The sequence below is a fragment of the Melanaphis sacchari genome, unplaced genomic scaffold (genome assembly GCF_002803265.2).
Source record: "Melanaphis sacchari strain LSU unplaced genomic scaffold, SCAv2.0 Contig23_pilon_pilon, whole genome shotgun sequence".
In the NCBI taxonomy this organism is placed as follows: domain Eukaryota; kingdom Metazoa; phylum Arthropoda; class Insecta; order Hemiptera; family Aphididae; genus Melanaphis; species Melanaphis sacchari.
The window spans coordinates 5,047,292-5,119,380 of record NW_020271114.1 but is presented as its reverse complement, the minus strand read 5'-3'; the positions used below and the strand labels follow the sequence as shown (position 1 = coordinate 5,119,380).

The 72,089-nt window shown below is 25.3% G+C and overlaps 4 protein-coding genes across 6 annotated transcripts in view; all 4 read right to left on the bottom strand.

Moving 5' to 3' along the window:
* The window catches only part of LOC112594542 (neuropeptides capa receptor-like), a 113,062-nt gene extending 106,879 nt beyond the window's left edge, over nt 1-6,183 (bottom strand). For both annotated transcript variants that reach the window (XM_025339355.1, XM_025339356.1), the window contains exon 1: nt 5,971-6,183. The gene's annotated coding sequence lies outside the window, so the exon portion shown is untranslated. The remainder of the gene's footprint in view (nt 1-5,970) is intronic.
* A 25,951-nt stretch (nt 6,184-32,134) lies between these two features.
* On the bottom strand, nt 32,135-48,561 carry LOC112594538 (lysosomal alpha-mannosidase-like). Its single transcript, XM_025339351.1, has 17 exons — nt 48,330-48,561; nt 45,994-46,096; nt 43,064-43,145; nt 42,753-42,938; nt 42,166-42,371; nt 40,108-40,244; nt 39,883-40,016; nt 39,462-39,682; nt 39,163-39,352; nt 37,120-37,304; nt 36,810-37,024; nt 36,396-36,612; nt 36,184-36,301; nt 35,619-35,889; nt 35,041-35,274; nt 34,816-34,965; nt 32,135-32,793 (listed from the first exon to the last, which is right to left on the bottom strand). Exons 1-17 carry the CDS (start codon nt 48,549-48,551, stop codon nt 32,596-32,598), a joined length of 3,069 nt encoding a protein of 1,022 aa, XP_025195136.1. The 5' UTR covers nt 48,552-48,561; the 3' UTR covers nt 32,135-32,595.
* Nucleotides 48,562-48,935: 374 nt separating this feature from the next.
* Nucleotides 48,936-57,672, bottom strand: LOC112594688. 2 transcript variants are annotated; one of them, XM_025339632.1, is made up of 6 exons: nt 57,482-57,670; nt 54,625-54,674; nt 52,957-53,027; nt 52,305-52,389; nt 52,121-52,229; nt 48,936-49,640 (listed from the first exon to the last, which is right to left on the bottom strand). In XM_025339632.1, the coding sequence occupies exons 1-6, from the start codon at nt 57,485-57,487 to the stop codon at nt 49,545-49,547; spliced, it is 417 nt and encodes a 138-aa protein (XP_025195417.1). In that variant the 5' UTR covers nt 57,488-57,670; the 3' UTR covers nt 48,936-49,544. The 2 variants fall into 2 exon arrangements, with proteins under 2 accessions (XP_025195417.1, XP_025195416.1); XM_025339631.1 differs by lacking the exon at nt 48,936-49,640 and adding an exon at nt 50,791-50,937 and having other exon boundaries at nt 57,482-57,672.
* An 8,522-nt stretch (nt 57,673-66,194) lies between these two features.
* On the bottom strand, nt 66,195-71,452 carry LOC112594767. The gene is made up of 4 exons (XM_025339739.1): nt 71,375-71,452; nt 68,628-68,780; nt 67,382-67,528; nt 66,195-66,440 (listed from the first exon to the last, which is right to left on the bottom strand). The coding sequence occupies exons 1-4, from the start codon at nt 71,450-71,452 to the stop codon at nt 66,267-66,269; spliced, it is 552 nt and encodes a 183-aa protein (XP_025195524.1). The 3' UTR covers nt 66,195-66,266.
* Nucleotides 71,453-72,089: the final 637 nt, after the last annotated feature.

Below are 72,089 nucleotides of genomic sequence, written 5' to 3'. Positions count from 1 at the left end.
TGTGCCATGAACTTGGTAATGATTTGCGGATGTGTGGAATTATTTGAAATAGAAATAGAACCCCGAAATATTTTTCATAACTAATTTAGTATCACACAATAATCTATGTATAATATTAAAATTATTATTATTTTTAATAAAATATAACATAACGAGTACGTTTTATTATACCTACGCTCTAGCTATATAATGTGATCTATTAATTTTCTTACGTGGAGAAAGATATACGCAATAAGTTGTTAAATCGTTCGTCTCTAATGTAATTTTTTATAATCTCAAAATAATTGGTACTTTTTAACTGTTGATATTTGAAAAACGTTTATGCAATTCCTGTTAGTAAAAAATATAATGGTTTTATGCATTTTGTGATAATTATTAAGTAATTGTTGATTCGTATTATAATTTTCTATATTTTTTATTGAACACAAATCACGTGTAATAACTTAATAAATTTTACCTTGATTAAGCTGACATTCTACTTACTATTCCTTAACAAAAAATATGGAAGTCAAAACTAAAATCGACTCATACATTTTTTAGAACAACCATAGATATTCAATTTTTATAAGGTAATAAATTTATGTTTACTATATCAGAAACATAATAGCGTCAGTTTTTAGAATAGTTTATCAATGTCAACCATTCATGCATACGTGGTTATTGATCTTGAAGTAGTTTTTGATACAATTTCTCAAAAATCAAGGCAAGCTTATAAATATATTCTTATAATTAAATTATAAAATTTTTTAAATATATTGGGCATAATAAAAATAATATTTATTGAAATTTAATGTATATTGCATCAACTGTAATTTTTGGAAGAGCGGTAGCGAAGGGATTTTAAAATTCACGGTAAACTTTACAGTTAAGTTCTCTATTCCCTTCCATTAAAATAAACCCTTAGAACTCTAGTCAAAAAAAGTTTAAAACTTTTGAAGGGAATATCAGTAGTACACATTTTATATAGTCCTAACCGTTTCACACCGTTTTACATCGGGTAAAATTAAATGAAAACAACTCTGCCTATACAACTTCACAACAAAATAATAAAACAGTGCGTTTGTGTTACTACTACCATTTTAATATTATTCAAAATCTGTATTAATCACGCAAAAGAATATAATAAAACGTGTAGCGTATATGAATATAGAGTATATAATATTATAATTCGTGTATAATTAACAATAATAGTTATGCAAATAGAAGACAGAAATTACATGCGTGACTCATTTGAGTGTTACATAACATTTAAAACGCGATACGATATCATGACTTGGCTATAAGATCCAACGTTTCGTAAAATGATCCAGTGCTCAGAATAATTAATAAACTTAACCGCGCACACACGTATAAGTACAGATGCGCGTCTTAATTTAACACGAATAAGGTGTGCCGAAACATTTTGTTGAAAATTATCTAAACATATTATATATTATGTTTGCGTCACCATAATAATAATAATAATAATATTAACGTATAGTTTATCGTTTTGCTCATAAAAATTGAAATTTGACAGTTGGAAACTCATTCGGATTAAATAAAACTATAATCTCTGATGTACCACATACGTTGTACTGCACTAATTATAGGTGTAATTTTATTTGACAATTGATACAATATTTTATAGTATTTAAAATTTAAGCTATATGGAAGAGCTAAGAAATATTTAATATATTTAATATTGTACAGAGATTTCTTAAAATTGATGAGGATTCATTTATTTATTTATTTTTTTTGTCAACTTATCTCTATAACTTATCTAACTAACACCGTGGTTCTCATAAACGACACCAAATATTATCGTGGTTATCTGCAATTTTTATATTTTCCATAGTAAAATGAATGTTAATTAGGTATAAGATCAAATACTATATAATAATAACTACTATCTGAACTTGTCGGATGATACATTGTCAATTATTTTATCTTTGGCTAGCACATATACCTTATCGTTTTTTTAATCGGCGTTCTAATTTAATATGTCGTGAATGGCTAGAGTGGGGTGTACTTATATTTACTGTATACTTGAGAGAGGAGAATGTGGTGAGGACCCCTGCACTCCTTCTCCCTGGGTAATAAAGACAGTGTATCAATGTGGTCAAAAAATCATCTTATAAGATGCTCTACAAGTCTGGTAGGCAAGCATTCATTAAGTCCCCGTCTTCTTAATTAAAACAATTTTAATTGCACATTTTGCTGATCTCATGTTATAAAAAAACGGTGACTACTATTATTACCTATATGTACGCAGTAATTCTCATATGAGATTATAATCTGGCAATTTTTGAGCGTGGTATTTACATTTCCAGCAAGAACAACAATAAGTGACGAACTAATAATTAATACTAACCACAACATTGTAAACGCATTTACTGTTCAGGAATGAATTTACAATCACGTATGGATATAATAAGTTAATGGATTGAAAAAAATAAATCGAGTTTTTTCCACGTTATTTTGGCAAACACATTATCTCAGGCAGGTGCCAAATCAGCTTTTGCGGCAAACCGTGCAAAAATTATTCGATGTACCTATTTATAACACTTGTACAATTTATACCCGGTATCTCGATTTCATTGGTACTGACAGTTAATAAATTTTAGCAAATGTACCTATTGGGATTTGGGATTTTTTTTTCTTACCTCCTAAAACCGATTTATGAAGAACGCCGCTGTCAGTTACATTGTCTAGCTGACTATCGATCGCGTACAGTTCTATAAAATCAGATAAGCATTTTGGCACGATCGACTTATATTTAGAAATTTACAACCACGAAAAAAATACCCGAATGCACGGATTTCCAAGGATTTACTTTTAAATCTCAAGAACAAACAAAATTCCCTTCGCCTTAATGGATGCGATTAAGTGGATCCCAAATAGGTTTAAATTAAATTATAATAGTACTTCACATTTAAAAAAAAAAAAAACTGTGAACATATACTCGTATTATTATATTTTATTTTTAATTTAAACAAGTATACTAATAAAATATAAGATTTATTATGTATTCGCAGAGGTACATGGACCCAATTTTATGAAATATTTTTAAGGATATTAATTATTTACCTATAGAAACAGATATAAATATATGTAGGTACAGATATAAATATTGAAAAATAAAACATGAATGACAACTATTTCCATTTTAAATTTAAATGCGTTTACCCATTTGTAAAATCAAAGCGAAACATTTTTGGTAAACTATTTCATATTTCCAAAAACTTGGATTTATGCACATTTTACGTAACGAGGTCAATGATATTTTAAAAAGAATATGTCAAAATATCTTATCGTACTCACAATTGAAGTCATGTTAATAAAAGAGAGTAATATGGTTTCAAATGTTTTAGTTTATCTACAATAAAAAAAAACAGTCACAGATAAGCTGTAGTAGGTCAACTATAATTTTATAGTTTATAAAAAATAAAATAAAATTTATATAACTTTATAATTTTCTACAAATTCTATATCTCAAGAAAATTTTTGAATTAAAAAATGTCTATATCTATTAATTTTGATTTTTTTTCGACAATAATTATACAAATTAATAATACATTACACTTATTTTTGTTATTCTATGATCTAGGAATACAATTTATTAGAATAATTTATTTTAACTATTTTGTTTTTTCAGAGTATAATTAATTTAGTTCTACTTAAATGTATACGTATAAAAACTTATTTAAAATGGAATAAAATATAGTTAGTTCCCAAAAATGTATGATTGCATTCTAAAATTATATTAATTCTTGCAATTTCTGTATCGTGTTATATATATATATATATAGACGTATAACATTTGTAAAATAATTCCACGACGTTGTTTTAACTATAAAAAATGTGAGTTTTAATTAATAAGTACGCGTTTTTGGAAGTTTTTAATTTAGAACTATATCGGTATTTACGATTTTTAGGGTTATTTTAACAAAGGTATATTAATTTTTAGTACACAATTTAAATTTTTTACATAACCAAACAATACATGCTCGTTGTTAAACTAATTAAAATTGTTTGATAGCTAATTTCAAGGTAATATACTAATATACATTTATTGTAAGTTCATAGTAATTTTAGTATAATTAAAATGAGTAAAATTCTTTGGAAATATAAAATCGCTAAATAACATAAGATAGTTTGTAACTTCCAAATACTTAAGACGCGAATATTCAATAAAAATAATGTATCAGGCTCATATACAAAATTGTTTTTATGAACATAATAAAAATGAAATACCATAAAACAAAATAAATGTAAGCTAAAATCTATAGAAAAAAAATTGAATTGCCATTTCATGTTTATACATACACATTTGTCATTGTACAAAACAGCGAACTTCATCCTATGATAGTATCTAAATACTAAATGAATGCAATCACGTTATTATACTCGTACGACTTGATTAACAATAATTGATGGAATGCTTAAAGCAACATAAATTAATAACTATTTTCTTATAATATTACACTTTAGTTCTCCAATATTGTTGAGTTCAAAACTTAAGACACATAATATAACATAACAGTTTAGATGAAACTTTGATTTCAAACTTTAAGAAGAATATGATAATCTGCCAGAAGCAGCATAAATATTATAAGTATTTGAATTTATTAAAATAAAATAAGTCATCGTATTGATAGATTGTATTGAAGCGAAAAATTTTTGCGCGGTGCTTAAGTTGATAATTTGCATTAACTATATTTTTTTTATTCTCCATTATATAATGGAAATTACTTTTTTTCGAAATTATTCTATTATGTACCACGTACAAAAAGATAAATTAATTTATGACACTCGTAATCTTTATATTAAATAATTGAGTAACTTAAATGTTTTTAAATTTGTGTATATTATTTAAGTATTTTTAAACTCACAACAACAATACAATACTGATTCAATCTATGACAATTTTAAAATACTTATTTAATTATTATAAGCAAAATTATATTGTATGTCATATGTGTATTAGTTCATACTTGAAAAATAAGCTTTTCTGTTATTTAAATATTATTAATTTGTAAATTGCATTAGTTTTAAATAAACTAATTATATTATTTATTCAAACAAAAAATGTTTAATTATTAAATATAAATTAAATAAATCAATGAATAAAATGTTCAAATATCTTATGCTTTTAATCGTTTAACTTACCCATATATGTGAAAATTAAATTTATATATTAATTAATAATACAACTAATTGCGCGTTTTAAATCAAAGTTGCATAACATGAGCTAATGTTAAATTGTACTTATTAAACATTAAATTATCTTTTGAAATATGGAAATAATATAATAATTATTTTTAATAAGCCATAATTATAATATGTTAATATTTCAGTGTTTGTAAAATATTGTGAAATTTTTCGTAAATAATAATCAATTATTTATTAAAATAATTTTTTTTGATTGAAGTACTTAAATAGTTTATTGGCAATGGAAAAAAAAATAAAAATCTATACTTACTTCAAAAAGTTGACAGATTTTATTGTAAGTGAAATTTTATTTTTTAAATATACAATTATTAAATTTTTTTGAAAGTCAAATTAATCTTCTAAACCAATATGGAGTCAAAGTTATCATTTTATTATATTTATTATTTTACTTTTTTTTTTTTTATAATAAAATATAGAATTTTATATATTTTATTTTTATTAAGTTTAAATAAAGATATAATAATATAAAATATGTAACTATTTTTAGACTTAACGGAGAAAATTATGTTCTTAGTTAACGAGCAGATTGTAAATACATTTTATATATCAGCAAAAAGTATATTATACAAGTCTAAGCAAGTGTATATTATGTATAAATATTAAAAAATAATAATAATAATAATAACAAATAAATAAATACTATTTTCTATTATTTATTATTTTTTTAACCATATCAAAAAAGAATATTGTGTAAAATTTCTACATCATAGTTTACTTTTTAATAATTATTTTTTTTAGAAATGTTTGAACGTTACTGACCGTATTTTCTTTTCAATCGCTAAACAATAGCATATTCCGTCCAAAAAAAAAATGTCTCACATGTCACGCGAAATACAGTAACGAACGAAAAAATCGAATCGATAAACCATCTATAAATAAGTCGTGTTCGTAAAACAAATATCAAAGAAATTACACAGTGGCATATTGGCACGGAGAGGACACGCGGACGATCGGTAGACGAGTTTACGGGAGTAATCGCGGCACAGACTAAACGCGTGCTGCCGGCGAAAAAACGAATCCGTCGACAGTCGGGCGCCAAAAAAGTTACAGCTCTCCTCCAAATAGCTCTTCCCGCGGAGCACATGCGCGCGTGTCCATGTCGTATTATTATTATATATTATACGCTTCCAAAGTCTAATTATCAATTTGCACGCTGTATAACGACGAATGTGAACAGCTCTTATTATTAGTGGAATGCCGAGTGCTCGTGTACAATACGTACTCGCAACGATATATTATTATCGTGTGATGTCTTCGATAGTGTGTGACGATTTTCGTATATTATCACTGCGAGCAGGATGGAAGGGGACTGTTCTAGGTCGGGTGAACGGAAACACTATTGATATTTTTCCACGTACACTTTACGCTCAAGTTCTAAATCGTAATTATTTCATTTTGATACGGCGCACAAAAACGAGTCACGACCACGACGATACGACCACCGCCGTTTCGTGTCAACGAGATATCGAGTTTGAGTTACCGCCAAGTTCATTAATATCGTCTTAAACTTGATAAAAAAAAAAAAAATGTCCGAAAAATGCAGTAATAATGGTCTGGAAACGCTGTCACGAATTCGGTGGCGCACATGCCGCCGTCAAATTTGGTAGCTGGGTCAGATTATAACATTCGACGAACAAATAATAAAACGTTGGATTTGATTTTTTTGTCATTACTCGCGTAATTCGTATACAACAGTTATAAGCACGAGATGCGAACGGATTTCAATACGCTTTCGTTATTTTTTATTCGTGTTCATCTAAACCTACTCATACCTATATTATTATTATTACAATATTATATTAACGCTATAATTACTGAAACAATTGATTTCCTAATAATTTCGCAAATAAATATATTTTAAAAATATGTTGCCAATTAACAGTTAATAATATTTCAATGATTTTTATTAATAATTGAATGTATAAATCTGATCACTCAAAGTTAGTTGAAGTTTATTCGACTATTCAACCATTTATAAGAAAATATTGTTCGTTCACTGTTATAAAATATATTAAAAATCACCATTTCACCAAATGGACGCACTTGGACTGATTTTTTTTGGCTCGAGGACAATAAATTTATTTTCTTAACTATTATTTTTGATGGTGAATTAAATAAATATTTTTAAATTTTACCTTTACTTTTTTATAAATAAATATTTATTCATATACGCACATTTAATTTATATGTTTCCATCTCCAAACTTCACGAATTCCCAAAATGGCTTTAAAAAAAAAAATACTAATTTGTAATCACTTTATTATAATATAAGTATCTCCTATATATCTCATAACTAGGTATATTATATTTATTTAATAGGTCGCTATTGGACCATAATATATTCATTTTTTTGACTTTAATTAGCTATAAATCTTTTAACAGGAGAGAATGCAAGATAAATAATAAATATACATCATATTTGAGGGTATCAATACTTAAGTTAAGAAAATGATGTTATCATGTATAAAATATGACAACCTTTGATTTTTTTTCGCTAAAAAAAAGTGTTATAATTTCTTATTTCATTATTCTGAAGTAATGATTTTTATGAGATATTTTTACTTGTTTACGTAGTAATAAATTATCATACGAAATATCGTTTTTTGTGCTTCAACTAGTTTTATATATTGTGCTATAATGTTTAAAAATTTTCAAAATCATGGAGTAGTAGCAGTTATTTTTTATTAAAAATTAATATGTTTTAATTCCTACGACTTGAAACTTAATTATACTATAGCTAATATGTTGATACTTCAATTTTTAATTGAAAAATAATATTCTCTTCCTTTGTTATTAACAACAACTATTAATGTTTTCAGACATGGTTGATTTCTCTATAAGGTGACCGGTTTTCAAGGAGTGACCTCCCCACCGGTTTGTATTGAACAATTATAATTGTTTATAGACAAGTTTAATTTTTAAAGTAATAATTATATTAAGTATACATATCGTATATATTATGCAGGCTGAGCTATTGTGTAACTCATCTTGCAAATAGATGAAATAGTCGAAAGAATGCATTTAACGTTTTGAGTAACACGCAGAAAACCAAATGAATGTATATTTTATGAGGTTAAAACTCAGACATATTGGCCAATGGTCAAACGGAAAGCTTTTTATCTTTATTATTAATATAAATTGGTTACTTTACATTATACATATAATAAGTATATAGATATTTGCAAATATTAAAAACTTTATATACTACGTATACATGTAGACATGAATATACATATATTATAACCTACTATTATATGGTTGTCTCTTGATCAATTGTGCAGCATAAGATCAGCCCACGAAACGTAACCACGGGTGTGCGTTATTTTTAAGCCATCGGTAGCACATAACTCACAAACGATAATATTATATTCTATGGTGTGATACGGACAGCGTATAATAACTTATGGTTGTATATTTGTATATATTATATTTATATATCGTACTCGAAAACCTATATTTTATTTTGAGTCATTCGCAAACATTTTATTAGTGTAATCATTATTTTCGAGTTCCAAATGCTTTTTATAATTATTTTTATTTTATTTATAGGTATTTGTACATCGTAGTGTTGTTTTAAACGTATTCGGCAGTTTGGTAGTTTATTTATTTTTTATTATTGTTATTATTTTTTGATAACTACTAAGTATAAATCAACTATTTTACGTTCGACACATTTTTTCGATCGAAGCGATGAATAGATTATTTTTCTCCGTATAATAGATACACGCGAAGGTTTTTGAGAGAACAAGGTACAAAAAACGTTTATACTTTATACCACTATATCATATTATAAAATGGGAACTGGATGGTAATTCATGTTTATTATTTCCTTCGATTATGTTCTAATTTAAAAATAAGGTAATTACCGTAAAAATTACAAAAACTTTTACATTCAATGAGCATAAAATTACTTTTAAAATTAAATGTAAAAAAATATATTAATCAATTCAAATTTTATTGTTAATACTTGCAATGAACATAAGTATTAATAATGAATATAATTAATGTAAAACAATAATTTTATTCACATATTCAATATATAATTTAATATAAGTATGACTTTTCATTATTAACACGTATTAGAAACTTTAGTATATTCGTGAAAATACCAAGAGAAGTTACTGATTTATGTTTTTAATTAGCTCAGATAATAAATTGATTTTAAGTGCTTATTGTAAAGTTATTATTTTTTTTATTTTTTTTTTTATTTTTAAATTTAATTTTAAAAGAAATTCAAATCATATCTAAAAAACATATAAATTGATTATTTCGATTTTAAAATAAACGCTAGTTTTGTTTTTATTTAATTTATTTTTTTACATGTTCATTTTTTTCAGTTATAACTGGAAAAAAACTGAAAATAATGTAACTTATAGTGATGAAAAATAGTAAAATAAAAATAAAATTTACGGTACATCTATTATTGACAAAATTATTTCTATGTAAGCCAATTTTCACTAGTAAATGTTTTTCAAACTGATGATTTATCGTTGTTTCCAAGTTATAATATAGATATTATACTGTAGCTGTCTTCTACACTATGATTAACTTACTAAAATAACTTAGATAATAATATCTACTATTTACTATCATTTGCAATAATAGTTTAAAATAATTTGCTTCAAATTACATTATTAAAATTATGTATCTCGTTGAAAAATTGTATTCCATTCTTTAAAAAAAAAATGCGAAATTTAAATTCAACATTCTTTTCAAAAAAGAAGTTGAAGTCACACCCCTTGTTGAAATTTAGATACATGCAAGTTTTTTTTAAATATATTTTTGTTAATAATATCATTAAATATATTTCTAGATATTGGCTACATAAATACGTGGAAATAATATATACGTATATATTATTGTTTTTTTAAAATTAAAAAACTCGTAATTTATACTCAATGTTGGCTCTTATCCTAATATTGTTATTTCTATAAAAACATATTATTTATGAACTAGAATGAAAATGAATTCACAATTGAAAACTCTAAGCAATTTAACTTAAGACATAAACATAAAATAATACATTACGTATATAAACTTTTATTTTCAACTCTAATGACTTAATATATACTTATTACCTACGTAACACGCAATTAACTTTACCATTACAGAAATTATTTAATAAACTATAAACACAGTACACCTATATAATATGCGAATCTTGAAAATGCTGTTGACTATTAAAAACAATAAGAATTTTTTTATGTAATATCAATTATACTATATATATAATATATATATATATGGTTTAACAAAAATAAATGACAAGTATAATTAATTAACTAAAGATATGTTATAATTTATATCCAAATGAATATATTTAATTTTTTTTTAATGTACAAGAATACTTATAAAAATAAAACATTTAAAACACAAAATATCGTATATAATAAATTCAATTCTTCAATTCTTTATAGTGCAATCTGCATGCATACGTATGTTAAAAGCACCTATGTACTTTTTGAACTTTTCACATCAATACTATTTTAAATATTTAATAATTATATTTATTATTTTTTTATTTTTTATTTTTATTTTTTTTCGTATCACATAAATAATATTATATTACATTATAACATAAGAATAGATTTTGTTTTATTATTTATTTTGCATTCAAACTATTTAACTATTTAGTATATCAGTAACTTTCAAGTTTAAATAATAATAATAAATATTATTTTTATTATTAATAAAATATTAATTTGTTCTTATGGGTTAAAACTTAAAAATATTGTAATTTTCTTAAGACAGCCATAATACTGTGACAAAATGAATATCTAATTGTGTATGTATTTTTTTTTTTTTAAATTTATTCACTTTATTACACATATTATATTGTATATGTTTGTTTAGGTAAAAATGTTTACTTACTTGTTTTTATCTTTTGGTAATTGTACTTTGTAGGTATTAAAAGTAAATCCTGTATTTTAGTTTATAATATTATAATATGATATAACATGAAGCACGGTTGTACGCACTTCACGTCTGTCATCTGTTTAATTTAACACTATATACAAACATTATTAAATATATATTTATTTATAACTTGCTGTTTATTAGGATCGAATGAAAATTTTTATCGTACTTCCTGTTTTCAATGTATAATGTATAGTGATATAAAATCGGTTTAGGGGAACGTAGAAAAAATAAAACAATGTGTTAAATATAATACGTATTTAGCTTCGCCCCAACAGAACTATCCTACATATCTTTCTCAAGTCTTCGATTAAGAAAAAATTAAAAATAAATCAAATTTTAAAATTTGGTTTTTCCACTTTATAAAGCAAATAGAAATATACAATATGTTTTTATATAATGGTAATAGTGTAAAATAGTCAATATGGTGTTATACAGTATATTGTATATAATCATTAATCATTAACCACAATAAATATGAAATTTTTGAGGTATCGTAATGGAATGCACCTCTACAACTACAATTTTGAAAATCACCTGTTATTTTGTGTGTATGATATCTGTATTCTTAGTGTTGTCTTTAAATCAAATCTTTCTATTTATAAACATTTCCTGTGTATTAATAATAAATCATCTTTAAAATTAAGCTTCATTGCTAGAAATAGCAAAGAGTTCACAAAACATAATGTATTGAAACTTTATTTGTGTCATTTATCAGATCTAAGATTGAATATAATTTATTTGTTTGGTTCCATACATAAATTTACATATTCAATGCAAAGAAAATTTTCAAAATCATTTCATTGATTTTGTGGCTTACATCTTTACAAATGTAACATTTTCGTAGACCTAATTATATTATCAACCGAAAACCATTGTTAAATACATTTATAAATCATAATTAATCTAATATAAAGAAAATAAATGATTTAATATTTTTGTTTTGACTTCTAAATGATTTGTAATCTGTCCAAAACTATTAGGTATTATCAATATAAACAGACATAAATCTAATCATGCATTAGCTGTTCTCATCAATAAAATCAATTAAATTGAAAATTATTTATAAATTGATTTTTATGATATTATTTTAGTTCCATTGAATCTTTTAATATTTATTTAAAGACAATTTTTAAAACTGAACTATTTGTTTTTTATTGTAATTCATTATTATATAATATAGTTGTATATTAAATTTAAAATTATTCTATACTCATATTTTCTATGTTTACAATAAATAATTTTACTATCACTAATCAGATTTTAAACCACGAATAAATAAATGAAGTTAAACTACACAATTTAATAATTAATAAAAAATAAATGTGATGAAATATTTTTGATTCATTTTATCAATACTAGTTAAATTAGTATATTTCTATACATGATAGGTATTTTTGTAAGCCTCTCCATCAAAAATTACTTCTAACTTTAATTTATTTTTTAACGAGCTTCTTAAATTATTTTCAATATTTATTATAATATGCAAATTATTATAAAATTAAATCGGCTATGAACTTTAAAAAATCAAAATTGATCAATTTATACCTAAAAATTCTGTGAAAGTTTTAAGTAAATTGAGTTAGATATTGATATTGTACTCACTAGTTACTGCTTACACAAGAAATTTTTATATATTTTGTATATAATTATAAAAATAATGATAAAATCTGAATTATAATAGTTGGTGACTCTAGTATGGACTTAAAACGATTGACCATTTTCTATGGTTACGATAACCTTATAGAAAACACAACAATTAGTATTGATCATGGAAATTTGATTGGTGGCTCCATTATTATATCATGAGCATAAGTGCTTTGAATTTAAATCTAAACAAATGACTAATGGTTTTGCAATGACTTTTCTTATGTTGATATTCTTGATTAAATAGTGAAAAAAGTTTAAAACTATGCATATTGTAAAATGGTCACACAAAAATAAAAGGTAGTATTTACTTTAAAAAAAGTATTTTTTTCTTTAGAAACTCAATAAAACAGCTCTAAAGTTGGTACTCTCATAAATCTCCAGGAATGATCTCAAGAAGAAATTTCCCTAGAAATACCAAAAAACTGTCAAAATTAAGTTATATTTGAGTAATTGTTTTGTCTATAGACACTTAAGTTTTATTGGATTATGGTTTTTTTATTATTATTATTAACAGTTATAAATTATATTTAGTACTTACAATATTAAATGTTAGTTTAGTTTATTTAATTATTTATTTTTTTAATTAGTGTTACTTATATATGGCTTCTTATTCTAAATAAGCACGTAAATCTTTCTTTTCTTTCTATCACCACACATAATAATTTTACTAGTAAGTATAAATTGTGTATAGTTTGATATAAAATTTAAATTAAATTATTATTTTGTATAAATGCAATAAAAATAAAATAAAATAAAATACAGGATTATTTAGTCTTAAAATGCATAAACTATAATTGATTCCCACAGTTACTGTATAGTACCTATATATGAATTCCCAAACGTCCGCGAGAATTTCCCATTCCTAAACAGCACCATGACGCAATGTACACAAAATGAGTAAATCATTAAATATTGACCATTTTCATCTAAGCCGATTAGCCTTGTTCAGAATAATTTGTACATGTGTAATGATTGAAGAATTTTTTAGTTTTTAGTAGTCCACCAACTCTGACATCAAAATGTATAGTGTACTCAACTATAGTACAGGTAAATAAACTAGAAAACAATAATATTCTAATAAACAAAAAAAGAAGACTCTTGAACTATAGTAGGTATACACTTATGCTTTATCATTAATTCGTATGTTATTTAATTTTTATCATTATTAAATGTTTGTGCCTTTAAACAATATGTTACATGTTTTATTACTATATTTTAAAACTGTACTTAAAAGACACTGATATTTTTTTCTACCATCCAATTAATAGTTATTGCTAAATAGTTATTATTTTTAAAATAAATGAAAAATATAATATTTGTATCCATAGGTAATTCAGTAGGTACCATCAAGACACAGATGTCAATTACGGACGAATTCAGACGTATTATATAATAATGACTCAAAATTGTTGAATTAAACGAATTTCCATAATAGTGAAATGAGTAAGTATATTATATATATAAAGATAGTCATAATGCTATGCTGATATAATAAAACGTAATAATTTCTTTTAAATATTTATAAATTTCTTATCTACAGATTCTGCTAACAAATTTCATTAAACGTGACTAAACGCAACTAAATGTTTTATTGTAATGAATATATTATTATAATTATAGTATTCTTATAAGATAGGAATATTTTATTTAAAAGCTGAAAAGGTAAACTGAAGAGAAGACTTACACCGAGTAATACGAAAAACACGTTTATGGTATGAAATGTGTGTCATTTTAAAACATCACGTGTATAATAATAGTTTATTATCGTTAAACCATTTAGGCGTGAACCTACATTTTACTTGTAAATTTAATAAGACACGAGCTATCCTATTTTTTTCAGTCATTACCTTAATATTTATTATTATAATAGGTACATACATAACATAATATTATAAACGATAATGCATGAGCATATACACGCACGCTTAAACGTATAATACTCAAATAAATTAATTTTGGATAAATACGCTCTTGCGACAATCCTTTAAAAGGCTTAAAGTGACGTGTACGTCTGGAAGGTATGTTCACAGGAGAAGAATCTCCCTTATTCATATGTTACAACTATTTATTGGAGTAATAATAATATTAATATATGTATTCAGTGGGTTAGAATATTTCTTTGCGACTATGATTAATATAATATGTACAATAAACATTTATGTTCTAAGAGAATGAGGCTGTAATATGTACTTGATCGCTGAAGTCTGCAAAAATAGTGATTTAAAATGTAATTATAGTTTTTTATAGACACGATGACCGATATCAATCATAACCATTTCATTCCAATAAAAGGAAGATTTATTGTTGGTTTTATTTATAAATATTTGTGCATGTATAATGTGTGTATATTTTAAATACGAATTGCCGATGAGGAGATCAAGAAGTATTATCATAGCTCATTTAACTTTCATCTTATATAAGCTATATTTTTAAGCACGATTTGTTGTATTCATCTGAATAGTGTTGTTCAGGTATGACGAGGTTCACGAAATGATCTATGATATATGTATGAGCAAAATAAAGTATAATGCAATTTAATAATACACCATATGTCGCTAAAATGATAAACGATATGTTATGAAAATAATTTCAAATAAAAAGAACACGTTTTTTATTTTTTTTTAAAACAGTGTATGATGAAAATCTCACGTGCAGCACGTGAAAATTGTTAGAACTTTTGTTCGGTCGCTGACCGTGTTCACTTATAGTTACTAGTAACTTAAGTTTTTAATTGCGTGTTTTTAGTGGCATATCCTACTGTGTAAATTATATAATATATGCAAGATAATATGTTATTATTTATAAACATTGTATATATATATATGTAATGTTTATACATACATACTCATGTTTCGTTTACAACGATATAAATAAATATAGTTAAGCAAATATAATTATATAATATGTTGGAAAATACACGGATATGTTTCGTCGAGATGGACAATTATATTAATTTCTTGTAGTCAAAAAATGTACCAAATTATATACGCCGTATAATTAGTGGATTTATACTAACCTTGATATATATTTTATTTTTTTATTTTTTAACCCTAATGACCACGATTACTCTCAATGCATTTAATAAGTAAACCACAAAAACTTATTTCAAATATGTCTATACATATGCACGCATAGACTGCGCATTTTCTAATGTTATTAGAATACAATTTAATATGGGTAAATTATATAATGTTAAAACGATTTTTTTAAATATATTTAATGTCATATTTAAAAAACTTTTACTTTGTTCGCTAGTTATAAAGTTTTTGAGAAGTTTCACTTGGAAAAGTGTATTAAAAAACAAAAAAAAAAAAAAAACAACAAATAAACCAAGAAATACAAAATATTTTTGTATAAGTAAATAGGGAACTCCTATATTTGTATGTAAGTTGTTTTATATTTAGTAACAGAACTAATGTGATAAATGATCGTACAATTTCTTGCACCTATACCAGAAAATACTATAATTCACTCATTTGACATAAAAGTTATATTGTATGATTATTTTAGCGTGATAAAATTCTTATTCCTAAGAATTTTTTAGCTATATTAGAATTTTTACTTTTCGTAAACTATAAATATGCTATAATTCATATGATATATAGAAACGGATTAACAAAAGTTTAAAAGGAGCTTCATTTTGGTGTCTTTCAGAATTTTTGAATCTATTATTTTACATAAAGTATGTGTTGATATAATATGACTTCTTGATGATAAAAAAAGCCAAATATATATTTTCCAGATCATCTTGAACAGTTTGTATGTGTAAATTTTATATTAAAAATCATAAAATGTATTAACGACATCTCTTAAATTATGCATCTAGATATAAAACACGAAATGATCCATCTAATTGATAACCAAGAACACCCATCATACATTATGTCATCACATACATTTTTTTTATTTTTTTGCAATTATTTGATTAAATTTAGATTTTTAAATAATCTCCAAATATTATTTAAAAATATTTAATAGAATGCTGCAAGTCTGCGTACTTTGAAAAAGTTGCTTTATAATATAAAGCATTTATTTATAAAATATAATTTTATAAATTTTTATACATTTAAAAATATTTTTAAACACGTCATCACTCAAAAACTACTTAATTTAGCCTAAACTTTTATACTATTAATATTAATTCAAATTCTCCAAATAAAAAAATATGTGTGCAAACATAATTATGCTTTTAAATTACTTAAATATTTAGATCTATGGGCATACAATTTTACATATACCTATAACGAATATATATTTAATATGATTATAGGCCATAATAGTGAATAAAATAAGAGCGAAGTTTACATTATGACAAAACCCAAAATAGCAAAAAAATATCACTATAATAAGAATAAAAGTATAAGCGATACTTTTCTAAAATAAATATTGTAAGATAAGGTAAGGTTACGTATTTTTATACATATATTTTTTTTTTATGTTTATTTTTTCAACAGCAATGAACTTTTTCTGTTTAATGTTCTCTAAATGTTGCTAATCTATCAACATATCAATAAATGTCCATAATTCTAAAAGGTTTAATAAATTCCAAAACTTAAAAATCAAATTCAAAAATAGAATTCAAATAGAATAATTAGCCCTCTGATTGTATGCCCATGTTTGCAGCATTAAATTATTAAATGTTTTAACTACAGAGCAACTACAAAGCAGATTAAAATATTTTTCTACTTGAAAGTGTTAATTAAAAGAATATAACAAAAATAATTTCAAAACAATTAGTTTAGTAGCTCAGATGAGAATTTAAAATTTTAATACCTCTAATTATTATATCATCTTATATTTATTTTGGCATAATATTTTTCTAAATGTATTATAATGTTTATTTTATTTTACTTCTAAATAGATTAAAAGCTTATCAGAAATGATAGTAATTTAGGATTTTAAATTTTATTTTATTCTTTAGTACAATTTCAACATATTAAAATAAGGTAATTATAAAATTAAAGGCACTATTAAAAATATAAAAATACATGACTTACTTTTCAAATACATAAATATATAAAATGCATTGTCGTAGGCCATTTTATGTTTTTTTTGTAGATTATTTTACTGCATAAAAACACCATCAATTATAAAACTATGGTAACACGGCGTTATGGATAGGCATTTTAGGTTCACTGCGGTCAACAGTCTTCATAGGGTACCTTAAAAATATGATTGATCAATAATTTAAAATGGTTAAAATAGATATAATTTTTAAATATATAATGACAATATATTATAAGATATTTTATGTTACTATAATATAAAAATAAAAAATAAAAATCGTTAAAAATAAAATAATGAAGTTAACTGAGAAATACACGTAAAAGGTGTAATAATATGTTTAAAAGTACGTCAAAAGAATATATGAAGTGGTCGAAGAAGATTGTGAATTTATAAATATGAAAACAAATATAAAGTATACACACACATATATATATTTATTTTATAGTAAGAAAATAAAATATAAAATTTTAACCACAACTTTAAGGGTTTTTTAATCATCATTAATATTATTAGTATCAATTATTATAATGGTAGGTATAATATATGTACGTACGGTATGGTGGATAACGAAAATTGATGAACAATATAATTTACCACATTTACATCATTTCCTGTAACATAATATATATAAAACTTAAAAAATTCTCATCAAAGATATATCATTTACTTTTAATGCCCAAATGTTATGTTGATTTAAAATACCGAGTAATTATAAATGGTCAATAATTGACACACCAATAAATGCAATCTCTTTTTATAATAAAAATTATTCGTTTACTATTGAAATGTAAAAAGTAAAAAATAATTATACAATATACTATATTTTAAATACAATTATTATTTATTAAATTATTTATTTTCATAAAAATCAAAAATATTGTATAGATATTTCTCATAAATAACTTTCCTCGCAACATTTAATGTTTTTCATATAGGTTTTGACTGAAACAATGACCGCTGTATTAAAAAAAATACAAACAACACACTGTACAATATGTGTAGTATTTATTGGTTTACTATATTCTTGAATACAAAATAACTGATATTACAAATTGTCATTTTTTAAAAAAATTATTTCCCAGAATTGCGCAATATGTATGATTTGAATTTTTAGTAGAAGTTGGTAAAAATTATTGATTATATCAAATTATTTAAAATAAAGTAAGAATTGAGGTAGTTTTATGAACTCCATACAAGAAAAATATATTTTATAATTCTGTATAAATTTTTAATTTATCTAATTAGTACGATGATGTACTAGTACTATATAATACGACGAGACAATAAAAACTATTCCAAAAAACATAAGTTAAAATTAAATATTAGGTACTTTAAATATTCTAATTCACTCACACGTGAGTCCGAGCTTGCAGATTATTGCGTTTGAATGGTTACATGGTTACATAGGTAGTGTATATTGCCACGGGTTCGGCGTCGTCTTCTAGAGTTTCCCCTGAGTAATGAATGTTTAATCATCGTACATTGGACATATTATTATATCTCTTTGATTGTTATTATTTTCATGTAAATATTAATATAGTTGGTGGCTGTATAGATATAATATAATAGTAATAACATTAAACGCGTTTATGTTTACGTTTTCTTGTACATAGGCTAAAATAAACATATTTACTACATGTCAGTGGTATACCGATGATGAAACTTAAATTAAATTTATCATCATATGCTACAAAGTAAGTAAATAGGTTACTAAAACTATCCATTAAATGCTGGAAAATGAATAATCGAACAGCGTCATATTATGTAAGTGGCTAGTAAATTAGAAAAAATTCACCAAACTAAAAACGAATTTATCTTCTTATAGTTGTGTTGATTTTACAAACTAATGATTGGGGAACAGTGGTATCAAAAAAACGTAATAAGGTATTTTTGAAATCTAGAATTTGATTAGTCATGGTAATAATAATCTTGTTTTGTCTCAATTACTCAAAATATTATTATACCACAATATGTAATTTGAAGAAAGAAGTTGATATTTGTTTGCTAACTTACAAAACTGTTTTTCTATAAGCATAACTTAATCACCGCGGTTTGACTGCGATCACAAACGAGTACATTTACACCAGATAAAAGTTGATATTTTTGGTCACCTCTTACCAAAATTAATAACGTTAATAAAATATTGCACGTGGATGCATATCAGTATTTTATGTTTATACAATGCATGATTATAACAATAATACAATATGAATATGTAAAATTGCAAACGCATATTTCTTGAATTACATAAATCCGTTAATTACTTAATCTAAATTAGCCGTTCGTTGTTTGGTAAATAGTGGGTCTAATGATTTCAAATAGTTTAAGCTTTTAGGTCATAATACTTTTCCAACAATGAAAAATCGTTTTTAAACCCACTTGTAAAAATAAAGTGCCTTTTTTTTTATTATTTGAAATTAAACAAAACAGACTTTTTATAAATTAAAATTTCGATTAACCTCCCGCCTTTAAATTTGACAGTTTATGTTGGAGAGAAAGTTAGTATAGTTAAAAAATATTAAATAATAATAAAATAATGATTACAATTTAAACAATATAAATATAAAAATTTTACAACTGTATGAACATAATATGATATTAACTTAATATAACATTGCATTTAAAAAGAAATAGACAATAAAAAAAACTAAACAGACTTTACATTAACATGCATTTCTAATCTTAGAAATAAATATTTATATGATACATATTTAACATTTATAATATCCATCAGTATTATATTATTTTTAAATTCAAATAATAAAGAATTGAAAATTGTTGGTCCCAAGTCCTTTAAGGGAAAGTTATAATTTCTTAAGTTAATTTTGTTTTCCAAGTTCTTATAGTAATTATTTAATTTAACATTTTTCAATAAATATATTATCATTATTTTTTTCATTTAAGTACTTTACTGGTAAAACAACAAATTTTTTGTAATTTTCATTCATAGATCCTTTAATAATACATTTATTTAGACAAATTCTGACAACATTTTTTTGGGTTATTACTAGTGTACTTAATATGTTATCGCGAAAACTCCCCAACATTAATAAATATCAATATGGAAATTAGACTGATACAGTGCATAGTAAATTATTTTCATTGTCTATTTTGAAATCATATCTTTAATTTTACTAAATTTTAGATTATGAAAAAAAGCTTAGTTAATATGTTATTAATATGTAAATTCTATCTCAAATTGATATCGTACATAATACCTAAGTATTAAATTCTTTTCAATTTTTTTAATAATTTTACAATTTTGTGAGATAAAAATTTTGTTTATTGCACAGTTATGAGTTAAAATAGTATAATAACTATCAATATATTTTTTAATTGAAAACGGCATGATTAAAATAATTTTTTTTCGTCTTTAAATATTATTTAAACGACCCAAAGGTCTTTATAAATATGTTTGACAATTATGCATATTTTACATACTAGATATAAATTATACATATATTACACGTTGATGGGAGTCACTTCCAATGAAGTGCCTCCTGCTTTAATCTAAACTCTTAAACTAAGTCGTATGGTTTCAGACGCTTAAGACATCTAATATCTTTGGAGTTATTTAATAGTTGGATGGTAAATGGATTGACATGTTGATCTAGCCTCGTAACATGCTTACGAGTAAACATTTGGATTTCGTCTGCTATTGTAGGCATCATATCACGATGAATTGCGTTATTTTTTTCGAACCTGTAGGCTGCAGTAATGGTCCAAAGGAAATGTTTTGACAGCGTTATATTACATCGATGTGAGACATACTGGCACAACCTAACAATTGAATGCCATATATCCAGATCGGTTTTATAATTGCTACATACAGTAAACGTTTATTTTCGATGGTTAACTCGGAATGAGGTCCGACTAACCAATAAAGTTTTCGCATTTTTTCTTTAATCTGAATTTTTTCTGACGGACGTGGTGTTTTTAGTTTATACAAGAGTCAAGGTGCATTCCAAAATATTTTGCTGAATCTTTTTGTGGAGTTAGTGATTGATTCAGTACTATTTGGATTGCTCGGTTTTGCATAACGTATAGTTAACATGCACCGATTTATCGTCATTGATCTTAACTAAAATAATTTAAAAATAAATTTGTTTTAAAAATAACATAAAAATGTCGTCAAATTTTCATAAATTTCATTTCCGAAATATTAGGGTATAATTTAAAAAAAAAAGGAAATTATAAATTTTTTCATAGTTAATAAATATGTATGTAAGTATATACATTTAATTTATAATTTTTTGTTAATATGTAATAATTTTTATAAAAATATAATTTTAATTTTTCATCATAATTTTTTCATTTATTCAATAATATGTAATATGTACGTATGTATTTGAGTAGATTAAAATAAAATCAAGATAATAAAATGAAATTCATAAGTATTTTGTTTATTTTTCTCACTTAGCTTATAAAATTCATTCAGTTATAAGACTCACTTTACGCTGGTCCCAAAATGAATCTTTTAAGCGGTGTCCACTGTATAATAAAAATAATTGGTCCCAAAACACTACTCTGTGATACACCATATTTAATAATACACGTGTCACAATTTACTTAATTTATTTTCACTATTTGTTTTCTGTTATATAAGTTACTTTAATACAATTTTAAGCTTGAATTACTTATTTCAAAGCTAGGTAATATGTTAAATAGTTAAATTACTTATTCGTTTTTGAGTTTCATAAAACAAAAATTCATAATTACTTTTATTGAAAACTGGATTCGCGAAAAAAATTTTTTTTTCTTTAATTTTTATTTGTTTTCCCCGATTATTTACTCAAAATAATCCTTAAAAATGAAAATGAAATCATTTTTTGACTATACTTATCGCATATACAGATACACATAACTCAAATCATAGTACTATATATTATAACCAAACCTATCATCACGCTACTCAGAATCTAAAATTGTCTTAACCATTTCATTATTACATTTAATATAACATTTATTTAATTCAATTTCGAACAAACAGTTTTTGTATCTTCAAGTGTGTTATATCTAAAAGTATTAACTATTGAGTCATAGGTATGATAAAATTCCAACGAGATGATTCTTGTACAGTTTTACGTATAATCACTACAGGTATAATATAATATTTATCATCGATATGGTATGAAATTAATGAGTAGCATAATTTCCGGTTTACTTACCTGTTTCCTGAGAATTACAAGTCAATTGCAGCGCGTCAAGTTAAGTCAGTTAAGACGCACATCATATTATCACGTATAATATCGTTCATAAGATCATAGTAAGATTATACATAATTCATATACTTCTACGGACATTAAATTTACGTTATTTAGAATTTACTGGCATATAATATGCATTTTACTTGGATCAATTTTTAAATTTTAAGTTAAAATAATGTAAAAAAGTCACGTCGTTCGTCAATTTTTAGTGGCTATAAAATTATATAAAATACAATTTTAAAGTATAAAAATAGGGATAAGTGGTTTTTTAAATAACCTCTTATACATATAGGTGTATACTAAGTATTATTATTGGAACCTTCGATATGAAAACTATTCTATACCTTACATTAATAAAAATTATTTATATAAGCCGTAACCATAGTAAAAAAAAAAAAAATCGACAAATAAAAATAAATCGTTAGGTTTATTCATTTACTGAATCTCAATAAACTATCAATCAATAACTGTTTATTATAAATTTGTAGGTTAGGTATAAATTAAAACGTAAATATGTTCATGACAAAAATTTCTCCAAATTACACTGCTATTTCAAGAAATACCTTTCAAGAGTCGAACATTCATTTTTATAATTTACACATAAATATAATATATAGATTTGTTTTAAATTTTTTGAAAAATATTAATGAGTACTGTTGTGGAATAAAACTTTAAAACTTTTAGATGGTGACCTTTTCATTTTACTACATTTATTTTAACTTTAAATGAGCTAATTAGTAATAACTATTAATACTATTTCTAAGTTTAAAATACAAAACTTATCGTTTAATGTTTAATATTTATAAGTCAAAATATTTTGAGAATTATTTTGTTTCTGAATGTTTCAATAGAAAAAAATAGAAAAAATATATAGATACTAATACACGTGTATGTTTTATATTGTTTTGTGTGTGTATACTGTGTAATGGTAGTTTCGAATATCAGATGAACTCCGGAGTAATTCGAATATAAATCTCAACGACACGTGTCATGGTGCCAGTGAATAGACCATGAAGAAGTAAGAAATCGTCGATTTCAAATAAAATCCTCTTAAACGAGCTATTTGTTTATTTGTCTACGCGTTTGGTGTTTGCGCGTGCTTTAAACGATATCTTACATTTTATGTACAATGGTATATATCGACTTACCCAGGTACACTGCAATGGCGCCATAGTAAAAATTTAAACGACCAAGCAACAAACTTTTCTCGATATCACCAACACGCTACAACACTTATAATTCAGTTCGATTTATCATTGGCTCACACGCATAGTTGTTGTTACCAGTCAAGATCGTACATAATATATCGTCGCATATCTCGTGTATCTATTTATATATATATTAACCTGTAAATTCTATAGGAAATTTATCAGGCAACAGTTCTCATCGTAACCAAGTCAAAATATTGTATTTATATCAATCGACATAATCGTTGTTACGTACCGACAAGTTAGGTTAATAATAAATAATATCACAATTCAAACCTTAAACCAGAATAATTTTGAAAAGATATTGAGGTAGAAATATAATTATATAACATTGATTTTTTTATTTTGAAAAATTATTCGAAATTCAGATGGATGGTTAAATTTATATTGCCCTAGACTACTTTATGCATCTAAACCAGTGGTTTTCAATCATTTTAACAATGTAGCACACTTCTTCTTCTACAAAATTTTTGTGGCACACCAATTCATATAATACGTGAAGCATATTATATTTTTATATATAATACACACACACATATATATATATACAAAATTAACTCCATTAATAAATTTATCGCGGCTCACTTCAAAGGCGCTCGCGGCACACCAGTGTGCCGCGACACACCGGTTGAAAACCACTAATCTAAACTATAAAACTAATGAAAAAACTATTGTTTCATACAACAAACGCATACGATTCACCAAAAAGGTAAATTTAATGTACCCTTCAATCACCGTCCCGTATTCCAATTGGCACTTAAAGTGTACACAGTAGTGTACATTTGTTGTATAATAAACAATATTAATCATATTACTGTCACTTTATTACTGTCGTTTTGAGATGATGTTTTGAACATTTGAAGATAGACCAATTGTTTCGTACAGGTTGTCTGGGATTTTGAAATCTTTTCTAGCTTCGTTGAAGTTAGGGTAGTGGATCGTGATATGCTAGATGGAGTAGTTTGTATTGAATGTTGGGAATATGGGTGGATCTGTTTTTGCCATAAAATGACCGTGTGTAAGTTTCGTGTGACCAATTCTGAGTCGATTGAAAATTACTTCATTTTTTTCTGTTTAAATCAATGTATTTCGGCCAGAGATCAACATAGTGCTTGATTTCTTTTAATTTATTTTCCACGGTCGTATGCCAATGTGAGTTCCACAAATCGATACAGTATTTGTTTATACTTCTTTTTATATCTTCAAGTGATGTAAAAGGAATTATTTCACTGTCTGGACTATTGATTGCATATCAAGAAGCTTCATCAGCCTTCTCATTTCCCTTTATGTTACAATGACCTAGGGTCCATATAAATCTGATATCTTTGTTTGATTTGAACAGAAGGTTAACTAATTAATAGAGCCAATGGCTCAGTTAAAGAAAATATTTTTGTATACCCGGTTGTTATTACTTCTCGAATTATTATAATGATCATATCAAATATGTATATAAAAATAATCACATAACTCTTGTTAACGCCAAGCACCCAAGGACTTGTGTGAGAATCGATTTCAGCTGGCGTGATACATGTATAGTCAGTTGTATTATTTGGTTGTAAAAATATTTTTCAAAAAAAAAAAACAAATCTAAATCATTTTCCTCTACATTCCTACTAACAAAATAAAAATTTATCAATTACTTAATATTAATTTTAATAAATAGTAGCAGGTACTTATAATTTACTGGACAAGCATTTGGTGGTTCTGTATATTTTTATGCATACATCAAAAAATATGAAATAAGTTAAAATTAAAATCCATTGTGATAAAAAATAATAACATTAATTTATACAAATTTAGAGCTATAATAAAAATAAATAAACTGGAATTAAAATATAATATTTATAATAGATACCGTACATTTTTAAATTACCTGTATTATATTATTCTTATTCATACTAAAACAAATCAAATTATTTGTTTTATTATAGAATTAATGTTATAAATAAAATAAATAATTTTGATATTTACAAAATCGGTGTATTGATTTTAATGTTTAAAAGAAAATATGTACGATTATAACCAAAAATGTGGGTAGTAGCTATTCACTTAGTTATACCTATATAATAGATGTCAAGTAGCTCACTGTGATGGATGCGTTAAATTAGAATTCAATGATATATCATTGTGTACGAAAAAACTATTCTTAGCAGAAACGGTTTGTCAGCCTATATCACTTTGTATATTACATGATAAGTATTATGACGTCTTAATTTAATTTCTGCTAAAAATATTGCATTTATTATATTATTAATATATTTTTAATTAATTTTTATTATTTATAGATTTTAGGCTTCAACAGCAATAGTTATTAACCTTTAGTCGAATTTTGTTGTGCGGGAGAGTACTGTCTTTTAACATGTGTATATGTAACGAAGATTTGTCACTAAAATCTTAATTGGATTGGTCACCCATCCAAGAGCTACCAACACCGACCGATTCTTTCAAACACGTTAGCAACTGAGACTAACTACTAGACAGCTTCATATTTTTTATTTATTTATTTATTTTACAATATATACTATACTACAAAACTATATTATATTATTATTATTATCTTTTGCGCCAATACTAGCTAAATATAAAACAGTATCAATAGGTTGATTGTATAAGTAGGTTTTATTTTAAAATGCATTTACCTACTTATTGTGTATACAGATAAAAAAAAATATATTATTATAAAATGTATACATTCATCGATCCTATAAGAATGTATAATAAAAATTTTGCAAAATTAAATTAATTTAAAATCAGTTTAAATATTTTGAAAATTGAACTGTGTCCATAGACAATGGAAGTATACATAAATGTATATGTCAAAAATCACAAACATCATTACTTTCATTGATCCAAAAATCTAATACAGGCATACTCAGGGTATATTTGTTTTTATATGTAAACATCTAAACAATTTTCGTGTTGAAAACCTCATAGTAGCATAGAGTTGAAAAAAAAAGCTAAAAACATCCTTCGTGCTCAAGGAATCTATTAAGTTTAACTATTGTTAACACTTATTGAAATTGTCAAGTGTTTTCTAAAAATAGTCGTTAGCAACTTGCGTTCGTTCAAATGATGCATTTTCGTTTGTTGAACCAAATAACTATCGAAAAAAATTTTCCGGAATGAAATGCATATAGATGCTTACATATCAAAAATGTTTAGTGAAAAATGGACTAATAATCAATTGAAGAAAATGTTATCTCGATTTTTGAATAAAATGGTTCCACTCCATTGCGTCTAGTCCTCCCTACGGGCATGGTTTTCGTCTCAAATTCCGATCAAAATCCATTACAGATATATTTTATTTTCATTAAAAAATAACGTATTATTCGCGGCGTGACATTGCATTTTAAGTGGCTATGAAATATGCGCTGGTTATCGGAGTTATTTATATGCGATTTTTGATTCAACAAAAAGATTAAATGTTTTAGAAAAGTTAGTGTTTTGGAACATTACTAATGAAATATTATTGGACATACGCTTCAGTTCAACAAAAATATTTAAAATTATAATACTCGGTGACTACGGCTTATAAATATTTAACATTTTGAAAAACCTTTTACATTAATTGTAGTCTAAAATTGGTATGTCATTTTTTTTCTTTTTAATAAAAAAAAAATAAAATAAAACAATCGTGCTAAACAGAATTTCACTTGGAGTCATTCCATAGTCATTCCGTACATTTTTATCTAAATTTATTATACACTTATAGTAATTAATAATGCAATACTACACTAACTTATTCAAAGTTATGTGCAAATTAAAATTAAGTAAGATTAAATAACTTGCTATCCACATGCTCAAATGGACAATGACAAAAGATATATTGATTAAAAAATTTTTAACTGGGGTAAGTAATAAAAAAAAAGCTTAAAAATAATTCGTTTGCACATCACGTATATAACAAAAACATCTAACTCCAAACTGAATCCGTTTGTTACAGTTTTAAATTCAAAGACATTGTTGTACCCGATGGCTTACAATATAGTATAATCATGTTTCAACAGAATTATATTAATTTAAGATGATTCTTCTCACGGTCTTATGCACATAGTTTTAAAAAATATTATTTTATGGCGTGTTTTACCATAACTTAACGACCTGTATGCAAAATTTCATCAATGGTTACTCGAGTTCCAACACAACACACCGACCTGGAACATAAGATCACAAATTATACCACTCACGCCTCGTGAATTGCATGAATAACGTATACGACTGCTATGTGAAATTGTTAAAAATTTTATGAAAAGATTAAAAACACTTTAGAATCTAAAAAACGGTATGTTACCGATGAAGATATATTGATATATTTTGGATTTCTTAGTAATTTCAGAGACAACATCAGCATTTATTTGGAAAAAAAAATGAAATCTGCTGGATTAGTTTTACTAACTGTAATATCATAAACAATAATATTATAGTTATTTTCAATAGTATCTATTTCATTATATATATATAATATATATTATAATATAATATAATATATATTATGTATGTACCTATATATCAAACAAAATTTTTTTTTATTGTACAGCGGTGATTTAAATTTTAAAATAACCATTTTATTGAACTTGTTGTATTTATATGTTTAAGCAAATAATTATTTTTAAAATGTTAATGTGTAGATATTTAAATTAAAAGTTTTTTTTATAAGATTTTAAATAATCAATATTAACAAGTTTTAAATATAGGTAAAAGACTGATGATATGAGTATTCTAGTTAATTAATTTTAGTAAAATTTATACTTTTCTAAGTATATAATATATATATATGTGATTTATCTATTTTATATTTTATTTATTATGTATTAAAATTTTAATTTACTTTTAGTAAAATGTATATTTTAATATTATGTTTAAAAAAAATGAAATAAAATTGTATTTAAAAAAAAAACCCCCGTGTTATTCCTGTGTATAAGACGTGTAACTCTCGTCATAGACTCATTCAGCATGTGTCTTAACGTAAAACGCAAAATATTTTTACTAATAAACAAATATAATGTATTTAAAATGTTTCTAATTATTAATAATAGCTATGGAGTAATTATGTGCAATGTATTTTCATAATTTATGACAGTTGATAATCTTAAAAATAAAAACATATATTTATTTAACAATATAAAATGAAAAAGGATAGTTCTAATTAAAAAAAAAATATATATGTTTGTATTATTTAAGAATGATATATCTACACATTTTATTTTAAAATATGTTCTTAAAGAATACTTGGTGAATGCTAGTAGTGAATTACGTTGTTTGTGATGGAATAATATGTAAAATCTAAACATTAAAATAATTGTAACTCAAAAATAATAATATTTTAGGTTCATAATGGATATTATATTACGTTTCCGAAAAAAATATTTTGTGGCTACGTTCAGTCATGTTTTCCAACAGTTGATGTCTATAGAAAAGGGTAACAAATTGTTTACATTCTTTCCAGGACCACGGTAAATATTATATATATCATGTTTAAATCAAAAGTTTAGTAGTCGGTAGTGGGCGCAATATAATAATATATAATAATAAGGAGATGATAATAGGTTGTGCGGACTACTTATAAATAGAATATATTTCATTTATATTTATTTATAGTCGTAAATGGTATATAATAGCTGAACCATCTGGAAAAAAACAAACACTTTTGTCAACATTAACTTTTTATATTGTTAAATAAAAAAAAATAAAGTTCTAACATTATTTTATGGTTCCATATAAGTTTAACTATATAACTTACGATTTTCTTTTTTCGTTCGTGTAATCGTATGCTGTATCGCTTCTTTATAATTATATAATTTATATTTAAATTGTGGAAATTGTCCACAAATACGAAGATAATATTTACAACCATCTACCTGTGTATTATTCTCGACATCGCCAATAAAATGTTGGCCGCTTCAATAATTATAAATTATAATAAACCATAATATCATTTAATTTCTTGTTCAAATAGAAAACAATATAATATATTGAATGTATATGTACATGCGTGTACTGTGCACGTAAATTATATTATTTGTTTTGAAGAGTATACGATAAGATACTCGTAACGCAAGAATTAAAAATCTGTACCTAACACATCAACAACTAGAATATGTTAATATTGTAAGTACCGACAATTTATAGATACAGCATCTTTTTAGGAAGCGGACCAGCTATTATATTTAAAAAATCTCGTAGGCCACACTCGACAAAAAAGGTGTATTCGTTAATAAATTATGTATAAAAAAATACATTCTACGATTAAAGTGTGATTGCGGGTATCAAATCGAAATGAGGCTGGCCGCGGGTTAAAAACCCCCGCACTTTTTTGTAGTTATTATACTATGATAATATTTTTGTGTATCACATATTTCGGCATGCACATCATATTGTGTCTATTTATAAATGAAATAACCTCTTTGAAAAAAAAAAACTCATTGTCGGATTAAGTGTATTCATGGTATATTCGTATATGATACTATATTATACGAGTTCCTACGCCTAGCTATGCCGTGATGTTTGAATTACCTGGCAATGTTCCAGGTCTTGGCATCTGTATCGTTTAACTTAAAATGGAGATGGCGTAGTTAACAAAACTTTTCAACAATTGACGATTGGATCAATATTGTTACTACAGGAATTAATTCGGATACCTGTGACTAAATTGCAAAATTTAGACTTTACGTCAAATGATTATTAATTACTATTATAAAAGTTGTGATATATGTATATAGTTGTGCACAAAATAGTTTTTACTTAGTTTAATCAAATATGCATTATATTATAGTTATGTATTGATTTATATTTGTATGAGTGGCTAGTGTGTATACAAAATGTGTGCTATATTATTACAATAATAATATAGGTGATATTATAATCAATTAATTATTGTTATTTTGAGTTCCCAGTTTTGTGTTACACTTGCATTTTATTGTTAGATAATAAAATCGAGATGTTTTAAATTGTTTGTAATACCAGAAAGTTTACATTTGTATAAAAGTTAAAGCAAAACAACATTAATATTTGTTGTAATAATAAAATTATTGTACACATTTCTAATGATTCCTAAAGAATAGTCGTTCAAATTTATTTACAAAAAACATTCCTGAAAAGCTGCATATACCTATCATGCAAATATATAGTTAATCAATAAGCAATACCACATTTACAATTATTATTGTTCGTTTAAACATTGTGACTATTTTTTTGTACATTATGACAGTAAGTACGTGTGTGTACACTTGTACAATATACGTATATAACATACTAACAGTGTATAGTCTACACTATGTGGAATACAGAAAACAAAATTCAACAAAAACTATTTGTAATTATATTAAATACTTAAACAAAAATCAATATTGTTCCAATAATCTTGTATGTGCCTTGCTTTTTTTATTAAATTATATATAAATTTAATAATACACGAGTTACTTAGTAAATACCAAAATCGTAGCCAGAATTTTATATTTCGACAGTAGAAGGAGCGACACTCCGGAAAATTATTTTTAGGCGCATTAAGATTCTGTTTACTAAAGTTAACGCATTCTTATTTCATGTTCCTTGTTTATGTATAAACGTATTATAATATGTACAATTGACCCATTACTGTATATACCTACGAATAAACAGCAATTTAAAGTGTACATGATATGTGTATAGACATAAACATAAATGTACAACTCGATGTACCTATGTGCGCATATTATACAAAAACATACAAAAAAAGAAACACATTTATATGTTTAGTTTGTACTGATGGTTTTGACTAAAATAAATATATTTATTTAAAAATGATTATTATATAGGTATATAATTTTGTATACAATAAACGACAAACAAAAATAATGGTTTTATTAAATTCATACAATAAGTCTAGTTTAAATTAATATTACAAAATTAGTCTCATACAGTCGCGTACTACATAATATGATGATGAACGTCATACTGTATGATTCAATAAAATAAATTAATGAAATAACAAACTATTCAAAAACAAAAAGTACTTTCAAAATTTTAAAAGAGAACATCAATAACATGGAAACACGGGTATCATATCAACTCATAAGAGATTCAGAGATTATTTTAATAAACTTTTCGCAATCGCCTCATCTCCGGATGTGTGCTATAATTTTTTTTCTTTTTAAATTAAGTAAATAAAAACTAATAAATAATGAAACTAACATTTTACTAGCCGTATATATGTCTACTTCCGTAGTTATCACATTTCATTTCAAACGGGCACTTTTCAATGTGAACATAATATTTACTTTGCCTATATAATATAATGATATGTCAATTTTTCTTATGTGCTTGTGTGTGTGTATATATTTGGACAAAACAATTTAATAGTTTCTTTGCAGTTCCTTTGTCTCTGTTTGTAATAATAAAACTCAAAACAAATCTGTACGTTATCGCGGTTTCACCGTAAGCAAATAAGTTTTAATGGCCATGGGTGTGAGAAGATTGTCTGGTAGCGGTGCATTCAATTCTGGTCGTTGTGGTTTATCGCTATAATTCCAACGGTAACGATCTAAATCTGCCTTAGCCAAATTTGCGCTTAGCGTCAGTTCTTTATACTCCAATACCTCCAGTTGCGAAAATAATTGCTGAAACACGTTTTCAAATAATTTTAAATTATTTAGTTTTTGAAAAGTTAACGAAGTACGTAAATGTCAATGTCGCGAACGTCTAATGAGTTCGCTTTTAAGGAAGAAAAATAACAAACAATAAGTACATCAAACACGTGTTTATCACAATATCGCGTATCTAACTAATGCGTACCTAACCGTAATTTATTGTGTTTTTTTTTTTTATTCTTTAAGAAAGTAATAGGTCTTACTGAACATGTTCATACTGAGGAGGACATACGTTCACAATTTAAACTCAATTTCATGTTTACTCTAAGTCGTGTTATATATGAAGTACAACGAAGATGAGAAATATTGTTATAAATTGATTGCTTAATACATTTAAATAGTTACGATATATTAATTTTACACAAATGATCAATTTAAATAAATATCATAAAATACTCTGTTGATAAGGAGTTAAATCATCATATTGATATGTAAGTATAAATACATCAAAATACATACCTAGTTATCTATGATTATAAGAGTAGCAGAATAGTTATAAATGGCTAATAAATTAAGTAAAATTAACGTCTTACAACCAAATTAAACACAATTTTCAAAAACGTAATACTGATATAGATAACTGATAGAATATTATTGATATTAATATAATATGTCACTAAATTATAAGATCTATAGGCACAGAAAACCGATTTAATTACTACTTACAGATTATACTGATAAAAATTCAAATTGTTCTACAAAAAAATAGTTTTAAATAATTTGTTACATAAAAAAGTATTTATATTCTGTATAATACCTATATTCGGTAAAAATAATCTTTTGTTTGTTTTTTTTTTTACTTATTTCTTTGCTTTGATCATTTATATCTTTTAGCTAATTATAGAACGTATAATCCTTTTCAAAACCACTATATCATAAGCTTAGTTATTTTAATTAATACAGAATTGTCGTTTGTTCTAAAGACAGAGCTATGGAACCAAATCTTACATGCTGCTAACTAAGCTTATTATTGAATAGAATATAATATCATTAATGTAACACAGAAAAAACGTGTAAATAAGTTAGCTTTTTGTACAACTAAATTTAAAATTGTATTTTGCTATCAACTATTAGCGTCGTTAAATCTAGAAAAAATTATCAACTATACATGTTTTAATATTTTTATGGCTAAATGTATAAGAGAAGATAAATTGTGCATACTATGGTCGTGAAAACTTTTTTAAAATACGTCTCAAGTAGATAATAACAATGATTTCATAGTTGAAAGAACGTTAGGTTATGTGCGAGATAAAAATAATATTGATTTCGTAATTTCAATATTACATTGTCTACAATTTTACTAATAAAAATGATTTTAAAGTCATAATTATACAGAAAAGACTGAAATTGTATGCTAGTGCTTAGTGGAAGTACCTGGATTGAATATAAGAATAAATTGTTTGGAAAAAAGTACTATTATTAAACTTATGATTGTTCGTATAAGTCGAACATTAATTTTAGTATAGACATATGAATTTCCATCAATACCATAAACAATTTATCTTTCTTTTTATAGGTTTTTAAATTGTTGTCATAATTATTGTATTTTTCAATCTGATATTTTAGTATTGATACTACACGTTTTCAACAAATTGTGTTATAAAAGTAGTAAGTACTGACAGTTTTAAACCAATTGTATATATTTTTTTTTTTTTTAAATGTTTAACCTAAAAAATTTTATTCAATTAAATTATCTTTTCATGAGTTATTGTTATAGGTATATTATATAATATATATTTTCTTCTGAATGCATTGCGCATTAACTAATTTCGAAAATATTTTCATGTAAAAAATATGTATTGTATAAAAATATGTAAACGTTCGCTATTATTTTTTGATTTTCGTTTGTAAATAATTTAAATTAATAAATTATTTCATCAATAGCTCACACCAAACAATAATGAAATAGTTATTGTAAAAATAAAAAAAATATTGTCTCATTTAAAATAAATATTATTTTGAATACAACAAGTTTTGAAGTTTTGTACTTACTTTAAGATTAACGGTTTCAGGCAGAGATAAAAATCTATCTTCGTCCTTCTCAAATATATGTTCAATTCTCAATAAAACTTGATCTTTTCTCCAATGTTCCAAAGTTAAAAGATGTATATTTAATGGTAACGAATTGTTTAACAGTTTATACTGTAAATTCCAAACATGTATTAGATAGGTGAGGAAAAGCATTTAAAATACAATTAGCAACGTCATAGATCTTACCGTTGCACTGAACTTTGAAACCCATTCGTTACTTTCCATATGAGTTGGTGCCAATGTAACAACAGGTTGCATAGCTGTATGGAGGGCCGACAGCCTGTGAGCTTTGGCAGCCTTGTCTAACTCGTTAAAGTGTAATATGTGTTTTCCCCTAGACACCATGCCTTCACCGTATTGATTCTCATCCAATGGTTCGCTAACCCCTTGACTGTCGTCGTACAATAGTCGACGATGAAGCTGTAACAAAAGAACGTATAGAAGCAGATGAAAATGTGTACGACCACTATTGTGCTATGTGAACATTTGAAAATATTTTGAATCCATAAATATTTGATAGATACGTGCTATTTAACACACGTAAAACGGAAAATATTATAATAATATTATCACCGTTTAAAGTAATCATCACATCGAATCGTAAAATTATATTTTACGTCATCCGTGATTATGTATTAATTTTTATCTAACCCAAAATAATTTTAAATCGGAATCATACCACCGGTAAAGTATTATAATTCATAAACATTATGAAAACCATAGAATTATAATATGTAACTGTAATTTGCTTGTGATCAATTTACCATAAGTTCCAATGTACCATCCTCGATGCTTGTACCACCCTGAGGTCGATCGGTTATTACTGTAGCTTGGTTAATGGCATCCCTGATTGCTATGCTTGAAGTAATTGGATAATAATTAGACGCAACGGGTTCAGTTAAGGTTAGATTCCAAGAAGAACGTTGATTCCGTTTCCTTTTCATCCATCTTCTTCCGTTAGAATCCGTGTAAAACGTACCATTAGATGCTATTTTAGTCGTATATTTAGTAATGACTTCTTTTCCAATCCATTCCCTGTTAAATCAATAAAACTGACATATGTTAATTTGTCGAAGTTTATTAATAAATAATAACGTTACATACAGTCTCGTAAACTTTTGCTTTAATAATGATTGTAAATTGTTAGCTTATACACTATCGAAAACATTATAACGTATAATGTAAACTAACAAGTATCAAAAATAGAAGATTAAAATAAAATAATTTAATATTATACAATATATATTTATCAAAATAATATACTTTCAAATAATCATTTTTTTTTTTTTTTATAATTTTCAATTTTTATTATTTTTTTTTTCTACTCACATAATAGGTATGGGTCCGACGAGCCATTCGAATTCAATCGATTCTTGTTGATCATAAATCCTAACTACTTGACTAAGCCAAGAACTGAAAGACTGGTGTACTTCATGCACGTTTTTACCTGAAAAAAAAATATATTTATGTATTGCGTTTTCGCCACTTTAGGCTTAAGTTTATATGACCATATGAGTAAGTATTAATGAACAAAATCATACCTCGGTAAATTGTCAAATTAATTTTTTCCGATATGACTGTCGGCTGGTTTTTAGTGGGTCTAAAAATGTAAGCCCCGCTAGCACGATTATCGGCGTTGAAATTATAGCCTTTCATTGACTCATAGAAAAAGAAATTTTGCTGCAATTGATGTCTTGTGCCGTTTTGTTCTATCCACTGCACTAGTCCACTGGTACCGTTAAAACATATTTTCAATTTCTACAGATTTTGAAAATCGGAAGAAATAAAAAAAAAAAAAAACGGAACAAATGTATAATCACAATAATTACACATTATGTATAGAATATGTATAACGATTCACATAAAATAATGATAAATTATTAAATTAGTAACATTATATATCGTAAAGGTTATTAGTTTAATTTGAAATGTATTTATTGTTATTGTTGTTATACCCCGTTTTCTATCATCACTTCCTCTGTGCTATTATGTGGCGTCGGACGCGGCGGGGGTTCTGGTTCGTTAATTCTCTCCACGTGATAGTTGACTAATCCTAATGGGGACACTTCGCTAGCAATAAATACTAGCTCGTGTGTGGCGTTCGAGGTACGGCCTCCCAGTCGGAAAATCTGACCAGGCAAAAACACCAATTCGTACTGCACATTGGCCCCTGAAATCCAACCACACGCGTGATTATCGTCGTGTAAGTTAGCTATGCGAAAATATTCAGGCTTATGTAGCTGCTGTATTCCAAATTATTGTTACCATTCGGACCGGTAACCTTGTAATCCGCGTACTTCACGGGAATGCGGACAGGCGTGGTAACAGCGCGCGATAATGGGTTGTACAGAGTGATCACGAATTTAGAATTGTTCTCTGAAACATCGCACTCGCTTATATTGAGCATCTTGCAATACTGCTGTTCGGGAAACTCTTTTCCAAACCATTTCCTGAAAGACCATAGTATGATTTATAACGTGCACTTTCAAACACGCGTATAATATATTACGAACACAATAATTAATCATATGTTATAAAACACATAATGACACAATAATATAACTGTCCCTGTTATACCTAATCACATATTATATGTATTATATATATATATATATATAAATATATGTGTGTGTGTGTGCGCGCGTGCGTGCGTGTACATAGTGATAAATAAACTTACTGCTATGATGTTCTCGGATAGTCGTGGTTTTTTCATTATATAGTTTAAGTTTATTCTAATAAATTATAATAATAATAAATTTACATTTTAAATCAAAATATTTTTAATTACAATAGCGGTTTAATTTTATATATATATATAATATATAAAACCCATATCTTGATTTTATATACTTATATGGAATTCGCTGAATAATGTTTATAAATAAATATCGAGTACAATTCAACAATAATTCTATTTATTAACATCTCCAATATTTTGACTAAGCTTTTAAATTATTACAGTTGATAAAATATTGGTTTACAGTTCGCTGGATCTAGTTCGGAATATGAAATTAAAAAAAAATAGCTATTCTCCGCATATTTTGTAAAATCTAAAAAAGCACTGAGACGATAAAAATAAATAATATTATATTATAATAAATTCAAAGTAAAAGTAAAAATTAACAAAACCGTTTAAGTTATACGCTAAATGAATTATAAAATATTCAATTAACGGATATTAACAATACGATACACGTTTTCCTTTAATCATAAACAGAAACTATAAGTTTAACAGACATATATTTTCGTTCATTATACGCATAAGCAAACTTTAACCAATTATCTACACGAGAAATACAAAATTAATATTATTTATTTAAGAACGAAGTGAATAATCAATGAATATTATATTTATTTAAACCTAATATGCATAGTGAACCTACTTGTAACTAAAATTCAATAATACATTTATACTATTGTTAAGTATTAATCGTTTACTTTTCAATATAATACTACTTTAATTACATAAATTATATTAATATTTTTTATAACATATACTTCATAGTTCATACGCATACCAAATGTACTAGTGTTACTTTTTTCATTTAATTGTGTGATTTTGGATGTTACCTAATACCTTTTTAAGGCCAAAGCTTACGTTTTTTTTTCCAATATTATGAAAACAAATTGGAAATTTAAATTTGATGTTATTAAACATGACACTGCATTCTATAATAAATATATTTCAGATTCCGTTCGATTCAAATGAAATTTTCATTCAAAACTGAGAGATAATAATATGGAGCTGAATAGGGGTGTTAATTCCACAGTAATATATGCACACAAATATATTAGAATAGACAAATAAATATGGTGATACTTTCAACCATTACAGAACGATCTTCTCAATACAAAAAATCAGTATTTTTGGTTGTTGTACCAATTTTTTTTAATGTAATTTTAACTTCTTTTTTTTTATGACTTAATTATATGTATGATATGATTTAAAAAATTATTTATACACTATTCCTACGTATTACACTGAATTATGTCGTTAAAAAATGTTGTTTATGGTCTCATCAATTAATTTACTATGGCTTATACAATATGGTTGCTTTTTGACGAATTTATTTTTTGTATTTTCAATTGAGGAATGAGGCGACCGATGTGCTTTAATCATTAAAGAAAATAGGTAATACCTACTGTGTGCAGAAACTAACAAAAATTAATCAATCCTCTACTTCGAATCATTTATAGGTATGTATATTTGTATTTTTGTATTTTTGTCTATCATACCTATATGATATCATAAGCAAACACATGAATAGGTGAATGGTATACAAACTATGACATATAGTCATGGTATACCTGTAAGCAGCCGTCAACACTTTTTGCGTCTCTCCTATCCCTTCATCCAAGTAAAGGGCATAATCGTCAGACACGTGTTGTTTTTCTGTACCCGTGATGGCGTCATGATGTTGTGACTGCGCAACGGCGATAGCTAACATTTGCACGTATTCGTTGAGCTCTTCTCCGAGTATAGAACTGATTTGCTTTACTGCCTAACAGAGATTACCACTGGTTAATATATTATGCATTCCTGTTTTAAATCTATTGCCACTAAAATAATTTAACTTGTTTCTAATGCTAGCTATATCATAATATACCTGCCTGTAGTAGGTTGTTAGCCTTGCAAATCATGTACTTCAAATTGGACCGCGACGTGAAGTAACCCGTCCAATAAGAGTGTTCGTCGTGCGCGTAAGGGAAGAAATCATCTGAATCCTTGAGAGGCCAAGTAACATTTTCGGTCATTTGCAGAGCGGACAAATAACATTCAGGCGTCGAATACAACACGTTCAAATCCGGTTTCAATATATTCACGTGTCTAAAACAAATTAATAGAATCGCAAATGAATAATTCGTACGGTATCAAGTAAATTAACTAAATGGTCGAAATAGGTACACTATGTTTTGTTTCTATTATATTTAATCTTTATAATCAATGTTGACCAATTTAAACTATTATATATAATATGCATTCAAGTGAGATCAATATTGTTTGCACGTGCAAAAAAGTCACCGTACTTGATCAATTTATCCATATTTCTGAACCACGACGACGCCACTGAATAAGAGAAATCACCACCCATGGTCATCATGATATTGTTTGTTTTAAATGCCGAAGCGTATCTCTGGACGTGATTTGCAAAGTTTTCTACCTTCCAAAGAAATAAAATATTATTTAATTCATTGATTATTAATACACAGATTATAGATATACAGTATACACCCATTAGATGTAATTATTACTTTTGCATTGACGTTGTATCCGTGGAGTTTCGGATTGTCCAAAATGGGATCATCATTGCAAAATGCATCGAAACAAAATCCTTCGGGAGCAACGTATAAATTGTACAAAACACTTGTAAACAATTCGCCACCTTGTCCTTACAGGGATTTATAAACCATTAATTTATCATACTGCACGAAATTAAAGGGTGTCAAATAATAATAAATATCTTATGAAACTTAATAATTGTAATTTAACTTGATTTAATATTATAAAAGTGTTTATCTTAAAACTTATTTAAAATGAATTACATTTGAAAGAATTTTAAATGACGTAAGAAGAGTTTTTTTTAAATATACTCTTATTTAATTAGCCAACTAATCAAACTAAATTAAATAATATTTAATTATTTTAAAAATAAATAGCAATAATTAATGTGATTTATTCAATATCAATTGTTTACTTTTGTAAAATTGTTGTTAATGTTGAAATATTCATTTATTCTGTTCAATAAAAATTAGCTAATTTAGAGTGATTTTGCACTAAATATTTTTTTGGAATTTCAAAAAATAAAAATTGATTAATATTTCAGTAACACTTTCAACATTGTTTTAAACGCCAACTTCAACAAACCGTTATATCCTTTATAAAATCGTCAAATAGAGATAATTCTCCTCAAACTTTTACTATAAAAACAAGTATAAAAACATATATGTTATTTGTTTGAAAATTTTTTATACGTCGATCGAAGTTTATAAATGACCAATTGATTTGGATTATTTGTTTAAATGATATTAGTCACTAAACGTTTCCAAACTATAAAACATTGCGAATAAAAGAAATAAAAACAAAGTTGTTTTCCTATACGTGATACAAAAACAAAAATAATATAACCCGTAAAACAACTAATAAGTAAACGTATCATTTTTAATTTGTCTTGGAAAAACTTTAATTAATTAATTTATAATAAATACAATGGTGATAGGCACTCATCGTTAATTGATATGGATTTGACTCACAAGTTTTAAAGATAATATAATATATATGAATATATATATATATATATATGTTATATAATATACTTTATACTTTTCTATTAGTTATAACTTATAACCTATTTTGAAGTTGTTAGTAAAAATATTTCGTATTGAATGACATTTTATCATTATTTATTATAGATTATGACAATTAGTGTACTTCCAGAATTACCTACATATATCAAAGAAAAACAATCTATGAATTATGTCATTATTTAGCATGTTACTATTATTATATAGTATGTACAGTGATAAGCTTTGTAGTGAAAAAATTACAAAACTGGGTCAAATAATTTTTTTTTAAACATTTTCAAGGAATTTTAGAATTTTGTTTACATGATTCCTGATAAAAAATAACGAAAATAATTGTTTAAACTATAATAATGCCGGTTTACCTGCGAATTTTTAAAATCTATACTATCTACATTCTACGTATTATACTGTGTATACTAAAATATTATATTAAAGCATTATTAAATGTATAATATACATTGTATATAATTATAATATTACTATCTAACATAATCATATCTGTAAAATAAAGTAACGTAAATGTTATACATATTTGTAATCTATATAATTAAACAATGAAACTATATTTAATCTAAAATTGACATTGAAAAACAAATAAAATTATATCAAATTATTGCTAGTGATAAAGTATTAATCTATTGAGTAATCGTATAGAATACTATTATATAAATTTAAAATGTAAAAAAAAAATAATTATTATTTTTTTTTTTTTTTTATTATTATTATTATTATTATTATTTTTTTTTTTTTTTGTTAAAATTGAGTTTGTATTTTAATCATCATTATTCTATTAAATGTCAGTGTTTTGTTTACACAAATTAAAAAAAATTATTTCGTAAAACTGAATTTTCTTTAACCGTAATAAATTGTTAACATATTTCGGGACTAAGTGAAAATAATATAACATTATTTAATAATGACGAATAATGTCTGATAAATAACTCTTATATTATTATGAATACAAATTACTTTAAAATATTATTGTATGAGTGTAAGTTATGCGCTTACCTATATTAACGTCTGGTCTCCATACCATTTCCATTGTTTTCTGACTTTTTCTAAGAGCTATGTCTTCGTGATCAATACGGCCTAAAACCAATCCATCAAAACCCATTTCAGCAAATTCAGCGGCCACTTCGCTTGAATGGCCAAATGGATCTATTTGCCACGCCACACGAGGCCGAGCACATTCTCCAAACGTGTCGTTTAAGAACCTAAAATATAAGACAAAAATCTATATCTAAAAAATTACTGAACACACTGCGATATCATACAGTATAGAGTTATTTTTATAAGCTAATGTTATAAACGCAAGTCATTAAAAAAAACTATAAATAATTTTATTAAAAAAAAATACATATTTTATTACTAAAATTGAATCATTATTTATGTGAAATAAATTATAAACAATTAAATTATCCCATTCTAGGCGTAAAAATGAATGACAACCCTCTATAACTTCCTAAGGCGACAAATCGTTATTTAAACACACAAGCGAACATATTATCATAGTATATTATGTTTTATTAACTATGAGTTATAATATCCAAACATACGCAACATCATCCAGCCACAAACACATTATTTGCTCTTACTTAAGGCCTAAAGTCATCTGATCAATAAGGGTTGAATAATGAGGAACTGCTTCATCGCTCATCACCCATCCACCATGCAACAATTGTAACCGACCTTCGTGTACTAGCATTTTCAAGCTGTTTCGGTTCCATTCGTCTTGCTCTTCCCACCAACGCCATAAAAACGCAGTTTCGACAAAGACGAATCTGGTAAAAAATTATATATATATATATAACTATTACAAACTCAAATGAATCCAACTGTAATCAATTTGGAGTAACCAACATATTTATTATTAAAATTCAAAAATTCAAAAAAAAATGATTTTTACTTTCGGTTTTTGTTTTTTAACAGTTCAGAAACAACCGAATCCAAAATATATTGCACGCCGTAAGGTGCATGTGCCTTGTTACCTTGTCAAAACAAAAAAAAATAAACATTTTATTAAACAAAAAAATAATGAAAAAATAATTTTTAATATTATTGTGAATGGATAAATTATCTATTATACACCTTGTACGTGGATAAAAAGATTTTACATGATAAAATCGATTTTATGGTTAATTTATTCCATATGGATTTAATCGCTTGTAATTTCGGAAGTTAGGGGTTGAGATTATTTTACAATAAGTACAATAGATACATTCGATTAATGCGTATATAATTCCTATATGCAAATTATTAGGTAGTTACTAGGTAGTTGGTATAAACTATATAATAATATATTCGTAGTACGTACGTGAAATCGTTTAGATTTAATAGTAAAGCTGATAGGTTAAATATAAATTACAGGGTGATTCACAAAGCATGTTCACTTATTTTTTCTACTATAATGGAGTTATTCAAAATCGGATTTGTTTTGGAATTAAAGACCATGCTTTAAAATTCCTAAAAATTTTTTGTACCACTTATGGAGTGCCTTGTAAAAATACAACAAAAAAATTTTTTAAGAGAATCTCCATTTTCTACCGTAATTTTTTTTTTGTGGATATTTTTTTAAAAATGTTGACACATCAAAATCAAAATTTAAACGAGTATTTTTTAAGATGTTTAACTTTGTGTACTAAGATGAATAGATCCATGATAAAGATTTTAGGAGATGTGAAGGCAATAATTACTTAAGAATTTTAATAATTAATATTAATCTATCAATATTCGTTGTTTGTAAAAATAGTCCAGGTAGTATAAATATCATAAATAATAGCACAAGCTATTAGCTTAAAAAAAATAGATAATTATGTTAATTACTTTAAAACTTAATATTTTGAAAATTATGATGAATAATAAAAAAAAAAAATAAAAAATAATAAGCATTTTGTAATAATTTAAAAATTGTATGAAAAAGCTACATTTTAACATTTTTAGCTTTAAATATTTACTTAAAAAATCAATGGAAATGTTTTTAGTTGGACTAACAATCTACATAATTCATAAGTTATCAAAAAAATTTAAACAAAAACTTCATTTAGACAAATTCCATGATGAAAACATAAGATCTAACCACTTTGCTTAAAATTTAAAATATCTCAAAAAATAATCTAAATATTTTTTTGTAGTTGTTTTAAATAAAAACAATATGTTACCACTAAAATATGATTAATTTTGTCGTATTATTGTAACAATTATCATTTAAATTTTTTTCTAAAAAATCAAAGTATATTAGGTATATGTATAAATTGTGAAACTTATCGTCCATGAAATTTCATATCAAATAATAATTAAAGTTAAAATATATTATTAAACTATTATTAGATTTTTAAAGTATTAGTAATGTATTAAAACCACTTATCGTTTATAAAAAAATTGCGGAAGTATTAAACATAACCTTGTATGGTTGGACCAGTTAATTAGGAGTACATCAACAATTACTGAAATAATAACCGCAAAAGAATTTCATTATATACAACTAGATAAGTATTTTTACTATTTAAAGGTTTAAGTATTTTTTTTACAACCCGTGTTGATTTACTTGTGAGTCAAACTGCTCTCAAGAGATTTAATGTTTAATCACTCGGAGAAATTAAAAACGTAAAGAAATGTAGCGTGCTTATTCTGTGACTTATTATTATTATTAGTTTACGAAAAAACGAAATTTTATTCAATCTTGTTTTAAAATATTAACCAAACTATGTTACTGAAATAACAAAATGTCTTAATTGTATAGCATAAATAAGTATATAAAAAATGATCAAATCGCATAGTAAAAAATTATGCATTTATAACAATATCTAATCAACAAGTAATAATGTTACCAATCAAAGATTTTCGATTTAATATTGTTTGAATAGACCATATACTTATCACTATGAATATAGATCTGTTCACAAATTATTTTAAAACGATTTTCAGTAAGAAGGTAAGGCATTGTATCATACAACTTTAGTTTTGTTCGTGTTTAATGTTTACATAAATTTCTTAAGTGAATTCAACTTTGAATTATGATAATATTAATACAAACTTTATATAAATTAAAAATAAAAGATGTAATAATAATATTATGCTATAGTATTGCGCTGAATAAATTAAATACAATTTTTAAAATCTAAAAACATTTAACCAGAAATTCAATGTGGTTATACTTTTGAAATAATTTTAATTAAAACTTGTTCATAGAATAGGCAAAATATAATATGAATTAAATGCAGTTAATTAAAATGTTAAATTATCTTAATTAATTTACTTTGAACCTAAAAACGTGATTATTTAGTTTTATTTCGGAGATATTTAAATCTAACTACTGAATGGATATATAAATACCTACTGAATATTATCATTAATTTCGAGGTTAACAGTATTTTTTTGCCAATTTAAATAGTGTTCAATGATAATGTGATTATCAGTATTTTACATTTTATATTAGCATAATAAATGGAAAATATTATTAAAATTTTAAATGTAAAAACAAACAAATATTGGTTGAACAATAAAGATTCGACTTTAGTAAATATTAAAATAATTGTAAAATCACTACTGTGCATTAGTTGTATTATATTTATAATAGTTTATGAACTACAGTTTTTATAGATGTTTCAATTTCTAATTAAAATATTTATTTTATCGTTTCAATTACATATTATAGTTTATACATAGGTAATAAAGTGTATATTGTCAATATGTAAAAAAAAAAAAATAATATCGTTTGATTGTTTTAAATTAGATACACTTATAAAAGCGATAACAATTTCAAAATAAAAATTATTTTAAAATTTGCTTAATTTCATAATTAATTATAATATTAAATTAAATTAAAAGAATACCAACTGCCATAGTAATACTGATCCACAGTTTTCAGCCATCCCACGTCATCATGTGTGTGAGCGATCAAATGTACGTTTAACTTATTTGGATCGATTGCGTTGCATGACTAAAACAAGAGTTATAAATACATTTTTCTATATAATATCAATAATATCATTATTGAATTGCATCAATAAATATTTAATGTTTTAATTTATGGTGATTCTTGTGCATCGTATTAATTAATAATGGGAGTATGTGACAATGGACAATCGAACATACTTCTACAATCTATTTCTCAATGACTATTAATACATTTTAAAATTTATACAAAATACAACGTGTATTTAACTTGGTTCCAATATTTCTTGGTTTTAAAAATCTATTCTTTTTTTCAGTTTAAACAATACCTTTATAGTATTATATTATTATAAATATTGTTGATTAGTGAATTGAAATATTTTATAATCTTGTATTTTTACCAAACATCAATAAACACAATTTGTGAAACATATACATTATTAGTTATTAAATTTGACTATATAGTTCTTGACTTGATAAAATTGTAATAAAATTTCAATTTTCAATAACGCTTATATATAAAGATATTATACCAACTTATAACGACAACAGTTATTTTAGAAAATTGAACTCGGTAGTGTCGAACGTTTTAACGTGAAATTTCAGAGTTTTAAAAAAAGCAATACACGTAGAAAAAAATTCACAGATCCAAGGTCAATGCCAACTCGATAACCTTTAAGACGTGATGATGATAAATTTATATTAGTCCATGTGCAATAATTATTGTGTTTATATGTATTGTATATACGCTCCAACGATAACAAACGGTAAGAACATCTTTACATACCTAAGTACTTATACTTTTATTAGGCCGTTAATCGTTAATCAGCCGGGGAATAACATACCGGTACAACAGGTTAGTTACTAGTACCACAGGGTCACCGCCGGTCACCGATTCACCCAATACATATAAATAATATCGTTTTAAGTGCATTCTAGAACAAGAAACATAGATGAGAACGATATTATTTTTTAATTAGATATATACAAGAACTGTTTGACGTTGTCACTATATATATATATATTACCTATACTTTGTACGGTCACCGTTATCGTATGGCGGAGAGTAGCGAGTAGGTACTAGGTAGATACACATCTTGTTTTGTCTTGGATATTAGGTAGGTATTTATAGTTTTTAAAATAAAAACTACTACGTAATTGTCCATATGCAAATTGTATACATTATATGACTTCTAAACTTCTAACTATTATTGATTTTGAATATTATTTTAATAAGTTCAAATCGATGACCTGCACAACGACGATGATTCATAACAGTACAAGTGTACAACATGAAACTATTATCAATCGTCGTCGCCGACATCGACCATCATACCTATCATTGTACTCGTTAGCCGTCGACTCTTGTGTTGTGATTTAAAACAAATAATATTATCATACTAAATATAATACTTTGTGCGTGTACGAGCGCGTGCGGACGTGTGCATACCTACGACAATACAATATTACCTATAGGACTACCTTTGATATAATAATGTGAAAACGTAAAACGTCACAGACGCTGGGTCAAAGGCCACATTCCACGAGTTATTCCGATAAAATTACAAAAACTTTTCGTGTACACTAGTTCGCATTCATTTTTTATTGTTGCCCGCCAACGCGCGTACGTACGTTTGTACCAATTGCTTTTTATTGCTCGGTCTACATATTATACATATATACATGTGTACCACGTTGTACACGCATAAAACGCATGCCGTATATAGATATGTATATTTATATATATTTTATGTAGTGTAACGTGTACAGTATTCAATTGGTTCATAAAAGAGACACGTCCTTTTCAACGATTACACACTTAGACCGCACCGCAAACAGTACACTCTCGCACACATATTCACACTTACGCGCGTAACACGCAAAATAATATACAGGATCATCGAAAATTTGAGTCTCCGCCGCCCGATCCCTATCGCCCAAATGATGGATGACGGCCCCTCCGCCCTGGCGTGGATGATATATTATCCTCGTAAACGCGAACCGTACGACTGAAATATATATACCTATACCGTCTATGATATCGAAAAAAGCGTATAAACCGGCGGAATTCGATCGTAGATATCGAAATTTAATGTAAGATACCAGTCATACGTCCCGCGCGCGAGGGTCTAAGGGTGGATGGGAGGGGCAAAGGCGTGCGGTAGACGACGACGACGAAACGTTACTCGTCTGCCGGGAGTCGGAGGTTTCCCGAGGATCTCCCCCTCGCGAACGGCAGTGATTTTTCGCGGAATTTTGATTTTTTACATGTTTTTTACCTTTGGAGCGCAAACGCTGGACGACGATTTGAGATCTGCTGCGGCGGTGGTCCGCGCCAATAACACGCAAAGCGCGACGCACACGGTGGCGGCGTCGGCGAACCGGTACCGAACAACACGTGACGACGACCGGTCAAAGGACGCTACGGTGCGAACGGCCATACCTGTGGGCAACACGACCATTACCGAGTACTGACGTCTGACTGAATGGGTGATGCACATAATAATATAATACGTATAGGTACCGTCTCGCCACCACCGCCACCATAATATGTAATACATCCCGTGTACACATATATACTAATTTCCCCCACCGCGACACTGCCTATATAAACATATTTTTACATAATTTACCGGGTTTGATAATAATAACGTTATAATAATAATAATAATAATAATAATAATGATATATATTTACATATGCACACATAAATGCATTTAATATTATTTATACACATTATTGTTATTTCTACGATTGTCCGCCGTTATGATATTATTATTACATCACAACAAAAATAATAATAATAATAATAATAATGACGACGACGACAATGATGATATACCTACAACGATTATAATATGGTGACGACGATAAGATATACAATAACAATAATAGCAGTCTGAAAAATGTATAATATTATTATGCGGCATTGGTTTTGAATAATATTATTTTGTGGCTGCTAAAATATGCTGGTTCTAATGTACAGCACTACGTGTGGGTACTCGTAGATGGGCAAGAGGCGAGTGGGCTGAGACGGAAAGTTTCCAGCCGAACGACGGTGTGACAATACGCGGATATCATATTATTATGTATTATTATTTATATTGTTATACCGTTGACCTACTTCTATCGAAATGTTTTCCGCCGTACATGCACACGACAATATTATTAAAACATTATGATAAGGCCGATGTAGGTACACCGTATGATGGATGCATGACTTCAAACGGTGTATAAAAGTGAGATCGTCGGTGGTTTACGGTTTTAAACTTCGATTCTAAATTGTTTTCAACACGTTTGATTACTACGGTTTGAAATGTATTTCACGATAATAAACGCCGTTGGCTATATACAATAATAACCAATCAGCAGTGGATTGGTAATTATAAAGACAAAATCAGTGTACGACATGATTACACGAATGTAGTTTGCTTAAACATTATCGTGTTTACATTAATTATTAAGTCATAAGGGTAAACATGCTAAGTCGAATGTCAATGTTCGTCTTCGCCCACGTTCTCAGAGCCAATGTTCAACAGTTTGAGGTGCCGTTGTATCATCCTCCCGACGTCTCGTTCGTTCGCATCCACCTGTAATCACAAATTTCCATCGATCTCATTCAAACTTTGTACACAAACGTATTAAATGATATATAGTACGATTTCGCGTTTAAATGTTTGTCTAAATCACTCGTAGAACGTAACTCGAAAGCCGTAGTCAAATGTGCTTGTATAGTATTATTATATTATACATTCTATACTATACCGTCATTAAAATAATAATAATTAGGACGTTGATTAGTATAGATAATTTACAAAGCAATTATTTTCTCGAAATTAATATAACTATTTTGTGAGCATTTTAAGAGGATGTCAGCGCAATGTTTGTTTACTCTCTCTTGTCTACGCGTAACATAGACAAAACGTATTTACATAGAATAATTTTTTTTTTTTTATATTTTCAAGTAATTTTAGAGTAAAATCACCTATAACAAAAATTATAGAGAATAATAATTTTGATAATTTTTTTTTTTTGAATACATCAATTTATCTAAATATTGTATCAAAACAATTTTAAACATTATTTAAATTTATATATTTTTTTTTATTTTAAAATTTGAATGCTAAGTTAAATAAAAATAAAATATAAAACCTATATGTTAAACCCTCGAAAATAAAAAACCTCTTTAATTTTTGTAATATTTGTTTTTATTCTATAATTATACAAAAACGTCAAAAAATTGATTCTGCGTGAATGCGTTTTGTCTACTTTACATGTGGGCGAGAAATAGAAAACAAACAGTACGCTGACATCCTCTTAATTATTTTCTGTGCGAAACATTCTATAAAGTGGTAAATATTAAAAAATATTGACTTTAAAGATAAAATAAATTATATGTGTGTTATGAATAAGAATGATTAAAAGCTATACTTGAATTTGTTATTAAAAGTACGAAACGTTTTTTTAATAAACTTAATTCTACTATAATTTTGAAAATTATAAGTCCAATGATAATAATATTATAAATATTTTAAATTAAACAAAACAAATGTAGTGAAGATTACCCCATCTCCTTATAGTTGAATTATTTTAGGGTACTTATAATGTTAAAAAAAATTCTATAAAGTATTCCAGTCTATAAACGTATTTTTATGGTATAAGTTGGTGAGTTAGATTTATACAAGAGATAAATATTATGATAAAAGGAGCATTATATTTTAATAAAGATAAAATACCTATATTTTATTTTATTTTTAATAAGATGTCTGATGTTTAAACGTTATTTACAAAAAAAAAAAATATATATATATCTCCAAAGACTCTTAAGTCTTGGACCTTATTCAAAGTTGGTTTCCTCTTAACGTCTACTTGAGTGGTAAATATTACCTGCAAAGTAAAGAGGGAAATGTCAGTTCCGACTATGTTAAGTAATTAAAAGAAAAACAATTATAAAAACATCGTAAAGTGTGTAATTTATCATTATATAGTGGAGATAAAAGTTTTTGATTTACTGGCTTATAATATTGTGCTGTAACACTTTGTATAATATTCAGTCATTCTTATATTTAGAATACATAAATTTAAATGGAAATAATGTTTTTTATGAATAATTTATTGTTTGAACAAAAGTTTTTTTTTAATTTTTTTATAAAGTTCTTTTTTTTTATTTATTAGCAATTAAGTAACCATTCAATTTTCAATTTAAAAATTAAACTATTTTCAAGATGAATTATTTTTTAATTTACCAAAGATATTATCTTTTTTTTTAATACGAGTATATAAATAGGTATACCGTATACACAAAAATATTATAAATATACACCTATTAATATTCTTGTAATATTAGTGCAAAATATGTAAAAATAATAATAAGTATGATATGCTTTTAAATGAAAAACAAGATTTTATCAAGATACCTAATTCATATTCCTTTATTAAATTAAATGTGTAAAAGTTTAGTTATTTTGTAGTAGTAAAATAAATAATTGCACCTATATATTATATAATGTTCATGGATAATAAAGTGCCTATGATACTATTTATGATTTATTATAATTAGTTGTTGAAGTAATTCTTAATTACGTTTTATTTATAACTTAGTTTTAAAATAAATAACAGTACAAGCGAACACATACAAGTGACAAGAAAAGCTTGTGTTACTTCGTCTAACTAATACATAACATAGATAATTTAATGTTAATAAGAACCCGTTTTACCATATTGTTTTTAAAATTAGAGTAAATTGACCAATTCTAAAATATACCGAAGTATTATCTAAGACATCTCAGAAGGTATGTAGGATAATTTTATTTTGAAGCAAGTTATGAAAATTTGAAAAAAAGTATGCAATTTTAAAATTAAAATATTAAATAAAAACCTTTTCGTGGTACTTTAATAATAATTTAACTTTTAAATTTAATAATAATTCAATTCAATTTAATATTTAAAACTAGAGAAAAACAGATTTTTCTGAACGTGAAATTTGATATGTTATACGTTAGTAAGATGGAGGAGACGACACACGTGGGTATAATATATAACGTTCTAGTTATATTAATATTGTTCGTACATTTTCCAAGTGATGTTTCCGTGTCATGTTGCTGAATAATAATCCAAGATCGATGTCAGCTAAATTAATCGGAGGTCTCGTCGTTTCATCTTCATACGCAGATTCAGTTCTAAAACAATAGTAATTTCGGTTAATTAAATAATAATATATAACCAAAGTATGAAAAAAAATTTTATATCTTTACACTCTCGAATTTAACTCAGCGGGTTTTACTGAATATAACAAGTCCGCGTCAATATTTTCATCTGCATCCGGCATTATAGGTATATCTGAAACGTTTTAATTATAAAATGTAATTTATAATATAAAAACTATGATTATATTAATATCTATTTGATTTATAAGCATTTATATCATATAACAATAAAGAATATTAATATAATAAATTATAATGCATAATATGTTTCGATTATAACTATTAATTGGATTATTATTATTACTTATTACTTAGCAAATATAATAATAATAATTTACACATAGTATATTATGTACCTTATAATCTATTCAAGAATGCTTTTTAGAAGTACGTCATACCAAGTATTATAGGTACTGATATTTGATAAAATTATTTTATCATCTATTACAAATTATCTTTTGAACAATAAATTAACAGCACTGAACTGTTTAAAAGTGTATAATATTTTATATACTTATACATTATAGCATGTATATAGCATTTTAAGTCATAAATTAAATATAAATCGTATCCAATTAACACACATTTCAATCAATTACTTATTATATTTTTTATCAACGATTTGCATTTATCGTAATCACGTTTCTATCATAATAATTTTTCACCAAAAGAACATAAAACTCTATATTGTTTAAATTACCATTGTTTATTTTTGTAGTAGTGTTAGAGCTTGATTTCTTTCGCGAACCAACAAAGTTATCAAATTTTCCTCTACAACAAAACAATACAGTAACATTATCATTAAGTATAAAGTAGTTTTTATATTCATAACTGCACAATTTTATTTATTAACAACACACAGTAATTTATTGTTATTGTATAAAAGAAATAAATAAAAAAATAAAAAATTTAATATATAAAAGAAATATTGAAATTGGTAAAAGTTTTAGATGTGACGTGATTAGGTTAGGAATGAAGCTGTGATTTATGAATCATTAGCATCCTCTAGATTATAATTATCATTCTATGAAAACATCTAAAATGTATACATTAAACATTTCTCATTATAAACGTCATGTGTGTACATTGTACATTTTATAATATTAATTGCTATCAATAGTAACGAACATATATAAAATATCCCGCGGAGAAAAAATCCAATGAAAATTAGTCAAATAGAAAAATTTAGTATTAACCAAGTACAAAATAAAATAAGCAAAAAAAAAAAATTGCATAATAAGTACGAAGTAAATATAAAATCCAAACATATTCAAATCATTTAAAATAATATATCACAAACATAAAATTCTAAAATAACCAATCTAAAACATATGGATAAACTAACTAAAATTATTTAAAAGTTAAAAAAACTTTAATATTAATTGCAAAAACAAGTTAATTTTACGGTTAAAGTGCAAAAGATGGACAATATATACATTATTAGAGTAAGAAAAACACTACTTAAACTGACCATACTTATATATTGGAAAACTGGAAAAGTAAAAATATTATTATTATTTTTACTTTGAAAATTACTCGGCTTTTTTGTACATTGTTTATGATTTTTTAGATAAAGTGTAAACTTTGATCAAATAACAATTCTAGATAATTTTTTTTTTTTTAATGAAACGAATGCAATAATGAGAATTTTAGAAATTTCAGCCATAAAAAAAATCTTTTTATGAAATAGTTCAGGTATAATTTATTTTTTGACGATCAAGATTTTAAAAAAATGTTTATGTACAAGTAAATACTTATCAAATAAATATGCAGCAAAGACGGAGAAAATTTTGAAATTCTAAATATCACACGTACTCTAATATATTATTATTCAAATAAATAATTCTCAAATAATTTTCAAATTTTAATTAAATACTTATAGTAAAATTTTTCAAATATATAATTGATAATTTAAAAGTAATCAAATAAATTATTTTTATTTTGAATTAGTGTGATTTGATTTTTGCTACTAAATTAACTAAAATTAATTTTTATGTAATTGAACTATTTAAATTTTTTGGTGAGTAGGTCGTAATGTACCATCATAATCAGTTAATGAATTTATGATTATGATAATACGTATAATACTTTATTCACAGTACACTGGTCAATAAATAAATTGGATCACCTTAAATATTTATAATGTATATATTATATCAATTACAGTGTTCATATGAATAAGGTTCACGTTACCTGGTTTATATGTACTTATGTAGATTATCAGGTACCAGGTAGTAGTTTTTAGATCTTACTCGTAACATATATACATTAAATAGTTACCCAATATAATATTGAATTAAAGTACATATACATGTAAGAAATGTCGAAAAAATAAATTGATAGTGTGGTTTTATTTAAATTCACTTACTTCATAGTTTCATCAACCCAACGTCCAATTTTCGACTTTGCTCTTTCAGCCTGTTACAAAAATATAAATACAATTTTAAGTTTTCTAATTAACTTAAATTGTAAATTGTATACTGTAATAATATCAAAAGATTATTAATTGTTATAAATAAGTTCCAAAGTTGAAAATGTTTGGTCTTAGTATACTGGATCACAGGGAAGTTTTAAACCCTATTCTGATTATAAAATTTTAATATAAAGATGATAAAATTATGTAAATTTGTTGAAAGATTGTGAATTTTTAATCAGTATGATATTTTATTAAATTCGATTTTAACTGTAAAATTGAACTTATTTAGCCAAAAAATAATTATTATTTTCAATTAAATATCAACCCTTTTAAATACAATAACACAGCCCTATCATAAATATCAAAGATAAATTTTAAATCAAAATATAAATCACCCATCCGCTATACATAAATTTCAATTTAAAACGCTCTCAATAATGTTACAATATTACATTACAATTAACCTAAATTACGTACCTAGTTAGAAGTGGTACTCAGTACATTAATATTATATTATGTATTTGTATGAATTTAGTGTATAAATATTATGTTTAGTGCGTCCTAATTTTCACTAAGTAATAATATTATATTCTAAAAATTTTGATCACGCAGTCGCACATAATTTGTATTAACAATATCTTAGTAAACTACTTAAATAATTAGCATTCTATCTATACACTAAAATACTCGAATACAGATATTGATAACATATTTGATATTTTTGTCACTATTTATAATAACTAATTTTTAGCAATTATAAGAATCACCATATTCACCAATCAGCATTGATTACAAATAGTAATTATTAATATTAATTTATATATTGAATATAATATTATGTCAAATTATAAATCGCACAAACTTTATTTTATTGTTACCTATAAAAATCATAATACCATTGATTATAAATACTAATAATAATACTAAACAATTTTTAACTATAAGTAGCGTACCTACCTATGCTATCTATAGGTACAAAAATAATATTTAAACATTGTAATAGTAAACGAAAACAAAGTTTTCGGATAAAAATACCCCGATATTTTAACATCAAAATATATATTTTTTGATATGTATGAAAAACATTCATAGATAAACAAAATTAAATAATTAAATTTATATATTCTTAAAAAATAATTATTAATATAGTAATTTTATTGACTTTTTTTTTTACAATATCAAATCTGATAAATATTTCATTAATTTTTCTCACCTTTTTTTAATAGAATTAAAAATCAATTACTGCTTAATTCTCTCATTTTGAATTGCTAACAAATACACATCTTAATCGAATTTAATTGTATTGCCTTTTGTTGAGTATTGTCCAATTTTAATCAGTGGTAGAGACTAAAATCTTAATCGTCATTACTCATTATTCATTATGCCCGCCATTACGTTGGAGTTTTTATACATTATTTTGGTTTGACTAAAGTGACTAACCAAAATAATTTTACGTTATGTATAGTTATTTTCTTTTCATTTAAAACAAATTTTCAATTACGGTAACATGTGTACATTCGACATTGCGAATAATCAACCCCTAAAATATTCAAATTTTTGTATTATACACATAGTTCCCCAAATCGGCCTAATCTAAATAAAAAGTCAATGCTCTGAAAACCAGTACCAATGTTAGTGTATTTATTTAATAAAAAAACGTATAGTTAAAATTAAATAATATGTTTAAATATATTATTTTATAACTGTGAATAAAATAAAATTTTTATTGATTAATTAACATAATTAATTCCAAAACAATTGATTTAATTTATTCTAATAAATTATTATTTATTAATAATTATATCATTTTTTATATTATAATTTATAACCCTTTAGTTTACTATTAAAATAAAACAATGACTTTAAATAGCGCTTTAATATTTTACCATAATAAATATTGTTTGAATCACACTTTTAAAATACTTCGTATAACACACTTTACTTTTCATACTACAAAAAGTGAGTAATACACACAATTTCTGATTTCAAGGGCTGCGATTAATGAACCTATTGTATGATAAGCTTAAGCTCGCATGGTCTGGATCATTTTATCATTGACTACGCTAAAATACAGAATAAAAATATTGAATATTTTTTTGGAAATTGTAAGTACCTATTTATAATGATATTTATAGCTATTATACAGCTATTAAAAATCGTCAGTTTGCCTTTGCCATGGACCATTGAAATGCTACTATAATCGATAGCGACCGTGCATATGTATGTATTTATTTACTATGCAAGAAACGTAAACGATATTATAGTCTATTTCCTATAGAGGTACCCGCATAATATAGCGACTGCAGATTTGTTACGTACTGTTCTTCTTTGGTCCGGAAGGCAGTGATATACTTATCGTGAAATAAACACTTTATCTGTATTGTGTTTTCGCCTAACATAACATATATATATATATATATATATATTATATGTATATACATATGAGTGTTAACTTGCCAAACCGCATGGAATAAATAAATAAACAAATTATGAAACTTTGTACTGCTATGACCTCGAAATTATAGCTAGATCTATATGTACGATTATAATAAAAACTAATATATGTACGTCAAGACATTTGCCGATAAAAGTCCTGCATAAAAGTTTGGGAAATACTTATAATACGTATAAAACTTTGATTATTCAACCTCTAGAAATTTTTAAATATAAATACTAATTTTGATTTCTGTCCATGGTTATCTGCTACTAGCTATCGTTTACAGCCCTACTAAGTACTGGTATGTTATTATTATTATAAACTACCACATATATTTTGCACGTAATGAATAAATCTTAGGTAGGTACTTACGGTCATAATATTCGATAACGAAAACAACGGAACTATGTAAAAATATATAGTATCACCGAGTCTAACTAAGCACTATAGTGGCGGTATCTAGTGATTTTAATATAGGCACATTAATAAGAAACATTTAACTGAAATATAATAAATAAAAACATTAAAAAAATATAAAACACTTTAAAAAATGAAAAAAATATTACATTATATCATTACAGTTTGATAAGATAAGAACTGTAGTATCAATAGTCTGGCTATATTATATTATCATATTATACACGCTACCAAGGCAACAATACACAAACATAAAAACCTGCACTGATGATTTCAACGCAGCTCTGTACAGGTGAAAGGATATTTCAAGGTCAACAATACAGGTGTCTGTATAACTTCTACCCACAATAAACGACGTAAAACTACAGTGTATCCTGATAAACATATCATACTCATTAAATCAATATAATAGTCATTAAATCGATCATAATATCTTATTAATTTGAATAAAATCTGAGTTTGAATTTTAATCTATCGTTTTTATACTTCCACACTTAGTTATTCCACAAATTATTTCAATCATACCAAACCAGTAGTAAAAATCCTCAGCATTCAGTACATAAAAAATAAATAAAATTATACATTTATAGTCATTATTCAACAGCAACATTATCTTGTAGATATTTTTATTCAATAAGTTCAATATCCAATTGTACTAGTTGAATAGATTATTTAATCTTAAAATAATATGCAATAATGTTTTCTTCATCTCAACTTTAAATCATTTCAACGTTATAATATTGGTTTTTTTTTTTTTTTTTTTTTTTTAATTTTAATACATTTTTAGTATCGTAAAATCATAGTTAAAAACGATATCAATACCTAACCATAAATGATTATTATATAATAGACAATCGTATCATGGATTACACTATTATAGAGAAATTTACTAGTTATAACATAATTATAACTAATATCTATAAATATAATATACTTATAATAAATTACTTAGTACAAAACAATTTTACAACAGCCATGGTAAACTATAGATAACAGGAATTTTATCATGTCTGAAGAAAGAGGAAAGGAAGTTCAAAATAATATCAATAATGAATAAAATATATATATCTAAATATGTATATAATTCATGGCAATTTATAAAATAATTTTTTAAGTAAATTACATAGAATAGAATATAATAATAAAAGTAATAATAATAAAAACCTTAATAATGTTTTTAATTTAAAAAAATAATTTTCAAATACAGACGTAAAAATACACCACACGTTTATTGAAGTGCAGGCTTATGCGATATGATCCGCGAATATTATACTATATACGTATTGAAACCGAAACAGATGGTGCGTGCTTGCGAAGACAGCAGATTGTGTTTGAAAAATGGTTATCAACTACTCCAAAACTTTTGCGGGATAAATTTCGAGTACGAGTAAAAGTAAAATAATGGAAATGGTGTGCTGTGTTAAATGCCTACAAAGGAAACCAGACGGCGATTGCTCGAAAACCTTTGATTTCTCATAGATAACGTTTATGAACCTATAAATAATGTTTCCATAAATCGATAAACGTTTAAATTAAAAAATAACAATGCCTAGTAATTAGTATAAAATTGTAAAATTAAATAACTACCCTATTTTTAATAATAAATAAGACAAGCAGGTACATCATCAGTTTTACTCCACAATGGTACAATAATTATTACAATAATGGTTAGATATATTAATGTTGACGATAATATTTACAATAAAGGTTGAAAATATTGTTTAATTTTTTTTTTTTTTTAAATTTAATTTTAATTATATGTAAATATTATGTACTACGGAACACGTCAAATTTTAAAATAAAAAAAAAAAATTTTTTGAAAATAAAATTATTAACATTATTAATAAAAACTATAAATTATGAAAACAAATAATTATCAAAGAGAGATGAAATAATTAAATTAAAAAAAAGTAGACTTACCTCCTAATTACAACCCCAGACTTCTACTTGGTACATTTTTAAATTATGTAATATTGTAATAATTATTCAATTACAAACGACTGTGATTATTAAATAAACATAATAAAAATTACGATTCTTTCAATAATTGCTTTAAGTACTAATCATTAGTGTACAATTTTCAAACGAATACAAATTAATATAATCATATTATCTATCCACAGCTGCAAAATTTATGTTGAACTACTAACAGCTAGTAATTATCGCATCATCGCCTTGTTTAGTTTCTGAAACGAACAACTGTCGATAAAATCGATGAACCAGTACAAAGAGTTACCAGGAATAGGTACCTACGGGCTACAAAAAACGGTTTATATTATAAACACCTACGATTTAAAAAGTAAATAGTATGTTTTACGAGCTCCTATCAAATATTTTATACAATAATTATGAATTATGATGACTACTAATATTACGTACTATGACAAAATGTATAAAATATAATAATATAATCATCACTTTTAAATTTTAATGCTAATGTTTGTGTTTAATGTAATTTATAATAATTGATACGATATACAATCATGAATATACCTTTATATACATTATATATCCCATCCATTTCGCGTTCTGAGTAGTTCTGACCCGTTTATAAAATAGATAGAAATTTTCATCCAGTTCATGAAACAGCGATTTATTTTTTACACATTACGTAATTATACAATATGGATAACTTTTCAGAAAACATATATAGGTATTTAGTGGTGCAGAATTTGTATCGTAATCTGTGCATACACATGATGAAACAAATAATACGACTTACGAGTGTAATTTTTATTGATAAAAACAACTTGTCGTTGTAACATGTAAATCGTGATACCTATTATCGATATACTGTGCATTTTCGACAGTCGTATGGATATTAGTCGATAGTAATTTTTGATAGTAATTACCTATCTACGATGGGTATTGATAAATTGTGTAATATTTTATTTAAGTGTACATATTTTTGCTTGAATACTTATGGAACGTACTTAGGTCAATTAACTAAATTACTATTTTATACATATTAAATTTAAATTTAAATGTTTGATGAAAAGATTGAATATTTTAAAAATCTTGAAATTTTTTACATTGTTAACTAGATAAAAAATCTTATTTCATGGGTAAAATTGAGATAATAATTCAACACATAATCAATGCTAAAACTAACAGGTCGCTAAAAAATTAAAACAATAATATTTGTCGTCTTCTAATTTGAAAATTGTAATTCAAATTAATTATAAACATTTAGGAATAAAAAACAAGGTAAGAATATCATCTCTTGGAAAAAAGTTTGATGTTCTTTCCATAGCTAAAAAGCATTATTTAATCTGCAAAATAAAAAATTCACTGAGAAATGATAAATACTCGTAAAGTAAGCAAATTTATTATTTTGCTTAATTATTTGTTAGTTGTTGTTCAACTATTGTTGCTTTTTGTATTCTGAGTGAAATAATGAAGTTATTAGTTTTAGAATGAGTTATGTTTTTTATTATATATTTTTTTTCTGCAGATGTCGAGGAACCTCTGCTTATTTTCTAATATTAACATTTTAAATTTTTATTTTAAACAAGATAAATTAATTTAGTTTTTTTAATTTTTTATTTTTTATGTATTATGTACCATATGAACTATGAAGAAGTGTATAATGAATTAAAAGATTTTCATATACAAACAGGATATAAGGGAAGCTTCACGAGGAATTAATTAAAATACGTGAATTCAAGACTAGCAATAGAAGCTTTCTTGACAACTTGTATATTATGCAACAGTAGAAAACCAGTTAACCTTAAAATTGTCATTAAACACATAGTAAGTAAAAACTTTAATGTAAAGGGGCGAATCGACCTAGTGAATTTTTGATCAAATTTTGATTGTAAATTTATATGGATATTAAATAAAATTATCAAGACCCACCATACAAATATTTTGTCTCTGCAACCTCTGGAATCAAAAAGAGCGACTGAAGTAGTGAGAAATTTACTTATATTATTCCTCGCTTTCGTGGTTCCAAAAAATCTTGCAAAGTGATAATAATCGAGAATTCGTCAACACGAATTACAGAACTTAGAACTCTGTGGCCTGACTATGTTATAATATATGGTCAACCCAGAAATTCACAAAGCTAAATTAGTATAGAATAAAATAATCAAGATATCTAAAATATGTTGAGAACATTGATGGTCTATAATAATTCAAAAAAATGGTCCAATAGCTTAGAATTTGTCCAATTTCAAAAAAAAATTGTTCCCATCGTAGCTTAATTAGTAGATGTCACATAACGCCTTATTTGAAAGTGATCCAAAAATAGCTTTCATAACTTCAAAATTACCATAAAAAATATCACAAAAAATATTAACAAAATAAAATTTACTATTGTGTAACAAAGACTCGAATGATTCACATTACACGATTAAAATGATTGTTTTACATTGCAGTATTTGTGAGCAATAAAATAACGGTGGAAATCAACTCTACTAATATTATTATTGTTTGTTATTTATGCAAAAATGATGTAAATATCATCAAATCAAGACAACAATAGTTAAAAGGCTTATAAATATCTGCTAAAAAATGTTTAAGGTAAAACATATTAAATATTTTATTTAAAACTGTTATTAATATAAATAATATGAGTTCCATTGCTTACAGATAAGTAACCTTACAATTATTCAATTGAAAGCCGAAGATTATGTTGTAGTTTCAGTTTCTAAGATGAATAAAGGTTCATTAGACTCTGCTAATATCATTGCCATAGTTACAGAACAAAATAAGCTAAGTTGTCTTGGAATCATGGATTAGTTAAGGAATAGTACAATTCTTCAACTCTTTAACTATCTACATCTAATTTTACTAACATAATATCAGAAATCAATAAAGTAAAAGAGTTAAGTTTAATGAAAATAGTGGCTTTAACAACAGGAGGCCAAGGTTTACATAGTTTTAACTTTTGGGACAAATGTAAAACAAAAAAATACACCTGCTTTAAACCAAATCTAAAATAAAATAACCGTTACCATAGTACTATACTATATTCAAATTATTTTTATTATTTTTCATTTTTTTTTTTTTTTTTTTATTTATTTATTAATGATTTACAATATAAATTTACCTAATAATTTTTTAGGCATAATTAATATAGATTATTACAACCCATTTTTCTATTAATAAAAGTTATACACGTATTATTTATTTCATCACGTTTATATACAAATTACGAAACAAGTTTCGTAATACTAAATATCCGTGCCCATTTCATGATAAGTTATCGGGGTTTCATCGATTCCACCAGACTTTTTTAAACTAGGGAATAAAGTTTATCGACTCCACCAGTACAGGTAGTCTAAAAAAAACCTACCGATTCCACCCCGTCAAAGAAAAAATAATCTTCCTGAACAAAAATTATTATTTTATAAAGAACTGAAAAATGTACTTGTTTTTGTTAATTTATTAAAAGATGATAAAGCTAAAAAAATAATTGTTCACAATTTATTAGTTTAGCATCATCACATTATAAGAAATAATATTTTACAACTCTATTAACTATTGTATATTGTAAAAAAATAATACAATACACATGATAAAAATTCTTATTAAATTTAATTTGTATTATTTTGTATATATTATATTGTATTGTATTTATTATATTAATTATTTATTTAATTTTGATATTTAAACGATTAGTAATAGTTGAATTATTTTGTAGATATATTAATATATTATAATAACAGAAACAAGTAGACAGATTAAGAAATAAATTGGTAGGTGGCGGAATCGATAAGTTGTTTTTAGACTATCTGTACTGGCAAAATTGATTCTACATTGGCGAAATCGATAGGTCCCCAAGTTTTTCACATTGTGTAATTACACAATGAGTAAAAAATAAAGTTCTGTTTCATAAACTGGATGAAAATGTCTATCCACTTTATGAAACGGATCAGAAAGCGAAATGGATGGAGCATAGGTATTTATATATTGCTTTTAAAAAATGTATAAGTATGAAGAATGCACCAATTTACCTTACAGTTTATGGTTAATAATATATAGATACTATATTAACGGACAGTATTTTAAAGGGTACATCCACTTTTCTATTCGAAAATGGTTAAGAATGATAAAAACTTTCTTTAAAAGATATTTCTTCCACGTACCACATTTATATTAATATTTCGTCAATATAACTTTCTTCGCCAACCGTTATATAATAATATTTACCATGAAATAATACAATTTCAGTAACTAAAATATTAACACACATTCTGCGCGTAAATAATTTATTTTTAAAAGAACTCAAAGAGACAAAAATCTAAAAAAACAATTATTTATGCATTAATAACAGAAGAAAAAACAAAAAACCAAAAACATATACTACAGTGAAGGTAAGTACGTTGTGTGGTGTTATGAAAAAAAAAATGCTCCTGATAAAAGTAACACAATAATCTTGTCCATAAGTTATCTACCTATCCGGAATATTATTATATCCATACGCAGATATCCATCTATATACTGCTATATTAAGTAGCATAATACAACTGTATTTCAATATTTAACCTTTATCCATTTTATATAATGTTTGATACACCCGAAAAATATTTTAATTTTATTGTGTCAAAAATAAATAAAATTTAAAAACATAGGTTCTCATAAAGATAGCTTCAGAATATTTAGAAGTAAAAATTATTAAATATAATATATTTTTAAAAGTTTTGTGGTAATAACTACATGACAGTTCAAACACTGAAAAATAAATAGAAAATGTACTAGCATTACTGAATATCATAAAAAGCTCATGGCAGTAAAGAAAAATGTCTTTCGCATTCAATCTCGTTGTTCATCAATTTGACTGTATTCATACAGATAATTCTGTACATTTATTTTATTTCATACTTGGTAAATATATCATCATTCTGAGCCACTAATTTTTCATAAAATTATATTCATTAGTTACGAGTACTGCAGCTACGAGAATATGGGAAAAAGTCAACGTTTATTATTAAACACATACAGGAACGAGTTAAATCATTTAAATTTTAAATGTGTAAATTGTAGCTATAAATGTAATCGCTTTTACAAAACTGAGACACACGAACGATTGACAAAAATTCTAAGTTATCGTATGAATTATTAAAACATGTTTTGTATTCAAATGAAAAACTTTAAATTACCAAATTCATAGAAGTATTCCAGAACCATGAAATGAAACAGTTTCTGGATTTAGGGTATAAGAACTTTTAAATGTGATTGCTTTAGCGGTACATATACATAATATATTAATATAATGTCAAGTAAGTATGTTTCTGTCAAAAAACTTCGATGTAACTCATTTTTCATATAACCATATACAGTAATTAGCACATTATTATTATTCTAAAAATCATTCGTCCTTAATATACTATGATAAAACGAACTATACATTATAAATTTAATTTTAATTTTTGACAAATGGTTTTTTATAACATGCTAATATTTTAATGATAGTTTTTTTTTTTTTTCATAATAGTAGTAATTACCTCTATAAAGTTATATTTTGCCTATCTACCTCTTAATTCAAATAAATGTTAAAATTATAATATTCATTCATTTTTTTTTTTATTATTATTATTACACTAATACATTGTTTACACTGCCAGTTTTTATTACACATGATTACATGAGTAGTTGATAAGTGACAACAAAGATATGAAATTCAGCATAATATTATTTATTTTTAAATTAGTTAATAAAACATTAATTTTAACTGATACATTAAATTAAATTACTTATGAATATAATTCTAAGTTTCATCGATATCTAATCATGTATGTGTGCCTATTTATATATACAAGGTGATAATTTTAGAAACTCATCTCAGTTGATTTTAATTTTTTTACTTATAATATCATGTATTTTTAATTCTACAAAAAATATAACTAGTTTTTTTTTTTAAATTGTATGACATTTTTTAATTTTATAATTCACATTGTATCATTTTAAAGATAATATTTTTCTAAAAATGAATATGACGCATTATATAAATACTTTATGTTGAACAATTTATTCAAGTACTAATAAATGCTTAAAATTTAGTTAATCTAAGTAGAATGTGCTACATAAAAACTTTAATTTGAATTTAATTAAAATCTGATTTTAATTTTAAAAAAATAAATAAATAATTATAGCCTCAAAATATTTATACGAGTACCTACATTAAAACATTTGTATTTTCGACTGTGAAATAAAAAAAAATAAATAAAAAATCATTTCAACAACAATTGGTAAGCATTATATATTTAAATATTTTTCAAATATATAATGTTACTATAGAATAAAATGCACGTTAATTTATGGATATTCTTAGAAAAAAGGAAAATTTGTCTTATTGCTGGGAAGTTTTTCTTTTTGTTATATAAAATAATTTGTACAATATACAATGCATACAATAAGTAAAAACAAGGAAAAGAATCAGGAGACGGTGTATTATCATAAAAATGTTTTCTGTTTTATATGTTATTTTTATTACATAGATACCAAATAATACGTTACGTTTTTAAGATCTAATTTATTACATTTCGAAAGTTTTATTAATGGGTGGCTTCTTCAATCAAATTGTTTTTCTTCTATTGTTGTAAATTAGCTCATACTATTATTGTGCAGCAGGTACAGATTGTTTGTTTATAATAAAGTTAAAAAAAAAAAAAATGAAAAATTATTACATAGTTCATAAGATATTAATAAATGTGTGCTCAATATGTCAATATGTTCTATTAAAAAAATAAATAGTAAAATAATAAAGCTTATAGATTTCAACCAATCATACTGTCTAACCACTGATAGCCTTTACGAGAGAGTTAACCAATTTTGCCGAGAACTCCATACAAGACTTGCCCGCGTTAGTGGTCATTAGCGATTTTCCCTTGAGATGGCCGGCTAATACGTTCATTAGAAATTTATACTTACTCACGTTAATCGATTTAATTCCCAAGCACACCGTTCCCTGAAAACCATAACAATTCATACACCGCTTACGGCAAATATTAGACACCAATAATGTAGAATATGAATAATCACATTAAACTATTGTTATCTTGACCTGCGTCGCGAATCGCGAGACAATTTAATTTATTAAAATTATGATCAACATGGCAACAAACCAGGGGCGTTATTTAGGGTAATGCAGCGTATACTTATGAATACCTAAAATTTATCAAGACATAATTTGGCCTGACTATAATTTTTCTGTGCCGGGCAAAAATTATTCTTTTTTTTTATTCATAATTATTAGTCTCAACTCTCAAGAATGGTACCTATGTTTTTTCCAGAATAGTGTATAAAATTATAATTTATAAATAATTTAGATTTATTCTATGCCATAACAATACTGTAACTCGTATTTCAATATTGTTTATCTACCTAACACTCGATATTAAAGACACTTGCTATGATGTAGCCAAAAAGTTAGAATAATTTTCATATTTCACATTTCTTACAAATTTATAATGAATAATTATTGATATCGTTGTACATTTTTAATTTTTAATTTAGGTTTATTTCATATTTTGAAAATAACTCAATTTTAACAGACAAATGCAACCATTTTGTAACCTCTTTTATCATAGAAGATAGAATTCAAGAATATTGAAAATTACTCAGTGCTACATATATTCAGTTAAAAATTTCAGGATTTGTTTTATTTTCTATAGTTTCTAAAATATAAATAATTAAATTTTAAATAAAATAATGTAGATATTACTTGATATTATTAGGTATACACAATATTGATATCATATTAAATCATTATATTAATGACATTTTTTTTTTTAATAATTATAGTTTAATATATAAATATATAATATATTGGCCTACTGAAAATTTTTTTGGCCTGTCTTGTTGTTAGTATACCTTACAAAAAGTTGAAATGACGCCCCTGCAACAAACCTTATTAATGGGACAGCCCTTCGGCAATCCTAGTGTATTCAAACTCGTTTCAATAAAACTCGACGACTTGATAATATTGTCTAGCTGTTTGCAACCGTCCTTCTTGCCCGACATCTTTGTTAAGTCCTTTTGGACAGTGTAGTCGATCTGGGAATTGGATGATATTATTAAAATATAGGTATGGGTATTATAATACATGACTATACATTATTATATGACACCAGACCCTCATAAATCACTGTGTAGAACTATTATTATACAGAATAGGTATCTATATGTGCTTACTTATTATTTATCTCTTAGCCGAGAGACTCATGATTTCGGAAAATGTCAAATCCTCGTGAACGATATGAACCATAATAATAATAATAATGTATACTATATGACGTGAATAATATAATATATAGATAAAGTTAAATATCAAAAAAAAAAAAGAAAAAACGTAGTTAGTTACCATACGTGATTAGGTACAGGAAATATACACCTACCCGCGACGAACGGTGCGTAACGATTAAATTGTGTACAAAGGCATACGTATATTTGTATATTATCAAAACGAAAACGAATCCTCTACACGCGATGTTGGCATTAAAAACCTTTATAATTCAATTTGTTGATACCCGTATAAAATTTAAATTATTACGTATCCGATAGCGCACATATCACATGAAGTGCAACATAATAATATTTTATGTATAATCGCGTCAACAATAATTCAACGTCGGTGTAATTAAAGTGTTGCGATTATATTTCGCAGAAAAAGTAAAGACGATAGCACATTTAGGAATATTAAAAATCTGAAGCGAATAAATATAAGCATACTATTATTCTAAACATAAAATTTATGTCCAAGTTTTGCATTTCTTAGAAACAATTTACAAGTAAAAAAAGAGATTCTCAGTTGAAAAAAATTAATTTACATGAAATTTAAATATTTTAAATTATAATTTTTAGGTAAGCTTAAAAAATTCAAAAATCAGAATTTGTATAAATATATCATTGAATGAAAAAATGGTAGATCACTCTGTAAATCAAACCTAATCATATGATCGGATATTTACTTGCTATTTTATTGGTTTTCATGAATTTTCTGTGCTATGTACATATTATGATATTGTATACGTATTATGTAACATTTTATGAGTGTGTAAGTGTCTATATAATAATAATATTATTATTGAAAAAACATACTTTTTTGCGTAAAAATAAAAAGTATTAGGCATAGTATCAAATAATAAATATTTACTATTGTACTGGTGATGTTAGCATGTGAGGTAATGCATCCGTTGAAATGTACTTCGCAATTGGGTTTCAAGACGACGCTAAATTTATCGGACAATTCGATAATGTTGTTTGAGTCGCAGTTTCTGATATAATCGATTACTAACTCGTAACCACTCTATACAAATCAAAAATTAACTTAATAAATAAAATTAATATCTACTTAAATATTCGCGGAGAATACTTATTCAAGTGCGAACCTATCCCCCTTCATCAGTCACCAAAATTACTATGTCTATGAGGAGTAAATATATATTTATCAGAAACATTTTTTATCTATTTTAATTTTAATTTATATATTTGTATTTTATTTTTTTCTTTTATTATTTTTTTCATAAAATTCTATACAAAATTGAATAGGTTTATTCATGTAAAAAAATTTTAGGAACAATTAAAATTATACAATAGTATAAAATGTCTGAAATACAAAAAAGCTAATTTATTAAGTCTGTAAAATTTTCATGACGACATATTATTATTATTGTTCCACGGTCACTGAGTGTGAAAAAATTTAATACAGGCATAATATATGGATAAGCACAATACGGATTGAGATAGTTGTAATAAAAAGGTCTCCATTTTATAGGTACATATATATTATACGTACTATAATATTAATATTTATGGGATAGCTAATCTTATAACGTATATCGTACAGTTTCAGTGTTTAGTTGTCTGTTAATTACACAACTAATTTAAGTAAGTTTTAAATGTAGTTCATCCATTTCTATAAAAATATATCATGATTTCAAAATGAAATGATAAATGCAAATTAAACACAAATGTATTGATTTATTTTCGGTAATAAGCCAAAAAATGTATAAGTATAGAGAAGAGATTTAGCATTATACAAATTAAAATTATAACAAATATAACCAATATTTCGTTAATTAAATACGGGTCGTTAATTTTTTTTTTTTATTTAATTACATTTTTAACATGTTATTTATTAAATACATAGTAAATGTAATTTTTTATGAATAATTATTTTTTTTTTTTAATTTGTTATTATTACTACTAATTTTACGTCTACAATGGCTACAGGGATTAGATATCATTATTGAGCTCAAAAGTGAAGTAAAAATTTTTCTTAATATTAAGCTCAATCTTTTAAATTCAATAATATTAATATTATAACAACCTTGTAAATTCCCATATTTATTATCTATCCATACCACTATTATTATAATAATATTTGTTTAATATTATAAGATAAATCTTTAGTTTATGCCTATACTATATTATTATATTATATTCAAAATATATTTTTATCAACAATAGTAAATTAAATTAAATTATTAAAAATTAACGTATAATGATAATAATATAATATTTTATTATAGTACAATATGTAAATTATAATTATAATTTTATAAAACTTGAAAGTATGAATATACGCCTATACGACCTACAACGTCCGGTACTGTATAAATACTGGCGGAATTTTAGTAATAGCAATACAATACAATCAATCCCGATTGTAAACCAGCAAAAAACATTGCATAACTCTATTACACGTAGTCATATTAAATATAACCGGAAGAGATTATACAATATTGATACAATATCTATAAATACTAATTGTAGAATTCTTAACACATATGATATAGGTACGTAGAGCTTAAATTCAAACCAAAGTAAAGAAAAATATACATAATACGCCCCGTTAAAATATATCTTTTAAAACTTCAAACATGTATAAAATGTTCAAAACGTATAAGTAGAAATAAAATCAAATATACGTATGTACATTTTTTAATATTTCTAACCGAAAAAATCGAACTTATAAAGTAGATCAACAATATGCTGCACGCGTGCACAAATCTATATAAATCGATTGGCATTATTCAATAAATCAAATCAAACGAGGATTGTGAGAGTGTAGTTTTTTAATCTTCTTCGATGTATTTCACTGACTATTACCGCTTACCGTTACCATACACTTAAGGAAAAACCAATCAAAAAAAGTGTCGTGACAGTTAAAAGTTTTAAGCGATTTGGATTTTAATGGCAAGCTCCGATGGAAATATTTTTTTCAAAAGTGACGATTCATCATTCCTTAGAAATTTAATATATATCAGAATATATTATATTATAGTGATACTACTTAGTATTCACATTCTGTGAATCTAACGAGTGGAGTTTCTTAATAAACTATGGAGCGTGTCTGTCTGGATATTTCTTTAAATAATATATAATCCATGTTTGCCTGCTAAGTAATCTCCTTGAACAGAAATATTAGCCGCAAAACAACTAATATCAATTGAAAATATGTAACAATAATTAATAGTTTACAGATAAAATCAGAAAAACAATATCGAATTCTTGGTGCAAGTATTATGTTGTACCTACTTATGAATAATTTTATCGAAAAGTTTTATGAAATGATAATCTGCACATCTAACCTATACAAAATAACAATAAAAATTAAAAAGAATCGATGATAAGTTTCTATTTGAATAAATAATCCCGAATAACCAACTAAGGGAAAAAATAAATAAGATTACTAAAATTTCTACCAATCATCCACGTCCACGTCCTTCAAGCAATTTACCATTACGACCGTAATTTATCCGTTTATTAATGTGTACCTATATATACTCGTAAGTAGACATTTTTTACCTCGGAGTTACATTTTATCTCTTCCCGCAGTCTGTCTCCAATAGCGATTTATCAATAGTGACGTATTAAAATCTATTAAAAATCACTTACGCAACAACGAGCAATCTCCACGTACAATATCAGAACAATTATTGACGAGATCAAAATAAACGTCATCGGAGCTTTCATTTCAATAATTGGTATTTATCGTAGATATAATAACATCAAATACATGTGAAGTTAAACTTAGACTGGTACGCAAATTGAATATTGAGTATAAAATGATATAATAAGCTTGATTTTATAATAAAACGTATAAATCAACTAACGATGTCGACTGCAGAACAAAGTCATCGGCAATTTTATAGATTTTTATCGTTTTTCGATAGAACACACGCTAATGGTATCTATATTATGCGCTAAATATAAATGTATTATTACATTTACTTTCCTACTCGCAGCCACTAAAAATTATTATTATAATACATTGTCATGAGTCCATATTTTAACAGGATGGCCGAAATTGGTTTGACGTAACCAAAGAGACAAGGCCAACGCGTACGATCAGAATTTAATACGCAAATAGACCTATATACGTAGATTTTGTTATCAGTTATAATTATGATATTATTACAGTAAAACCTGTGTAACATAGATGAAGTATTTAAAAAAAAAATTTTTATCCGTTAAGAATAGAAACCGTTATGAAATGGAAAAAAATATCTGACCGCTATCGTTTCCATATTTTATAGGTTTCACTTATAAAAATAACAAATTCCTTAGAAAAATGAGTAATTCAATAATCAAAAATCGGTTAAATTTTTTT

Coding starts and splice junctions, on each gene's coding strand:
- LOC112594688 (XM_025339631.1), bottom strand. Junction 53,028..54,624: donor TGGGTTGATGAAACTATGAA/GTAAGTGAATTT, acceptor GTTTTGTTGTAG/AGGAAAATTTGATAACTTTG. Junction 52,230..52,304: donor GCTGAGTTAAATTCGAGAGT/GTAAAGATATAA, acceptor CTATTGTTTTAG/AACTGAATCTGCGTATGAAG.
- LOC112594538 (XM_025339351.1), bottom strand. CDS start 48,551: ATGTGCATCACCCATTCAGTCAGACGTCAGTACTCGGTAATGGTCGTG. Junction 43,146..45,993: donor GGATCAGTATTACTATGGCA/GTTGGTATTCTT, acceptor TGTTTTGACAAG/GTAACAAGGCACATGCACCT. Junction 40,017..40,107: donor GATACAACGTCAATGCAAAA/GTAATAATTACA, acceptor TTTCTTTGGAAG/GTAGAAAACTTTGCAAATCA.
- LOC112594767 (XM_025339739.1), bottom strand. CDS start 71,452: ATGAAAGCTCCGATGACGTTTATTTTGATCTCGTCAATAATTGTTCTG. Junction 67,529..68,627: donor CTAACATCACCAGTACAATA/GTAAATATTTAT, acceptor TCCAATTCCCAG/ATCGACTACACTGTCCAAAA. Junction 66,441..67,381: donor AGGGCTGTCCCATTAATAAG/GTTTGTTGCAGG, acceptor TATGGTTTTCAG/GGAACGGTGTGCTTGGGAAT.